Source organism: Podarcis bocagei (genome assembly GCF_964188305.1).
Source record: "Podarcis bocagei genome assembly, chromosome: 5".
In the NCBI taxonomy this organism is placed as follows: Eukaryota; Metazoa; Chordata; class Lepidosauria; order Squamata; family Lacertidae; genus Podarcis; species Podarcis bocagei.
Window position 1 is genome coordinate 73,081,690 of NC_138129.1, and position 62,424 is coordinate 73,144,113.

The 62,424-nt window shown below is 43.1% G+C and overlaps 1 protein-coding gene across 4 annotated transcripts; it reads right to left on the reverse strand.

Annotated features, from left to right (window-relative positions):
* Positions 1 to 19,422: 19,422 nt before the first annotated feature.
* Positions 19,423 to 54,686, reverse strand: ODF2L (outer dense fiber of sperm tails 2 like). Of its 4 annotated transcripts, XM_081194020.1 has the most exons (19): positions 54,480 to 54,686; positions 52,102 to 52,200; positions 51,224 to 51,394; positions 48,013 to 48,167; positions 44,106 to 44,232; positions 42,592 to 42,723; positions 41,219 to 41,281; positions 40,466 to 40,537; positions 38,419 to 38,535; positions 35,191 to 35,376; positions 32,351 to 32,460; positions 30,589 to 30,724; positions 30,055 to 30,165; positions 29,398 to 29,502; positions 28,223 to 28,381; positions 26,831 to 26,916; positions 26,575 to 26,737; positions 22,534 to 22,659; positions 19,423 to 20,005 (listed from the first exon to the last, which is right to left on the reverse strand). In XM_081194020.1, the coding sequence occupies exons 1-19, from the start codon at positions 54,492 to 54,494 to the stop codon at positions 19,877 to 19,879; spliced, it is 2,262 nt and encodes a 753-aa protein (XP_081050146.1). In that variant the 5' UTR covers positions 54,495 to 54,686; the 3' UTR covers positions 19,423 to 19,876. The 4 variants fall into 4 exon arrangements, with proteins under 4 accessions (XP_081050146.1, XP_081050149.1, XP_081050147.1 ...); XM_081194023.1 differs by lacking the exon at positions 51,224 to 51,394; XM_081194021.1 differs by lacking the exon at positions 42,592 to 42,723.
* Between the last annotated feature and the right edge of the window lie 7,738 nt (positions 54,687 to 62,424).

Sequence of the window (62,424 nt, forward strand, 5' to 3'; positions counted from 1 at the left end):
AAAATGGGTGATGTTAACAGCAGCACCCTAATCCTGACCACCAGAAATGGAGGGAACAATATGGTTACAAGTGCAAACCCTCCAACATTTCACCAATGAAAATAGGGACATCCTAAGGAAAAGCGGGACATTCCAGGATCAAATCAGAAACCAGGGCGACTTCTCTAAATCAGAGGCATCCCTGGAAAATAGGGACACTTGGAAGGTCTGAAAGAGAGGTCCACTAGTATTATACTATAGAGCAGAAGGTGGTAAATGATTATCAATCTGTAACTAAGCGAACCAAGTGTTTTTAACAGCAGCAGTTCCTCATTGGCCTGACTCCTCTACACAGGAAAGGTCAACCCAGGGTGTGCCCTATGCCTTGCCACTTGTCAATAAAGGCCCTTGAAGAGGGAAATATATTTCTAGTAGACATTTATTTACTGCTACAGCAGAAGGTTAACAAAAAGTCAATAAGTTTCAATTCAGTAAATATAAATTAGTATGAATAATATACAGGTGGCTGCAGCTTTGAGCAGGATGCGAGATTTCATTTTCCCAACCCTACTCTCTGTAACAAGAGTGTAATTTCCAAGAGGAATATCTCTAACTTCCTAAAGCACATTGTGTATATAATATACATTTTAATGCACCTCACTTAAAAGGTTGATGAGGATGCTAGGCTTACTTTTAAACACAGCCTATCGGACAGCTCATCCCTTTGAAGTAAGCGCCGTAAGGATTTTGGTGCTGTCAAAGTAACTCACTTAACTGTTAATTTAAGCTTTTCAGTCTATGGCTCCCAGAACATAGAATGAAAAGCTTGGATAACAAAATGAAGGGAACATGAAAAGGCTTTCTTTGATCTGGAGTTCTTCCCAGTAGTGTGAGATCACAACCTCTTCATTATGCTTTATTGACTGGAAGAAGTTGAAAGCTCAGAGAAGGCAGAAATTGGCACTAGCCACCAGATTAAAATGCTGCTATTATTGGGTACAGTAGTTCCTGGAGAGCTACAAAACCTGAGTCCTGAGAGCGCTTCCTTAAAATATGGCTCAACTGGCATTGTGAAGATTTACATGAATGAAGTTTCAGCATCTAAGACTAGGTATGTCCATTCATCTACACACAGAGAGAGCACACTCTTCAATAAAAGCTGATCTTTAGTGCTGAATTGGAACAAACAGCAATTGGGTTTGCTATTTTCTAGACACAGATCAGCAGATGTGTGGACAAACCCATGGATGCAGCTGTATCCCTGGCCCCCACATGGTAAGGAGGGGGGGGGACTAGTCTTGATGGTGGGGAAAAACTTTGCTCATGTTGGAGAAATAGCCATTTGTGTGTTGAGGCATGTGCTTGTACAGCGGAGGAAGCAGAAGCTAATTCTTAGGAGCTGGTCTCCTATTTTGTACTTAAAAAAAAATCCTAATGTGAAATTGTCAGCCCATTTTAGACTCTCCAAAATAACATGTGTGAGATCACTTATTTTCAAAAACAGATGTATAGGGAGAGTCTGCAATTTCATCCTGTGTTGATGAGTATGTTTAGATATTACGGATCACTTCAGGCTTGCCTTCTGGCAGTCACCACAACCATTGTTCAAGTTTGGGAAGCACATAAATGAGTTTCAGGACAGACACAAATCAGTGTCTCTAATTGTGCATAATGGCTGCCTGAAGTCTGGAGGAATTGGGTGTCGATAATAATCAAACGAGGAATTTCTGTAAAGGCATCTGGTCCCAATGAAGACCATGCAAATTGCAGCTAGGCAATAAGCAGCACACTATGGAAATATGTTGTGTGTTTATTTATGTGCAGAATGGAGACCACATAAAAATGCCCCTCCTTTCACTTTCTTTCCCTGGAAATTGCATGCATTTGGAAAGGTCAAACGTTCTTTTCATGTATGTAGAATGCAAGTGTAGGGTTAGGAATAATGATAGACAAATCTGTCAGTTTTGGTTTATTTCGTTTTCTAGTCCCCCCCTCCCCCAGTCTTAAATTTTCCACATTTCTGCATCAATTTGTGATTTTTTCCCTTAGCCCTCATGAAAATTTGTCAAAATTTAAGTGAAATTTTTTAATGGTACAATGCATGTTTGTATGCTATATTCATTATCATATGCATTCTTATATACACTTCCCCCCTTTCTGCACACATTTTGCTGCTGCTGGACTGCACTGCAAAATTCAAAGTGCAGCAAAATCCAAAGGAGGATAGCCAAGTTTCAGGTCATACAGTATTTTGGGAAGTGCAGATGAGGTTCATATTAAAATGTGAATTCCTGCATCATCACTACTTAGGAACGCTAATAAAAAGGTGTAGATAAGCAATAAAATGGTGTTCCGTAAAGTATTACACTATATATCAATAAAATAGCACGGTGCTTCTTAGTATTGCCTCTCAGACTGTTGGTTGATGCCTTAAGATATATAATTGCTGATTGCATAAAATACAAAATGTTCCTTTAATTCCTCTCATTTTAGCTCCAGAGATGCTCCAAATTATGAAAAATGAAGCCCTTTGGGTATTTTTTAAGGGAAGAAATGTTGAATCTGTTTTATATTAAGACAAGTGAATCATGTTATTATGCCATGATAGCCTTGATGGCCTATCCTGTGAAAGGCATTCAAAGAGCGTTAGACAATGTAGGGCTTCTTCCTTGCCTGACTAAATGTCTGGATTTGCACCAGCTGTAGCCAGTTAATTCACACCTCGCCTTCATTTGCTCCTTGTCAAGCAAGCAACCATTTTAAAATAAATCCAAAATCCTGTGTAAGTAATCCCCTGGGCTCCCAGTCTCTCCACTGAGCATATTTGTCAGTATACCTTAAATTGCAGGTGGTCCAGAAAGGGTCAAAGCAGCAACTTTTGCGGTGCCAAAATGTGCACGCATTTCCTCCCAATTTTTAAGGCTGCCTGCATAAATGTGTTTCTTATCTCCCCCAGTGTTACTTTTACAAAAAGGAAAAGCTCTGTAAGGTTGTCCCTCTTTACCTAATTCAATGGACACCCAATCCACATCTGGGTTATGATGGTATTAGCTGTTTAAGTTTGCATGAGAGAGTCAGAACTCCTAAACCAGGCTTCCTCAAACTTGGCCCTCCAGATATTTTGAGACTACAATTCCCATCATCCCTGACCACTGGTCCTGCTAGCTAGGGATTATGGAGCTGTAGGCCAAAAACTGCTGGAGGGCTGAGTTTGGCCATACCTGCTATAGAGGGTTGATTTCCTCAACTGAGACTTGATAAAACCATTCACCAGGGTTGGGTTTGTTTGTTTTTTTGCTGACGCTGAAGAGTTTTCTTCTCAGTCCATATTGGAGGTTCCTGAATAAAAGGGTGAGAGGGAAGAGGCAGAGGGAGAGAGGCAGAAACAGCCATGCAAGAATAAGTTTTGTACTGCTGCTTAATTTCCATTTCTGTGGAGAATTTTAAAAAGGGCACTTGCTATCATGGAAAGGACTGCTGCTGTCCCTGTAAGGGGCTAGGTCACACAAGTTTCTTCACACAGTCATGTCTCCAAGCTCTGTGGGGAAAATAAGCCACACACAACCTCCATTGTGTGAACAAAAAAGGCCACTGTACGCCCAACTACAGATGCTGAGGAGATATCAATTTTACCCCATATGGATTAAAAATTGCCTTAAGATTAAAAAAAAACAACCATGAATACTTTTTTTTTAAAAAAGGAGAGATCCAAATATAGTAGCTTTTAATGTTTCCGTGCCTCAATAATAACACAGCTGCCAGCAATATGTTCTTCTCAAAGGGATTCATCTAACACTGTACATCTGTTGTTCCTAATTTCAAAAGTATGGCCATACTTGGTAGTTGGGCCAAGGGCAGGTGTGTAGTTCAAACCTAATTTTGGACGTGCCACTATGTATGTTCATTATCTGTTCACCTTGCGCAAGAGGGAAATCCTAAGAGGTCTTCTTTCAGATGGTCACAATGTGCTTTGACCAAATAATCTTTTAAATAGTGCTGAAAAGTGCTATGTGTTACTGGAGATTCTGATGACATGAGTCCTGTTAGGATGACCATCATGGTGTAATATCTTTTGATGGATGTGAAGTCCAAGGGACTATGTTTTCTCCAGTATGCATCAGCAGCCACATCCCCTCCTAAAGTTCGTAGAAAATTCTCAACACTGATGGGATAATTTAATACTAAATTGCCAGAAGCATCATCAGCTCAGCTGTAGCACTGATTTGTTGCACCTAATATTTTTTTTAAAGCTTTTTGAACATGTGGCATTTAAAGAATTAGAGTTTGCTTCTAGAATATGATCATTTCTGATTAAGATATACTGTTATCGTCCCCAAAGCAGTAGTGTATCATAGCACACAAGTGGAGCACTTATGGGAGCAACCAGTGTGTGGCACATGGTAAATTGCACTGCCAGTTATCTGAACCATAAATATTTGCCAGAGGAATGACCACAAAACCACCACTACAATGGTTAAAAGAAAATCTTGCACAGTTACAAGAGAATCAACAACTGTACATGGATATTCACCAATAAAAAAAATTCTATGCATATAGAGGAAGTTTTTCTAAATCCATCTTCCCATGTCAGACACCCTTCGCAATAAAACATTTACATATATAAATATTTCCTAGTGTTTGAAGCGTTCCAGAAGAGAAATGGTTTGTATAGCAAAATTCCACCCAAAGGCTTGCTAAGTATCGCACAAGTTTGCATTAAACAGCATTTCGATCAGTTATGTGAAAATTAATTATAAGCAGCGTGTGGCTATGGGAACAATCTAGTTCAAAGAATGATTAATCAGCTCCAGTGAAAGAAATGCTAAACAAAAATGATGTATTCCAGACTTCTGGATCCCGAAACCAAAGCTTTGCGTTTCTGCAAGGCTAACAAACTACATACAGGGACAACTCAGGAAATTCATGCTAGTACAATAGGGTTCACTGCTCACCATAAGATGTCATAGGCCTCAACTGCGCAGCAAGGAATCTTACCATTTGGATAACAGCTTGACAGCATCATTAAATGTATTGACTGCAGTTCCACTTACTCTAGTTAGCAAATGAAGAATGCGAGTCCGTGTATTTTTTTAAAGCTGCCTTTTGTCTAATTTTAAGTATCTCTGCTACCTATATGCTCTCACAGACCACATTACAATTTTCTACCAGCAATACTTTTCACTGCATAACCACAGAATCATCGAATTGTGGAGTTGGAAGGGACCATGAGGAGCATTTGATTCAGCCTCCTGCAAAGCAGAAATGTTTTGCCCAATGTGGCATGACCCTGAGGTAAAAGAGTCTACTCTACTGAGTAGAATCCCCACCCAACAGCTAAAGAGGATTCAACTATTGCAAATGGGCTGAAAAACAACAATGCGTTATGCCTGAACAAAGCAATCCTGTGCTTACGTGCACAGGTAAAGAAAAAAGGTAAGACCCCTGGACGGTTAAGTCCAGTCAAAGGCAACTATGAGGTTTGGAGCTCATCTCACTTTGTAGGCCGAGGGAGCTGGCGTTTGTCCACAGACAGCTTTCCGGGTCATGTGGCCAGCATGACTAAACTGCTTCTGGTGCAATGGGACACCGTGACGGAAACCAGAGTGCACAGAAACCCCGTTTACCTTCCTCCCGCAGCGATACCTATTTCTTGACTTGCACTAGTGTGCTTTTGAACAGCTAGGTTGGCAGAAGCTGGGGCAGAGCAACGGGAGCTCACCCCGTTGTGCGGATTTGAACTGCCGACCACAGCAGCAGGAAGCTGGCAAAACTCTACCATGCTGTATACTAGCCACAATATTCTTTGAATCCAGATTCAGGAAGCTGCCTACCTTATCTTGAAGCACACTGTAATATGTTTGAGTCAAGTCAAGGGCAGGATTCAAATTCACTTCATGAAAAATGAAACCATTAAAGTGGGGAGTCAAAGCAAACTAACTCCCCCCCCCCCCACTTTTGACAGAAGTTGATATATTCTCATGCATACTGGCCCCTTCAGATTGGATGAAGCCAGCCAAATTGAAAACACATCGAGCAAGAGTTGTGTTGGACAGTTTTACATTTTGACACCCCCCCCCACAAAAGGAAATGTCAATTACTTTTATTTTATTTGGAGCAAAACTGGTTAACATTTGCAGACGATGAACACTGCCAAATTTCAGAATGATAGCCGTGGTGGTTCTGCAACAAGGGCAATGAGGTTGGTAAAACAAGAATCAATTTACATCCTTTAGTGTTGGCAACTAAGTAAGACATGAGAGAGGTGCCCCAGGACAAGAGGCTTTTGTGCTAGGAGTCTTTAATGTGGATTTGGGTAGAGGAGTCATAGGGATTTTCCTCCCTCTCCATGGTTTTGGCTTGGGGGAACTGGACTGGGCACCAATTCAAGAGCTGTCCCAGATAGCACAGTGCACAGAGCAGCAAAGTGCTTTGAGAATAGAGAATTAGGCTGGCTTTGGGTATCTGGTGCAGCTAGTGGCATGTAGACGTCAGGGCACGGGGTTGGCACTCTGCCCATCTATTCTGTGCCTCAATGCCTCCCATTAACCCCACCCCTTCCTCCTCAAATCACAACCAAATTACCCTCTTTGTTACTCCCAATGTCCAGAACCCCTGGGGCCTACCTGGCAGCAAGGCAGTATGTCCAGTCCCAAGTTTCACTGACGGGAAACACAGAAGTCCAAAGGTCAGGAAACACAGTCCAGAGTCAAACCCAAAGCACAGTCCCGTAGAGGTCCAGGAACATCCAAGACAAGGTTCATCAACATGACCAGTTGAGCAGACACAGCACCTCATCTCTGCTTTCCCTTTGTACTTTGCATGCTGATTGCAGCATCTGGGCTTGACGAGGCAGGTGACCCTCACCTGTGCTGAGCCTGCTCCAGCTGAAGAATCACACACTTCCTCCCAGAGCTAGCAAGCCCCACCTGGCCTGAGCTGGGGGCCCTAGCCTGCCTCATCCTCCTAGAGCACCACTCCTGCTGCTCCTTACGCCTCAGAGCAGGCATAGGCAAACTTGGCCCTCCAGATGTTTTGGGACTACAATTCCCACAATCCCTGACCACTGGTCCTGTTAGCTAGGGATCATGGGAGTTGTAGTCCCAAAACATCTGGAGGGCTGAGTTTGCCTATGCCTGCCTCAGAGCCTCAGTGTTTGTAGAGACCCCTCTGGCTCTGGTTCATGCTGCTGTGGTTCATGTGCATTGACCTCCATGCCCTCACCTTCCCCCTGTGAGTACTTCCTTCCCCATCCCCAACTTGCCCCAGTCCTGTCTACACCCCTTGCTGGGATCCTCTTCCTGTCATCCTGCCAGTTCATGACACTCATGGCCATGTGCCAAGACACAAGTGCATCTGAATGAACCCTAAAGGTAAAGGGGCCCCTGACCATTAGGTCCAGTCGTGGCCGACTCTGGGGTTGCAGCACTCATCTCGCTTTATTGGCCGAGGGAGCCAGCATACAGCTTCCGGGTCATGTGGCCAGCATGACTAAGCCGCTTCTGGCAAACCAGAGCAGCACACGGAAACGCTGTTTACCTTCCCGCTGGAGCGGTACCTATTTATCTACTTGCACTTTGACGTGCTTTCGAACTGCTAGGTGGGCAGGAGGAATGAACCCTGGAGATGTGTAAATGGAGAACTTGGCCAATGCTTCTGTTTTTATTCACAGGGAAGGAGCACAATAAAATAAAAAATACCTTTCCCTGTGCCTTGATTCCTGATGATGAGTCAATGGACTAGCCCTTCGGCCTTCAGTCAGCTCCAAAAATAAAAACTAAGTTACTGACCTGGACTGTAACAGGTAAAATCCCTGTCTTTCAAGTACACAACTAGGTTTTTATATCACCCTGATTTCAAGAACTTCAGAGGAGTTTCCCCCTTTTATCCTCCTAGCAACCTTGTGAGGGACATGTGGCTGAGGGTGTGTGACTAGCCCATGTTCAACAAGCTTTCACAGAAATAGTCCAACAGGCTACATATTAATTTGATCCTTTTACATGGTTTTGTATCTATTGTGGTATTTTATGCATTGTGACTTGCAGTTAACTTTTATTGACAATAGTTTAGTAATTATTTATTGTAATTCTTAAGAGTGAATTTCAGTTTATTATTTGCTGATGGTTTGAGAGTTCATTTTATTGTTGAATTATTGTGTACAGTGGTACCTGGGTTACATACGCTTCAGGTTACATATGCTTCAGGTTACAGACTCCACTAACCTAGAAATAGTACCTCGGGTTAAGAACTTTGATTCAGGATGATAACAGAAATCGCACAGTGGCGGCGCGGTGGGAGGCCCCATTAGCTAAAGTGGTGCTTCAGGTTAAGAACAGTTTCTGGTTAAGAATGGACCTCTGGAACGAATTAAGTACGTAACCAGAGGTACCACTGTACTAGATTTTAGTATATACTAGATGATTGAACATTACTTTAATTGTTCTAAGTCGTTCCATTTTAAAGTTATGTTCTATTACAACTTTGTTTTGGATTATAATGCGTGTGCATGTTGTTGCGGTAAACCGCCTTGTGTTTTGTAAGATAGGAAGGCAGTATACAAATTAAAAGTGAAATGAAATGAAATATTATACCCTACTGGTTCTCTCCTTACTCTAATTATTTGCTCAGCTATTGCAGTGGGAGGAAAGATGACTTAATAGCTACTGCACCACTCAAGCTCTTGCATCCCTGCTGTTTCTCTTCAGCTAAGCAGGCCTGTATTAAGGTGTGCCTGCATCCATCACTCATGTCCATCGGGACAGGTAATGACACACATAGCTCTTCCAAGTCTCAGGGTTGTGTCCTACTTAGAAAAGATTTCCACTGGTATGCAAAACAGTAAACCCTCTTTATGCCACAGAGAGGGCAGGTGCAAACAGTACTTCATATCAATAGAAAGAGTGGACTGCGCAGGTGTCAAATGCCTCTACATGAATACCTAATATTTACCCAATTTTGACCCTAAATTTATGTGCACTGCAAATAAGAGTCTGCAGAAAGTGCATTATTATTACAGTATTACCGACTTTGATCTCTCTCCCTCTCTTTCTCATACACACACACACAGGTACCCCTGCCTAGTTTTTCTCTTGACTTCTACAGTTTATTTACACCTATTTTCAAGAGGGAAGAAATAGCGCACCATTTTCCAGCATACCCTTGTGTTTGGATCTTTACAAAATATCCTGCAACCACATTCGGCCTTCTCAGTATAACCTAAAAGTTGCCAACCTAGCATTTAGCTTCTGTCGAAAAAAACACACATTCCCCTCCTTTAAAACCAGGACTGTAAATTAAAGCTGCTAAAAATACATGTTTACTTTTTGTAGTTTATAATTCACAATGGCTTCCTCCCCACCCCCACCCCCTGCTTTTCAGGGTGGGGTTGGTAAATTGGTGAGTGGATGGTTACCACAGATAAGCATACTCCAAGTCTGTAAGGAAGTGCCTTGACCAAGAATAATCATGAGGTCGCGGTGATAATTAAAAAGGGGAATTGGCATGACTGTTTTGGCGGAGAAGGCCTTAAGTCGTGCAGGTGGCTGCTGGGTGTCTAAAAACTACTCAAAAATTAGATGGTATGGATGAGCCATGAAGGATTCCAGAGATTTCCTTAAAAACTAAGAGTGTGCACTAAATGTAGTTCTACATGAGTTTCCAGGTGTCCCCCCCCCCAAGCTATTAAAATCACGCACACATATCCTTTTTTTAAAAATGAAATTTGCTTTTGTCCTTCACCTTGAGAAGGTAGAATTATATTATTCTTACCAGAAGGTTCTTCAAGGCCTTCTAGATCAATACAGTGGTACCTCGGGTTACATACGCTTCAGGTTACAGACTCCGCTAACCCAGAAATAGTATCTTGGGTTAAGAACTTTGCTTCAGGATGAGAACAGAAATCGTGCTCCGGCGGTGCAGCAGCAGCGGGAGGCCCCATAACTAAAGTGGTGCTTCTGGTTAAGAACAGTTTCAGGTTAAGAACGGACCTCCAGAACGAATTAAGTACTTAACCCGAGGTGTCACTGTACATGGAACCACTAAAGGTACGTCCAACAGCTTCTCATGGGATTTCAGTGTTCAGATTTAGTATAACTGAACTCCGAAATTCGAAGTCCATGTAGAACCCACATCGTCCTTGATGTTCTATATGGCAGACTTGGAATCAAAGGGTCAGCAGTGTTTGTTGGCTACCTCCAATTTGGGGTCCAGAAAATGACACCTGATGCAATTTCATTTCTGAAGCTAAAATATATTTGGGCCTAGTTAGAACCTGGAAGGGAAGCCCTCTTAGTTCCTTCCATATATTACAGCCAACCTCTACCAGGGAAAAGCATGATGCATACACACATACGGTACATACATACATACATACAAACATACATACACAGAGATTAAAAAAAGGTAAAGGCAAATGACCCCTGGACAGTTAAGTCCAGTCAAAGGCTTTCAGGCCGAGGGAGCCGGTTCTTGTCCACATTCAAGGTCATGTGGCCAGCATGACTATACCACTTCTGGTGCAACAGGGCACCGTGACGAGTGCCAGAGCGCACAGAAACACTGTTTACCTTCCTGCCACTGCGGTACCTATTTATCTACTTGTACTGGTGTGCTTTCGAACTGCTACGCTGGCAGGAGCTGGGACAGAGCAACGGGAGCTCACCCCGTTGGGAGAATTCGAACGGCCGACCTTCTGATCAGCAAGCCCAAGAGGCTCAGTGGTTTAGACCACAGCGCCACCCGCGTCACAGGGATCACAGGGATAACCAGAAGCTCATATGTGGATTTCCCTCTAGACCATACAAGAGGCTCTGGTTTCTAGGACAAGAATGGGATGTTTTAAACTTAGATTAATGGGCTTTGATCTCCTAGCCCATAATAAATAAGTTTCAAGTGATGTCAAGTTAACGTCACTAAATTAATCTTGAGGTAGGAGAAAGGCATCAATCACAGCCAGATATTTTCCAAAAGTCAGTATGGCTTATGAGGTGGAACTCAGTAGTGGGGCTATTATGTTATCTGTACTCATTGACTTTCCAGCCTCGTGGTGAAAAGTTTAGCTCTGTTAACCATATGTCTCTTCCCTACCTAGAGAGTATCCTCACAACCCCAATCACTCAGGATATCAGTGAAGAAACACTCGCCCGATAACAGGAAGCAGCAGTAATCGTTTGGGAGTGAAAAGCTACACATAAAACAATACAGGGCACAAATAAGCTAAGAAACATGTCTTTGGGAGATGGCTAGGAGCTCTTGTTTTCAACTAAGATAACAGAGAATAGCTAGTCTCCTTTGCTATAGTTCAATCTCTTTTCTGCATCATTGTGCCCTGAAAACAAATGATCCAAAACCTCATGAAGTTGTGGCTTCAACCCAGGGTACATTTAGATGCAAAATTAAAACCAAGAGTTTTCTCCAACGGGACAAATTGTTTCCTCCTGTTTCAAAAACAATGACATGTATATATCAATGAACTGCATGCTTTATCTTCTCTTCCCTTGTACTTCAAGAAGCCGTTTTCCTTTTTAAAAAGCACCCGTTCATTCAGATATTTATTCTGCAACTTATTAAACACACACACACACACACACTTACAAAACTGTTCCAGGGATTTAAGTCATTCCACAACCAAAGGGCAACTACTGAGAAGGCTTTCATATTATAGCCCCCTATCGTATCTCTCTCAGAGTTCAGGTAAGTATGGTCTCTGGTATGATCTGAAGGTACATGAAGTTACTACCTTGGTAAAGCGCAGCAGGTCTGGGTCTGGATGCACACACCCCTTGGGATCCATGGTAAAAGGAACGATATAAATGCAAGAAAACAAATGAACAAATAAAATATGGGGCGATGGAAACCTTCGGATATCAAGGACCCAAACTGTGAAAGACTGGTCAAAACCAGGCCTTTTTTCAGTTCTGGCACCTCTCAGGTAGGCACCATTGCCGTTATAAGAGAACAAGGGAGGGGTTCGTGGTGAGTTCTGGCACCTCTTTTTCTAGAAAAACTGCAGTGAATAGGACCGTAACTTTGAATTACTCCTGGAAACAGACCAAGAAGCTGCAGAGGTGATAAAGTATTATTACAATGTGTTCATATTGCCTTGCCCAAGTTACTAATCTAGAAACCACATTTTGTACCAACTGAAGTTTCTGGATCATATACACAGTCCCGCATACGATGCATTGCAGTAGTCTGTAACAGAATTACTCCTAGGACAGGTCCTCTTTAAATCTGACTGAATATCCAGAGCTTTGTTCCAGACAATGTTCAGAATCTTTAGCGGATTATTCAAGGAAAACCTGGCAGCCTTGAGCTAATCGTCTACGCAAGATGATCTCAATGCAAGGAACTCAAATGTGGATTAGTATGCCTTGTAAGAAATTCCTTGAGGCAGCACATTTACAGAGAGAAGCCATTAAGTTTCTATTATCTGGCTGGAGTCACTCTTGCAATAAGATTTATAGCAGCTTCATGCCATGGATAGGAAATAGAGATAAAAGTTCCGTATCAATCCTGAAACACTAGTAATAGTCTATTTGGCAGGCAGGATTAAAGAGGATAGGGGCCCCCAGTTGCCGTAAGAGACTTGGGCTTCTGCTTTAAATTCTGCTTTCCCAGACACTGAACAAATCAAAAGCATATGATCATATGAGCATTCTTCAGCTTCAAGCTCCCTTCTTCCCAAGCAGAGGGTGAAGCAATGTGATAATGAGCTGACGTCTCTTCTTCTAATCAAAATATTTCCATCACTGTCTTTCTTTTCATTTTTTATTTTGGTTCGCTAGACTGTAGAGACAGAAGTCCATAATTTTATAGAAAATCTGAAACTTGCCTTTGGAAACTCTATTACTATGCATCTAAGCAAATCCTTTTGTAAAATGGTATTTGCAACCAATTGGTGGACAATGGACTGTCATTGCTTTGCAGAATGTTAGCAACCCCATAATCCCAATCTTAGTACAGTCATACCTTGGGTTACAGACGCTTCAGGTTGCGTTTTTTTGGGTTACGGACCTGCCGAAACCCAGAAGTACCGGAACTGGTTACTTCGGGTTTTGGCGGTCACGCATGCGCAGAACTGCTAAATTGCACATGCGCTGAATCACAACCCGTGTGTGCGCAGACACAGCGCTGCAGGTTGCAAACACTGTGAGTTGCGAACGTGCCTCCCGCACGGATTACATTTGCAACCCGAGTGTCCACTGTATGTATTTTGAAAGAAGTTCTAGCCCTCATGGTGGCAGATGAACACACTGAAATATATTCTTTCAGTTACAAATTTAGTGGAGGGGCCACAGGATACACTCCAACATGTCTCCTATGAAAATAGGGATGTCCTATTCAACATTGTCATTATTATTTATACCAAGCCCATCTGACTGGGTTGCCCCGGTCACTCTGGGCAGCTTCCAACATACATAAAAACATAATGAAACTGTGCGGGGCTGCCTTCAAATGTCTTCTAAGGGTTGTAGTTATCTACTTGGATCGCGGGTCGGATAACTCCAATGAAAGCATTTCTCCAATGAAAGCAGGGACGTCCTAAGAAAAAGCAGGACATTCTGGGATCAAATCAGAAACCGGGAGAGACTTTGTAAATCTGGGACTGTCCCTGGAAAATAGGACCGCTTAAAGTGTTTGCCATAGTTGGATGGCAGAACATGTTACATATACCAAAGGTCCCTGAAATCATCAGTTAGAACAAGATGGGCAAAATACTGGCCCCGCTCATACCATTGGCCATGTTGGCTGGCGTTGATGAGAGCAGAAGTCCAGCAACAACTGGAGAGATCACAGGTCCCTCATCCCTGCTCTAGAAGTATGAAACATAATTCACTCAGCAGAGTCCAAAATCTCTCCCCATGGACACATTTTCCTTATCTCGTCTGCTCTTCCAGGGTTTCATAAGCACCTCTCTCACACTCTTCTTGAGAAGTTATGTTTGTTCAACACTTACCATGTACTCTTGAGGCCCGCATAGATGAGTTTAGAAATGGTTTAAAAATATTTCAGATCAAGAGGGCAGGCCCATTTTGTTGAAGTCAATGTTATGGCGGCCGTACAAAACTAACAATGGAAACAATGTGTATGTCCTCTACCATGAGAAGATGGGTCGTATTAGAAGAGGGATAGCAACAATGCGCATTCCATTGAAGTCGACAACAAAATTCCCACTCATTAGGAACCCCTCCAGTAAAAAAATTTACTGGATGCAAGAGAACCAGAAAATAAATCGCCCCATTTTCTCTTCCAATGTGAAATAGCTTTCTCACAGACCCCTCTGTAGGGCCAACAGAGCCTCGGGGAAAACTAAGTTTCCTGGATATATGCATTAGTACAGTCAAACCTTGGTTCCTGAACGGCTCCGTTTTGGAATGTTTTTGCTCCCAAACGCTGAAAACCCAGAAGTAAATGCTCTGGTTTTTGAACGTTTTTTGGAAGCCAAACATCCTATGTGGCTTCTGCTGAGTGCAGGAAATTCTTGCAACCAATCAGAAGCCGTGCCTTGGTTGTTGAACATTTCAGAAGCCGAACGGGCTTCTGGAACACATTACGTTCAACAACCAAGGTTTGACTGTATTTCATATACGCAAACTAAACAAAATATCCACAGGAACAGGATGGGAATCACCACCTGTTTTCCATCAGGTGTTACAACTTAAAATTATTTTAATTTGGAAGAAATGTAATCGTTAATAAGCAATTTTCACTGAACAACCCTAATAGAACCCAACGCTAGGCCAAATGCTAATTTCCATCTATTCAGACCAGTCTTTCCCCCCAGAGATTATGCCCTCTTAAAGCAGTTGGTTTAAGAGCCTTTTGGATGTTTAAAGAGTACTTTGGTGTGTTAAAAGAGCTATAGGATCCATGAACAAAATATAGTGAGTCCTGTGGGTCTAACATGAAGGATCCACTTGATCTCAGAGAAAGAAAATGGCTGTACTTTTTTGGTTGGAAAAAGGAGGCAATGGAAATCATTTAAGTGCTAAGATAATAAGTGTCTCAATTTTGTTTTCCTTCTACATCGCTCACAACTGTATCAAGATTGCCATCCGCTGCTGTAAAAACTATGAATGTTCCTAACTGATTTCTGTTGCTGTGGGAGTCAACAAAAAGGTAAAAGAAAGGGTTCTTTACCTTTACCTATGAGTCAATAATTGCATCTTTCATGAAAGATACAGGTAGGGATGCCCATTTGAATTCTGTAAGGTGACGGTAAAAAGGCCAACTAAAAGGTACTTTTCAAAGCACAGAACATGCCAGCCACTGTTAATACAAAATAATGAAAAGAAACTCTCCTTCTGTTGCTTTGTTCATGCAGTAGGTGTTTCATTTCAATATGATAACAGAGCAGGCAGAGGATATAAAGTAAATTCCATGTCTTGACTTAGCATTAAAATCTTTTTACCGTTTGGAAGCGATAAAAGAACACAACACAGATCTGAATAATCTAGCTTTTTTTTTTAAAAAAAAAAGTCTTACATTAGGTGACAGAAGCAAGCAACCTCCTCCCGCAGTAAAATACCCTTCTTATTTGATCAAAATTAACTAGAAGTTCCTTATCTTTTCCTAGTTAAATCCCCAAGTCGTAAAGGACAGTTTGAACACATAGGTCTCCCATTTCCAGAAGACGTTCAGGCTTGGACCTTAAATATTTAGAAACTCTCACATACCGTATTTTTCGCTCTATGACACGCACCCGAACACAACACGCACGTAGTTTTTAGAGGAGGAAAACAAGAAAAAAAATATTCTAAACGAAACAGTGGGTGTATGCTTTTTGTGGTTCATGCTGTGGCCCCAGACATGTGATCTGACAGTGAGTTTGGGGTAGCCCAATGCAAAAATCCTGAGGATCCATGTGGATCCATGCTTTGTAACCACGTTTTTGCACCACTGTGGCCCCATGAAACAGTGGGTGCGTGATTTTTGGTGCAAGATGTAGCCATGGACATGCTATGTGATCTGATGGTGAATTTGGGGTGACCCAGTGCAAAAATCCTGAGGATCCATGTGGATCCGTGCTTTGTAACCACGTTTTAAGTGGGAAGGGAAGGAAAAGCACTCAAGGGACAAGGAGAAGGATGCTGCTAATAATGCAGAAGAGGGGTTTAAGGGGAGAAGAAGCACATGTGGGGTGGGTGGAGAAGGATGCTGCTAATAATGAAGAAGAGGGGTATAAGGGGAGAAGGCTCCTCTCCTCTCCCACTTTGCTCCTTTAAAGCAAGCAGGCTCTGCTTTTCTCCCTCCTCCCCGCTCATCCCCGGCTTAGCGAGCTGAAAAACTTTGCTGCTATGTAGCGAGCTGAGTGGGGAGGAGAGAGGGACAGAGAGCCTGCTTGCTTTAAAGGAACCAACCGGACAGGAGCCGCTTACACTCGTGTAAGCGGCTCCTCTCCTCTCCCGCTTTGCTCCTTTAAAGAAGCAGGCTCTCTGTCCCTCCTTCCTCCCCACTCAGCGGCTCTTCTCCCGCTTTGCTGTTTCAAAGCGAGCCACGGAGGAGGGAAGGAAGGGGAGCCATGGATCCTCTGCTCACGACTGCAGCAGATCCCCCCCGCCATCTGTAGGCATTCCCTCCATAACACACACAGACATTTCCCCTTACTTCCTGGGAGAAAAAAAAGTGAGTGTTATGGTGCAAAAAATACGGTAAATTGTGAGGCAGGTCGCCTCCTTGATGATTGAATACCGAGGCGATTGAATAGCCTCCCTCGCGGCACTTCCTTTGTGGTCTTTTTGGCACCACGTAAAGATCATTTTGTTTGCCCTTGTATAATCAAACCAGGGCTTTAAACAAACCCTAGGGTCTTGCTGCTTTTATTGCACTTGTTTTATTCTCTCCTGGGCCAGAAGGAAAAGTTCCCCCTGCATTTGAATTGTCTCTGATCATTGCATTCTGTGTTCTTATAACTGTATTTTGTTTCCTTTTGTTCTGCAAAAGGGAACAGGTGAAACGAGTCTGGCTGACCCGCTGTTACTTTGGGACTCATTTGAGACGTTTTCCTGTCCGCTCCTGGGGAACTCAATCTGGAAGGAGGGTAAAATGGCAGAGATTTATTAACTTTCATTGAGCCTTGTGGTAAGACTTAGGAAATCCTTGTGACTACTGTATCTGAAGCCTGAATATTTACACCACACCACTGTTATGCAGGTGGCACTGTAGGGATGCGGGTGGCACTGTGGGTTAAACCACAGAGCCTAGAACTTACCGATCAGAAGGTCAGCGGTTCGAATCCCTGCGATGGGATGAGCTCCCGTTGCTCGGTCCCTGCTCTTGCCAACCTAGCAGTTCGAAAGCACGCCAGTGCAAGTAGATAAATAGGTACCGCTCCAGCGGGAAGGTAAACGGTGTTTCTGTGCGCTGCTCTGGTTCGCCAGAAGCGGCTTAGTCATGCTGGCCACATGACCTGGAAGCTGTACGCCGGCTCCCTCGGCCAATAAAGCGAGATGAGCACTGCAACCCCAGAGTCGACCACGATTGGACTTAATGGTCAGGGGTCCCTTTACCTTTACTGTTCTGCCTGGCTTATTTCAGTTTGGGTTGTTGCGCCTTTTCTGCAAAACAAAACTTTTAAGGACCAAAAACCTTATTGGTCCGTTGTGTCACCTGACATCCGCTGAATTATTACACTGCAGTACCCTTTCCTGACCACTGCAGGTGGAAGTGCAGCAGAGAGCTGCACAACAGCTCCCTCTGCTGGTTAGCTGTATAGGGGGAGCTTTCCTTCCAATACAAACAGCAATTTGAAACGAGCAATTTTTGATTTTTGACAGAAGAGCAGAAGAGGGAAGGATCAAACTCCCCTTCCTTGCCTGCTAAAATCATAATAATTATCAGCTCCCTCCGCACCAGCTGTTTGCATTTAAAAAGAAAAACATGCAAAATAAACACAAATACACATTTAACAACCTATCTAGCTTGGCCTCAATTTTCTATCAATTTAAAAGGGCCCCTGTTCTGTTATTTATTCATTTCTAGCATGTAGTTCTTCGAGTAGCTTAGGTAAGAGCAATAAAAACAATTAGCAAAATCAGCTCGTGACATTTGTTTCATTCTATGACGTTTATAGGGCTGCAAACCTAAAACCTCGGCGCCATTTTCAGTGTTAACAGCTGCATCTTGCGCTGCATCAACACAGAAACTTATGTGATGCCACTGAAGATGGCAGAGGTACAATATGAGCCACTGACCAAAATAACAAGTGAAGAAATTTCTCAACTGGCCAAGTGACTTTCTCATGTAAATGTGATGAGTCAGTCCTGGTCAAGGCATCGACCGGAAAGATGCTCACACAAGACAACGGGGTCAATAATCGTCATAGCGTCTGGCTTTCCTTAAAAGAAGTTATATGACTACTCTGCGGCCTTGTGAAGAGCAACGTGGGAGGATAAAAAGTAATGTCGGATTTCTGTATGAAACTGTATCAGCAGAAATACAGTTACCTACAAAGTAGGCCTGGTGACTGCGAGTGGCCGCCGCGACCACATAACACCGGTCCTGAAAGACCTACACTGGCTCCCAGTACGTTTCTGAGCACAATTCAAAGTGTTGGTGCTGACCTTTAAAGCCCTAAACAGCCTCAGCCCAGTATACCTGAAGGAGCATCTCCACCCCCATCGTTCAGCCCAGACACTGAGGTCCAGCGCCGAGGGCCTTCTGGCGGTTCCCTCCCTGAGAGAAGCGAAGTTACAGGGAACCAGGCAGAGGACCTTCTCAGTAGTAGCGCCTGCCCTGTGGAATGCCCTCCCATCAGATGTCAAGGAACTAAACAACTGTCTGACTTTTAGAAGACACCTGAAGGCAGCCCTATTTAGGGAAGTTTTTAAATGTTTGATGTTTTATTCTTTTTGGGGGTTCTGTTGGGAGCCACCCAGAGTGGCTGGGGAAACCCAGCCAGATAGGTGGGGTATGTATGTAATAATAATAATAATAATAATAATAATAATAATAATAATAAGAAGAAGAAGAAGAAGAAGAAGAAGAAGAAGAAGAAGAACATGTCTGACAGCTGGGTGAGAGGGGTTAAGTGATATTTGCATCTGTATTAAACCCAATGGAAATATTGATGTGAAGTGTCCATAAATGATCTGGAGCCAGGGTTGAACAGCGAAATGGCCACTATTTGCAGGTACCGCTAAAGCACAACTATGAATAGTGTTTCATGTGCTTTCTCTCCTTGGCAGTCCAGCTGTGTTGAACTAAGTTGGTGTGTGTCTTCAAAGTGTTGGGGTGCAGGAATCCCAACCTTCCTCTGGGGTGAGCGCAGGGCTGGGTGAGTGGCAAAGAGGAGACAAGGGCAGACATGGAGCGGGGGCACTGAGCCACAAAGGTCATATACAGGGATCAGCATCAGGGTGCAAGGCTGTTTTGGTTTAGGGAAGGAGTGATGTGAGAAGGGAGCGTGGGAGTGAAGGATAGCAGACATGAAAAATAAAGCAAGGAAAATGTTCAAATTTTTATTATAAATTAAATGTAAAACCAAAGTCAGTGCTGACTTTTCATAGACAATAAACCAAGAAATCTTAGTGAACCCAATATAATTATCAGGAGTTGAGTCCTTTAAAAACCATTTCGGTAAAAAAGAAGAAGTAATGAACAAGTATACTCTACATTCACATTTCTACTAGCTGCCTGTTTTCTTAGTTGTAACTGATTTGCAAAGGGTTTTATTTTAATTTTTTTGCAAAAAACAAAACAATCCAAAGGATTTTTTGAAACTGGCTTCGTTTACTAAGCCATGTTTTACTATGGATTGTTTGAATGCCTGTTGCTGGTTTACCCATCGTGGCTCATTTGTTTTGCAAAAACTATGGTCTGGTGCTATGCCCAAGTCTTGCTTTACCATGGTTTGCTTGCCGCCCCGCCCCCCCGGAGATACTTGCTGAAGCGAGAAACTTCAACCAAACATGGTTAAGTAGGATGTTTTCAGAAACTTCACATAATTCTGGATACTCTGGTTCTGGTTTTCTGATCTTTGAAGGCTGTGTTCCAACTCTTTCAAGGACATTTGACGATGTTTCTCTCTCTGAGGGGGGAAAACCAAAGAAACTGTATCAGTAAACTCAAGTGAGGCCTACAACAAAATGGTGGAACGCTCATCCTGTCTTCTATCTCAGAGAATAGGCATCCTCTCTGCTAGAAGTCTCCAATTCTTTCTCCTTCCCATCTGGTTTCTGCCTCACTGTGCTCCTCCCCGTAGTTAGTATTTCATGCTTAGTTCTCACTGGACTGTTTTTGGACTCCCTTGAATATTTTTTCACTACAAACGTCAGGGCTTTGCTGGGGCTTCTGAAATTTCTGCCTTGTGCTCGAATGGCGCCATTTTACTTACATAAGCATTGGCACTCGCACCTGAGTATCAGAAAGAGAAGGAATGATGGACACCTATTAAGACGGATTATTTTTATGTTTATTATTTATCAGTTCAAAACCGATACTTGAAAAAATGCACCTGGTGTCCCAAAAATCTTAACATATTTTCTCTCAAGCAAGAGACCCAACCTATTTTCACCGGGGAGCCCAAATAACCTTGATCTCTAACCAACTTTCCACTTGAAAACATGGATATAGAGCCCCATCAAGAGCTAATCCTAAAGGTTTGACCTAACTTTTCACAAAAAGGCAACAGTGGCATCATCATCCACTACAATCCCAGAAGTCATGTTTTTCTTTTAAACAAAAAACAAAAAAAAAAGACTCCACCTGTAACCAATTTAAATTATGTTTCTGGTACCATAGGTACTTGTTAAAACAAAATGATTGATAGTACTTTTATTGGATCCATTCATAATTCACCAGCCCCATAAAATCTACACGGGATTCTTAGGATTTGCTTTTATGTTTACTAGAACATAATCTTTAAAAGTACATGTGGTTAGAATAAATGTCAAAACTGTCCCAGAATTTGTAAGGGCTGCACATTATTTTTATGTGTAGTAATCACTTCTGGTTAAAAGCGATCAAGCAAATTACTTTCTTGGGACTTGGGTTTCTTATTTTATATTATTGTGATACCCTCTAACAATCATACACGTTTAAGCAGTTCTGGGCCTTGTTAGTAACTATTTACAATTCAACCCTACTTCCAGCAAATTACTTCAACAATCTGTTCTGTATTTCCCTTTTCATAACGTATTCCCAATATAAATATATATATATGTACACGTTGTGTGTCTGCATGGATGTGAGATGAATTAAGAATATGTTCTGTGTTAACTCAACGGCACTCTACTTATGCATGAATATTATTACTTTCATATTTATTCTGTCAGCCTAAGTAAAATTTGAAGTGGAAAATGCTTAAAACATAATATACCAGTCTTGAAATGTGGAAAGAAAGGGAGTTCTGCTGGAGAAAGAAGTATCTTGCAGCCTACGATTCCTATGTACCATGTGTCCCATTGGGATGCTTGGAAGCAGTTAACAAAACTAAAATTAAAGGTCAGCGGATGGGGGAAGCTACTGATCCCTTCAATAGCTGGGGGGGGGGGAAGAAATTATATATACTCCAAACACACACACACACACACACACACACACACACACACACGTCCTTAGTGGTAGAGAACAGGCTTTGCATGCAGAAGACAATACTGATGTACATGGACTAACAATTTGACTTGGTACAAAGGCAGCTTCCTATGTTCGTAAAGGCTAACAGATGTTACTACAGCGTAAGATTCTGTTTGCTTCGTGAAGCTGATGCCACAAAGCAAATCTGATGGTTTTTAGGGTGCCAAATGCCTTGTGTCTGTGATTGTGGTTAGCAGGCTCCTATGGCTTCCCTGCTGGAATCTCCCAAACCATCGGCTAGATGCACGGCAGTAGAAAAAAGGCAAGCTAAACGTACAAATATTGTTAAGCAGTTTTCTTTCCGCTGCTCTTAAATGAGCTGTCCCAAGCAGATAATTCCTCATGGGTTTGCACATACTCATACATACAGAGGATTTCTCCAGCAGCAGATCTGCAAGCAGCGCCTTCTGCTACTGACTACAAAAACTGGCAAAAACAAAACCTATTGAAAGTGCAAGCTCAGCCTCAGTGGCAGAGCCACAGTCGTATTTGCAGCCCTGCGGAGCATACCAACTAGGGTAGAAGGTGCAGGAGCAGCCTGGAGCCAGTGCATCATGTGACAGAGTTGGACCAGCTTGGAAGCTGGGCTGTTTTAGCCCCACCTTGCCACAGCCCGTATGGCAAGTAGAAGGGGAACTGCCACCACCACCAGAGGCTGGCCAGAGGTACACATCTGATTCAATACTCCCGCCAAGCACAAAGGACAACAGACCATTTCTTTACCAGATATATAATGCCATATTTTAGGATGCAGTTGCCCCTTCAAGTTGGTACACAGTTTTTCACAAAATGCAGTAACAATAAAACGTAATAAAAGAACCACACGCCACATTATACCCACTTAAAACTGAACAACAGCAGGCAAATGTACAATAATCTTAAAATAACAAAAGTAACATTAAAGCAAAGAGAGAGAGAGCTAGACTAGATGACCTGGCTCCACACAGAACAAAATTCTTGAGGGAACGGGAGTCTACTCACAGCATCCAGTCTTCTAGACAAGTGCCTCTGCTCTTCTTTTTTCCGTCTTAATTGATTCTCTAGGTCCAATATTTTCATCTGAAAGGCTTGCTCCTTCGATGCAATTTTTTCCACCTCCTCTTTTAACTGAGACAACAAAGAGTCAAACCTATACTGTCCATCTAAATGTAATATTCAAAACCCTTACCTTTCAAGTTGCAATACCAAATGTTAACAGCAGTGAGGTTTTCATTTAAGATGAAACGTGTTTCATGAGAAAACGATAAAAGGAAGACTGATAGGGAAAGATCCAATTTACCAATCAACAGAGTACAGATAAAAATCACAGGATAATGATCTTATTTTTTAATCAAGAGGAACACTGCTAGTTTATGTATTACATGAACATTACCAAATTATCTCACCTTTATTGAATACCACATTTGTGCGACTGGCTTTATGCTTTTCCCTCATTCAAATCTAAATTATCTATACCCTGGTAACTTTCAGGTTGGATTACTGTGTGGTGCAGCTACCCTTAAAGCCAGGCTAGAAACTGCAACCATTTCAGAACAAAGATACTGGATTTTTAACACGGACTGAGTGGCAAGATCACATCAGGCCAGCTCTGAAACCTTCAATAACTCCCAGTCCATTTTGGGGTTCAATTCAAAATGTTGGTGTTGACCTTTAAAGTTCTTTGTATATGGGATTCTGGTACCTGTTGGACCAGCGTCCCCCAATCTGGAGTTTTCCAGATGTTTTGAACAACAACTCCCCATCTTCCTTGATAATTTATCACGCTGGCTGGGGTTGGTGTGCTATATAGGAGTCTTCTCGGTCAGTGAGCTATTCAGCTAAGACTCTTCCCCAGAATGTCTGGGAAACTCAGCCAGATGGGAGGGGTATAAATAATAAATTATAGTATTATTTGTTATTTATTATTATTATTATTATTATTAATTATTATTATTATTATTATTAAAAATGCCCCAAGGAGGTGCATCTAACATGGGGACCACTTAGATGAGAATGTCCCAAGTCTCTGAACAACAGTGACTGGGCTGATAGCCTGGACAAATGCACGCCTGACTTGCCAAAATGCTTAGGCACATTACAAAAGATGCCTATTCCAAATGTAAGTAGAGAAACTGGCAAAGAAAAACACCTCCAGAAAGCTTTATAATGGGGGAAAGGTGATGTCCTTATTAGGAATGCTCAGTTTTGCCTGGTTTGCATTTTTAAACAAAAGGACCTAATTTGCACTTCCTGGACTCCTATGGGAATTCAGAATCGTTATCCTTCGGTTTTCACATTTCTCCAGATTTTGCAATGTAGCTCTTGGTTAAAAATAATAATGGTGCACTGAAATGCGTATTTTCAGTTAAAATATGCATACTGAAAACTGCATACATTCGCTAGTGTTTGAAAACACCAACGGTGGGGTGGCGAAAACAAGTTGCAAAGAGAACTTCTGCTTCACATAAGAGGCATTTGTCTAAAGATCTCGTCCACATGTGGTTCAGGTAATTTTAACTGCACCACTGTAAAAACTACCTGAACCCCACGGGAGGCTGCTTCACCCACACATTTTCGTTTTCATGGGGCAGCAGTGCCATTAATCAATGTATGAAACCAGCCTAAGTTAGAGATTAGTTCAAGGTGGGTCTTTTTTCCTGGTGCATAATTTAAGCCAGAAGTAAGGTCTGGAATCCATTTTCAATGTCAGTGTTCACCCTGGAATATGTAAACAGTCATACGAAAAGAATGCTTTGGGGCATGTATAGAGTACCTTTTCCCCTCACCAATGAGTCATTAGTGGCTTGATTCCAAAGATTAATGAGTGGAAGGAGAAAATACATTAGTGCTGTTCCTCAAATTCTTCAAGAAATACCCAAAAACTTCTTGTACTGCAGTGCCACAATGTCTCATGGGGGGGGGGGGATCAGGCTGTGAAGTATGACTTCTAGGGAGTCATAAAACACTTCTTGAGAATTAGCATTTGCACAAAAGGAGGAACTATTCTGGAATAGGAGATTCACTATTCTCACACAATACTCTGTCATCCAAAAAGGATATCCTTTAATCCCTTTCTGGGATCTGACCCAGGCACAGATCCACCAATCCAAGTCTAGAGGAAATAAAAGGTGTGACTTCTAGGGAGTGGTCGCCCTATCAGAGAAATCTAAGTTAATTCATCCTATGAGTTTTAAGATGCAATCCTATATCTACTTTCTGGGGAATAAGCCTCATTGGACTCAATAGGACTGATTTTCAAGTAGACATATATACAATATTATGCTGCTAGCCAATTAATTGAGCGATTAAATTTGCCTAATGGTGGGAAACATAATTTCTTTGACTTTTGAGACAGGGAACAGGTGGCCATGCAGATGATCTTGGGCTCCATCTCCCATTATCTTTGACTATTGGTCAAGCTGGCTGGGACCAATGGAAGCTGGGAGTCCAACAATACTTGAGGGATCATAAGTTGCCCATCCATTTTAGATGATTTGCACATGTGACGTAGCAGACATCACCTTGGAAGAAGCGTTCTAACCAGTGTGAGAGAAAGATTGCCGCCTGCATTTTTAACAAGCACTTGCATGTGTTTGTATACACACACACATACTTGTGCATGCATTAAAAAAAAGTAAGACCAAGGACCCCCGGAAGGTTGAGTCCAGTCAAAGGTAAATGACTATGGGGATGCGGCACTCATTTTGCTTCAGGCTGAGGGAGCCCGCATTTGTCCGTAGACAATGGCCAGACAATGGTCAGGGTCATATGGCCAGCATGACTAAACCGCTTCTGGTGGAACAGGACACCGTGACAGAAGCCAGAGCACATGTAAATGCTGTTTACCTTCCTGCTGCAGTGTTACCTATTTATCTACTTGCACTGGCATGCTTTCGAACTGCTATGTTGGCAGGAGCTGGAACAGAGCAACGGGAGCTCACTCCATCGAGGGGATTTGAACCGCCAACCTTCTGATTGGCAAGCCCAAGAGACTCAGTGGTTTAGACCACAGCGCCACTCGTGTCCCACATGCATGCACGCATAGCTGCCCAATAAATCAAGGGCACTTTTTGACTTATTACTGTATTTTTTCATGTATAGGACAGGTTTTTTTCTGCTTTAAAAATTTAGTAAGAAATTGGGGGTCATCTTGTACATGGGACATGGGCATTGGCTCCCCCCCCCCATATTTAAGCAAATGTCCGGGATTTTGGCTTGGGCAGGCTGAAGCAGTCTCTCCTGCCCCTATCCCCTCTTTCTCCTCCCCCTTCCAGCTATGTGCTGGTGAGTGGATTGCCTCCTGCAGCCCCTGCCGGCTCAACCACTGGAGCGACAGCAGCCACTGCCAAGAGCTGCCTTGGCTACCTCTCTTCACCCTTCTTTCCTTTTCTCTCTCTCCGTAAACACCCCCCCCGCCCTGCTCCCCACCTTCCTCAACTCGGTTTGCTCAACAGCATGAAATGGGCTCTGCCTTGGCGTCCTACCCCTTGGTTCCCCTTCAGCAGCAGGCGATTGCCCCCCAAAAGCTCAACAACTTTCTCTTGCCAATCTATTTCAGGGTTTTGTTTTCTTAATTTTGGGTTAAAAATAATAACAGGGGTCATCTGATACATCTTATGCATTGAAAAATACGGATTTTTTTTTTAATGTTTGGCATTTTAAAAATGTTTTTATATGTCTTAGCCCCCCTTCTGGGGGGCTGCATGCCATTGGTAGGTGGGGCAACAGATATGATTACTTTTCTCCAGCCAGGCAAAAGCCAGAGGTTGAAACGCCGCACGCTAACACCTCTCTATCCTCTATCACCACAGTTCAGTGATACATTCCAGCCAGGCAAAAGCAGTTGAGGAAGGTGCAGAGTCAGTGGAAGGTGTGGCATAGGAAGGGGTTGAGTGTCCTGGAGAGAGTCTCTCACAGAGACAGTGTGCTCCATGGAGTTTTGAGAAGAGAAGCAACTGCCTCTTTTTTGGGGGGGGCATCTGTATATGAACAACAGGTACATTAAAAAATGCATATACTCAAAACACTCAAGACGAGGCCTACCTTCTTCCTTCCATTTTCCAAAGCAGCTTCCAGTTGTCTGGTTAACGCATCATAGCTCGCAAGTTTCTGTTTGAACTGCAGTTCCGTTTTCTGAAGGCATTCTTCTTGGCTTGCCAACTGATTTTCAAGCTCTTTGTTCTTTAGTTCCGTTTCTTCTAGTTTTCTTTTAAGTCAAGTACAAGTGTTAGTGTAGGGTTACGGCAGAAAGAAAGAAAGAAAAAGAAATTCCGAATGGCAGGAGACATGTCACATCTACCTTTTAACGTCTTCGTATTTCAGCTGAATGTTGCGATTCTCCTCTTCTAAAGCAAGCTGTTTCAAGAAACTGTCATTCTCGACTACCTGTAAAAGCAGGGATTCTGACATAACCCACCGAACTATAGGCTGAAAACGAGGTGCTAGCTCTTTGCAAATCCTCACATCACTTATCACCAGGACTAATTCATGACAAAAGCCCTGAATTAATGTTAACCAAAAAATACGACTCTAGCCTCCTTCCGCAGGGCCTGTAAGACAGATTGCGGCTTTCAATTTGAATTTAGCCTGATCTTTTATTCCCCTTCCTTCCCTTTTTATGAAGATTACCCGCTCTGGGATCCCACAGCTAATTCTCCCCTGGCCTCCTCGCTGGTCCAAACAGGGTGAGCCAGCTAGCCCTGGTGATCATCTAATGTTTATTGGATGGATTTTCCCCTAAATTGATTTTTGAACTTTGAATTTATTGTTATTCACACTTTTATACTGTATTTTATGCTGTTGGGTTTTTTTGTATCACAATTAAGTGTTTTAAATTTGTTGTTAGCTGCCCTGAGCCCAGTTTTCAGAACCAGGAAGGGTAGGGTATAAATAAAATTTTATTATTATTTTTATTACTATATATGACAAAAACTTGTTTTGGATGCATACAAAGTTCCCTCATAGGAAAGCTGAATATTATCACCCAGGGCATAAGCCACTTCGGTCTCGCAACTTTCTGAAGTGAAGTGAAGATAAAAAAAGGAGGGTGGGAGGTGCTTCAGAGACTAGAAAACTGCTCTCTGAAGCAACCGCCTCCCTTAAGCATTAGCCATCACTGGAGCAAATTGCTCTCTGAAGCACCCCTTACAAGCTCCTCCATCCTGACAGCCATTTAATCAGGTGGGTGCAACCCACCAGAGTGAAACAATCTTAAAGACTCGCTTAAAAGCAGACAGGGAAGTCTCTTGGGAAGTCTCTTGGGAGACTGTTCTAAAACTGGGGTGCCGCAAACTGCAAAGGCCCTCTCCCCTCATCCCCACCTGTCATCAAAGAGACAAGAACAAGTTCACACAAGAGAGGAGGCTGTTCCCGATATTCGATAGACTTGGGTCATTTTCAGCTTGAAAAGGTCAGATCCAACACTTCAAACTGAGCCCGGAAAGAACCCTGGCCTCCCTTCCAAACTAATCGAGCAGACCATTCTCACGAAAAGCACCAACTTGCTTTAGAAATGGAACATTTGAGCTGTGGGAAACAGGGAGGTGACAGGAGTGCCCTCAGCAGGCAAGAAGTTTCCCTTCTGAACGACTCAGAAATCAGAATCCCGAGAAGCAAACCGCTGAGTTTCCCAGCCTTCCTTGCACGCTTGTTTAGATGTTTTGTGGAAAAAGGAATATTTTCCTCCAAGCACCTGAGCCTGAAGTTCCCTAATGGTTTTGGATTTATCTACACAGCTCTTTTGGCAGGCCAGCAGGCTTTCCTGACACTTCTGCAGTTTCCCTTCGGCTGCTTTCTGTAAATCACGGGCATGTTCTAACTCCTTCAAGCGAGCCTCCGACTGGCCCCTCACCTGTGCAGCCGCGTCGGGTCAGGGGGGGGGGGAGGAGAAGTGAAAAAAAGAAAGAAGAGAGAGTAATTTTGCACACTCTCCCATATTCAAACTACTAAATATAAAACATATTTGAACAAAGACAAAATATACTGTAGGAGGCATATGTTTTTATACGGGCTGCATATGGGAGAGGTGTACCCAAAAGGGTTAATGTAGCATAAAATCCTGTGATAAAATCTACAGTAGGCAGTTTTTTCAGTTAGGTCTGTTACCAACCATGGAGAGTGAGAGGTTTTTTTTGGTAGTTTTTATTCATTTTATTCATTTAAACTGTTTTTAAAACGGTGGCATTGAGATATATCTTTGTTTACGTGACATGCAAACAGTTGCGTAAAAATAAAAGTAAAACAACAATAACTCTCAGGTAAAAGTTTCTGAACGCTGTAACAAAGCTGTGTCAAAGTATATAAAGCAGAGCTTTCTAAACTGTGTGTCAAGACACATTAGTGTGTCGGCTGCAGTGTGTCGCACAAACGTTCCCCTTGCTCTTCCCGGGGCTGGAAAGGGGTTAGTTTAACCTCTGGTTTGCTAGTAAAACTGAATTACTGTGTCACGAAAAGATGCATGTGTAAAAAGTGTGTCGCCAACATGAAAAGTTTGGAAAGCTCTGATATATAGAGTGAGTTTTACTGTGTGCAGGTGTTGTTTTAAGCTGCTATGTGACTCAGAATATAAGTCTGTACATATTTGCCAGGCTCATGTGTGTGTGTATCAATATATCATTATCTATCTATCTATTGACCTATCTCTAGTTCTATAACTATTTTCATGTAAATATGATTCAATAAGCTAAGTAAAGTAATACGTTATGTTTAAACTGTAATCAGAGAATCTTGCATAGTCTTTTCTAAGAAAATGAAAAAAGAACTTCCACACATATAATTACCACACTGGAAGCCACCCAGAGGGGCTGGGGAAACCTAGCCAGATGTGTGGGATACAATTACTAAAATTATTATTATTATTATACTCACCACATCAATGTCTAAATCTTTGCCATCCATTAGTTTTTTGCCTTCATGTATGACCTTCTCATACCTGGCTTTGAGTTCCTCAGCTTCCATTTCTAATTTCCCCACCTAGAACAATAGTTTATATATATATGAGGATTGTATTTTTTAAAATTATGTATGTTTTTTCCGTAAGAATTATCAATTATATGCACAAATATTTTATTTTATGCACACACACAAAAATGATGATGATGATGATGATGATGATTACCCGGCCCATCTGGCTGGGTTTCCCCAGCTACTCTGGGCAGCTCCCAACAGAACACTAAAAACAGAATAAAACATCAAACATTAAAAACTTCCCTAAACAGGGCTGCCTTCAGATGTCTTCTAAAAGTCAGACAGTTGTTTATTTCCTTGACATCTGGTGGGAGGGCGCACCACAGGACAGGTGCCACTACCGAGAAGGCCCTCTGCCTGGTTCCCTGTAGCTTCATTTCTTGCAGTGAGGGAATCGGCAGAAGGCCCTTGGAGCTAGACTTCAGTGTCTGGGTTGAACATATACGGAGTATATTTTGGTTTGGACCTAGGAATATAGCAGCGGAATGAATTTTGGTGATGGTGCTGTTCTCTGCAAGAGGTAGTGGGATTCTATGCATGCCCAAGACATCAACTTGCCTCATTTTTATAATGTTCAATTATATTTTCTTGCTGCTGTGCCTCCTCACGTAAGTCCACAAGTTCAGCTTCGGCCGAGACAATGCTTCTTTCCAAAGTTGCAAAAGATGCCTACAGAAAGGAGACGTCTTTAATAAATACCGTACTGCTAAAACATGATTAATGCCACAACAACAAATACTGTGTAGCATAAGTAAAACTAAACTACATATATTATCACCGAGATGTTTCTACGCAGATAACAAGGACAGGATCGCGATCCTAAACAGATCTGCCTGTACCACAGTCCCACTGAAGGAACTACTTCTGAGTAATTCATACATAAGAGTGGTATAAATATTCCGAATACGTTTAGAAAGCTGGTGAGAAAATATTTCTGCTTCAATTTAACCATCAGTAAAATTGCTATGATACTAACCCCGACAGGCAAGAATCGAAATGTATAACTAAAATTAAGGATTAAGGTGCTCTCCCAAAGTGGAATTCCTAACTAAAATTGGAATAACTACAGTTGCGGTTTGTAGATGAGCTTACCTTTAATTTAATATTTTCAAGTGAAATCTTCTCATTTTCAGAGGTGATGGCATTGAGCTTCCCAAGGATCTCATTTGTTGACCTCCTTCCGACATCTTGAAGTCTTCTCAGTTCCATCAGACGGTCAGCTATCTGCCTTTAACATTTCAAACACAACTTGTGTAGAAATTGTTTTGCATAATGTCATTTAGTTAAATGGTAACTAAATTGCGCTTTAACTACATCCACTTTACTTTCCGCTTCTTAGAAGCAATTTTAGATGTACGTGTTCCATGTTGATCATGTATAAACACTTCTTCGTGTGCCTCCTCCACGAGAGGTCTGGAGGGTGGCAACTGTTATCATCATGATAAAAATGAAAAACTCAATAAAAACTATTAAAAAGAGAGAGAGAACGGGCCTTTTCTACAGTGCCCCCCCCGCCCCCGTTTGTGGAATGCTCTTCCTAGGGAGGTTCGCCTGGCACCTTCATTATATATATTTTAGGCACCAGGTGAAAACGTTCCTCTTCAACAATGGCTGCTACAATGGCCTACATCACACTAAATAGGAATCTCTGCTTCGAATCTGCCACCACCCACTCCCAAACTCCACTCTGGCTCAAAGCTCATATGTCTCGCCACCAGCATTCAAACTCCCTTTCAAACTCTCATCCAATCATCATTCACTACCAAGATTCCGAACTCACTTTTCTCCTGCCTCCCTGCTTACCTTAATTCTTCTAATATACTTGCCTATACGTTGACCTTAGCTGCACTACGATCGCAAGCGTTTGGCCACCAGAACCTCACGCAATCCACATCCGTACCTTCGCTATCCTGCTTGGGTCACATCCACCACCATGCATTTAAAGTGCTCTTATGCCACTTTAACAGTTACGGATGTGGCGATCACACAGGGTTCCCGGACGTTTCACCGTCTATTGATCCCTGTGCCACCACTTTATTTCTCGCTGCCACCACCCAGGCCCTACCTGGTAAATTACTGAGTCCAGTCAGGGTTAAATTGGAACATAAACTTCTGTTTATTTATTGCAGTTTAACAAGCATGTGGTTTCATAAATGGTATTGGTCAATTACATTCATGGGGTCCCTATCCAGACCTATAACTTCTGCTACCTGCTCTCACTCACTAAACCACCTCTCAGATATTTACTTGTCTTCCTAGCTCCTAACTGTTCCTAAATCAGCTTATTTCGCTACGCTAACTCAACCTACCCACAGACTCTATCCCAATTCACTCCCACTCCAACCAACCACCCAACTCCCAACAAACTCGCCCTTCCCAGAGCTGATTTTTATAGTCCCTCTGACTCCACCCCCCTGGGTTCTGATTGGGTAACTATTTAACTGTTTCACTATTTCACCTCCAGCACTCTCATCTGTTAACGTCACAACAGAGTCCTCTAAGGAATCATGGGAACTGTAGTTGTTTAAGGATGCTAGGATAGGAATTGCAGCTCTTTGACTAGCAACAGTTTCCCCATTATTCTTCTTTTGGTTGTTGTTGTGGGGAGGAGAAACCATAACCGTTAAATGTGATCTTGGTTTCCTTTCCTCCGTGTCTAGCACTGAAAACACAGGAGATGATGAAAATATTGCTACATCCCATTCCCACAGTGAAGGGTTGTCAAGTAAACACACTTGGGGAGGGCAGACTAAAAAAAGCACATGCAAAATCCTAGAACAACCATATTAGCCCGGTTCCTCATTTTTAATAAAGAGACTGATTATTTGCAAAGAGGTATTAAGCATTAACTTACTTTTTCAGAGTTTCAGCCTGAACTTCTAACCTGGTTTTTTCATCGACCACTGCCTCGTGATGACTTTTCCAGACATTACAAGCTGAAAGTACCTCAGACAATTGGATTTCCTGGAGAATGTACAAAACACAGACCATGTAATATAAGAACTCATTTTCTGTTTAATTCTTCCTGATTCCCTAGACACAGGAGGTATTTTCATTCAAAGCAGTTTCCAGGTGTATTGCAGTAGTATGGAATAATGTAAAAAACTTGAAAAGCTTGAAATCTCGACATAAACACACACCAATAAAATCCTGAAACACAAGAATCAGCTGGAACCTAAGCGATTGTACCAACTTTCCAGCAAAACAGAAGTTTTAAACTTGCTAAGAGCGTTTCCCTAGACGAGGTATTTGAAAGTTCTATACAGACATTTCCCAACTGTGAAATATGAGGCCATGCCTGTAAGCTTTTTGGTTATAGAAAACACTCCAGATCACATCTCCTATGCCATTTGTAGACAGGGATTAGTCTGTTGCTTGGCTACTTTTCTTCCACTTCAACTGCTACGGGCACCTGATTGGCTAGTGCCCATGACATCACTGACAGCAAGGAACACAGTATTACAATTAGAATTTTAAAGCAGTATTTCTAAATCAAGTCACTTGGAGCATGCCTTGCCACCAGAGCAGCTCTGCACAAAAGCAGTCAGCTGGTAGGCATGGGCAGTGATGAACTGCATGCGGTCAAATAAGCAGGCTTGTAGAGGGTTGGGCAGACCACTGCATCTAAATCTGGAAAAAAACTAGTAATGGAATAAAACTAGCACAATTCAGAGCTGATGGGGGAGTGAAGAAAGCCTGCAGGGCTGCATTTCACCCCCAGCTTGAAGCTTCCTGTCCCTAATTATCTTCTTCTTTGATGATCACTCATAGCCGAGCAAGATTGTCTTCCACAAATATGGTCTTAACAGTGAGTCCGTAAGTGACTGTGGAGGCCAATTCTGGATCCACACGTTCTTCCACAGTGGGGACATTGGTTTCCGGCCGGGAGTTGATCATGGTAAGGGTTTGCCAAGCGTGCCTTCCTCTTAGCACGCTTCTCCCTTTCGTCCTGAGTTCAAGCGTCTTCAAAGTCCATCACACCTTTGGTAAAGGCCGTTCTCCAGTTGGAGCACTCACAGGCCAGTGTTTCCCAGTTGTCAGTGTTTATACTACATTTTTAAAGATTTGCCTTGAGAGAGTCTATAAACACTTTCCATTTTTAAGTTCGGAACAGAGTAGTTGCTTTGGAAGACTATAATCTGGCATTCGCACAACATGACCAGTCCAACGAAGTTGATGTTGAAGAATCACTTGCTTTGACACTGGTGATCTTTGCTTCTTCCTGTACATTGGCATTAGTTCGCCTGTCTTCCCAAGTGATGTGTAAAATTTTTCGGAGACACCGTTGATGGAATCAAGTGTACTGGAGGTTGGTAGTAAAATAGGAAATTTTGGTTTCCCTGTGAATGTCCTGGTCATCAAACACTCTGCACTTCAACCGGGAGAAAGCTGCACTTCCTAATGTAACGGTTTAGACACCTATTTCAGAATAAGTCACCTCACAAGTTTTCTTCATGTAGGAAATGAGTTTTCAGTGGCATCATCTTTCCTATACAGTGGTAAAGGTAAAGGTACCCCTGCCCATACGGGCCAGTCGTGTCTGACTCTAGGGTTGTGCGCCCCTCTCACTTAAGAGGCCGGGGGCCAGCGCTGTCCGGAGACACTTCCGGGTCACGTGGCCAGCGTGACGCAAGCTGCTCTGGTGAGCCTGCACCAGCGCAGCACATGGAAACGCCGTTTACCTTCCCGCTATAAAGCGGTACCTATTTATCCACTTGCACTTAGGGGTGCTTTCGAACTGCTAGGTGGGCAGGAGCTGGGACCGAAAGACGGGAGCTCACCCCGCCGCGGGGATTCGAACCGCCAACCATGTGATCGGCAAGCCCTAGGCGCTGATGTTTTACCCACAGTGGTACCTCGGGTTAAAAACTCAATTCATTCTGGAGGTCCATTCTTAACCTGAAACTGTTCTTAACCTGAGGTACCACTTTAGCTAATGGGGCCTCCTGCTGCCGCCACTGCGCGATTTCTGTTCTCATTCTGAAGCAAAGTTCTTAACCCGAGGTACTATTTCTGGGTTAGTGGGGTCTGTAACTTGAAGCATCTGTAACCCGAGGTACCACTGTACAAGTTATATTCAACTCTTCCATGAAAAACCTCAGGGCAGCTCCCACGGGGCTCCCACACTTCTTTCGCATCTCCAGCACCAAAGGATTGTTTTCAGGTTTTTACACGCAGTTTAGTAGGATGGCACCTGGTTACTTTGGCTGATGAAGGGCCTGTGTACTCAAACGACTGGAGACGGTACCTTGGCTTGCTAACTCCAGGCAACCAGAGGCCAGCTGAGCTGAACACATAGGCGGGATTCCCCAAACCAAAGAACATAACCTCAGATATTTTCTTACACCCAAACTACCAGTATATACATGCACACATCTCAAGTCTATTATCTGATCGTGTACACTTATTAATATGGACACAGAAAGCAAAGTATGCCCCTGAAAGTTCCCACTATTATAAATCAAGACGTTGTTGACGTTCTTTCAGACAGGGATAGGGAACCTGCGGGTCTCTAGATGTTGTTGGACTCCAAATCCCATCATCTCTGACCACTGGCAAAGATGGCTGGGGTTGATGGCAGTTGGAAATCCTACAGCAACTAGAGAACCACAGGTCTCGTGTTGCTGCTTTGTGAGATTAACGTCACGGTTTATTCATTAATTTGAAACCATGGCTCCCTCCCCAATCACTCACCTTCTCTCTAATTTTGGAAATTAAGCTCTCCACAGCTACTTTCAAAAGTTCCGCTCTTTGTTTCTGAACACTAGCTGCCCTTTTCAGAGCAATCCGCCTCTCCTTTCTTCTGTCCTTTTCAGCCAAAATCTGCTGCTTATATTCTCCGACTTGCTGTTTCCATTCTGTAATGTTCTTTTCTACCGTCTGCATCAGAATTACAGAAGATTATTATATGCTCCAAACATGAAAAGTTTGAGGTGGACATTAGCTGGGTGGGGGCAGTGTGTGTGTTTGCGCTTGCATGTATGTATAAAAGATTAAACTGGAGTACAGAAGACACAAAACAAAACAAAAGAGATGCTTGATTTGGTTCATCAGAGCATTGAAGGCAACAGATTTAAAGTAACATGTGAAAGTTAATTCAAATAGTTTAACAAGGTTTTTTTTAAAAATAAAAAAAATACATCGAAACACGTGAAGTATTTTGAAGATTCTGTTCAATGTTGAAAACATGAACCTTGAAGTACTTGGTGCCAGTCAAACTCTGTAGACTGACTTAAACTGCAGTGGCAGGTTGGCTAATCTGGGGCCAGGAGGTCATTTCTGACCCAGCAAGACACACTAAACAGCCCATCAGATTCGCAGCTGTATCTCCCAGCCAGGAGAGAAAAGTTCCCTCTGGCTACCCTTTGGAGAGGATATTCAGCCTTAGCACAAAAGCATCACAGTGTTTAGGTTGGAGAAAAAACCCCTAATTGCTCTTTGAGAGTAAAAAAAAGAACAGCATTTCCCCTCAGCCCAGCACTGGAGTCAGAATAGGTGGAAATGCCAATCGTGTGAGTCTCTCTGCACGTGCGTTCCTGTCCAAGCGTGCATTTCTGAATGTTTGGTCCCTCCTCTGTGATGCTGCGTGTCTGTGTTCCAACGGATGCTGTCCCTGATGAGACATACTACTGGTATCTGTGAAATCTGCCTGTGGCAGGCTTGGAACGCAGCCAAATATTGTCCAAGGGCAATTCACAAGGGCAACACCAGAAGTTGTGGAGGCCTGACCTAGAAAGGTTAAGTTTGCTGGCAAACGGAAGTTGCCTTTTGCGAGGGGACACTGGTGTTATTTATCAAGTCCCCACAAGAGGTCACCATTTCACAACTTGCATGACCAGAACACACACACACGAAAACATAGGTATAACACCAGCTTGTACAGCAAGTGGTTCTACATTTTTCAAAAGATCTGCAAATATTAAAGTCTGGTTGCACTTAAGATTTTATATAGTTGCACGACTAATCCTGTGCCTACGTATTTGAAGGCTAAAGGTAGATGGAAGCTGACTGCGGTTGGAGCATCCTTATACAAAGCTTACAGAAACATTTGAGAAGAAATTACCAGTGAAAAGGGTTGCCAACAGCAGTTTTATGTAAGTTTTTTTTTGTAAAAGCAATTCAGTTTACTGCCAATTCTCAATATGTAAAAACGGGCTATTTTAAAAAAGAAGGTACTGTATGGGGAATCTCAGGTATAAATATAAATATAGGCCGCTCCCTGCAAGGCCTTTTTCCACCTGGCCTTAGGGCGGGGGGGGGGGGCAGACTCCCCAGCTCTACTGAAGAGGCTCCTGGCGAGACCAGAGGGACTTCACTATGCCTGACAACAAACCCTTTGCCCCATCTTTTTGTGCCTGCGAACAGCCTTGTCATGCTTATGATAAAACCTTATTCTCTTGTTAATTATGCTGTTTTAAATATGTATTTTATATTTGACTTCACAATGGTGTTGTTGTTTTTGGAAATGTTTAAGATTTTTTTTTTGTTAACTTTGTTTGCATTGAATATGTATTCTGTAATGTTTTATTTTGAAATCTTTTAGTTTTCTGTTAATTATGTTGCTTTGACTGTACGCTCTAGATTTGACTTTCTTCAAAAATGTTTGGTTCTGGATTGTTTCATTGATGTTTTTATACGCTGTAAACCGCTTTGAGATTTTTCTTAAAAATATAAAGCAGTATAGAAATGAATGAATGAATGAATGAATTAAAAAAAAATCTGATTTCTTTATAAAAAAAGAATTTAACACCTCAGTATTTCAGCTCATATAACCAACAGTGAGTCTTTGCATTATTTATTTCATGTTTCTCCATCTCACGGCTTAAAAAAAATCTTTACGCCTGACGTGCACATCACGCTAGTCCAAAACATGGCTGTGTGTTCAAGGGGAAGCGCGTGAGCAACTAAGGAGGGGAGCATGGCTACTTTTCTTCTCCTCCACTTCTCCGGATGCTGTAATGCCATGAACTGAACCTTGGTTAGGCTGAGCACGTTGTCTGATCTCCAAGCTCAAGGGTTTTCTCTTGCTCCAGACAAAATAGGTAAAGGACCACTGACAGCAAACGACTCTGGGGTTGCGGCGCTCATCTCGCTTTACAGGCTGAGGGAGCCGGGATTTGTCCGCAGTTTTCCAGGTCATGTGGCCAGCATGACTAAGCCGCTTCTGGTGAACCAGAGCAGCGCACGGAAATGCCGTTTACCTTCCCGCTGGAGCGGTACCCATTTATCTACTTACACTTTCGAACAGTGCTTTCAAACTGCTAGGTTGGCAGCAGCAGGGACCGAGCAACGGGAACTCACCCCATTGTGGGGATTTGAACCGCCAACCTTCAAGCAGCCAGATGTACAACCGGATGAGCTTTGGAGCTTCAAGGCAGATTGTCGCCAGTGATGGGACTGGTTTGCGGGAGTATTTGGCTGGGGTAGAGATTTAAGGAAATCAACCTGAGATAAAGGACACTTAGAAGCTGGTGACCTCATTTTAGAGGCTTCTTCAGTTCGGAATATTGGTCCACAGAGATTACACGTGAACTCTTTCTATGAACAAAGCATTCCCATTTTATTTACGTGGACCCGGAGTCGGCGTGGGATATTCATAAATGCAATGATTTATGGCCATAGGTCAACTGAACTATATTTATAGTTCCAGACTGGAGGTGTAGAGGGGTTTTCTTGAAATAAGCAATTATTGTGCCAATGCAGATATAGCTTTATGAATTATTTGACAGAATGTGGCTGATACAGATATAACAAATTTGTGGCTTTTCTCGTGAAATTTAGAGAGTGCACCAGAGATTTTTAATTTTTTTATAGCTGCTTTGTGACTGGCAACTTCAATCCATAGCGACCCTCCCCAACACTGCCAAAAACACCCCCCATCATCAATCGATCAAAGAAGCAAAACCAACAAAAACCAGTAACCTTAAATTTTGTTCTCAGTTGATTATTCTCAGCCTCCTTTCTCTCTATCTGGCATTGCAAGTGAGTCTGCACCAACTGTGTTGATTCGGAATGACGAGATGCTTTTAACACATTAGCCTAAAATAATAAAACAAAGCCCATAATAAATTATGACGTCTACATGGTAGCACCTATAATGAACTTTCGTATTCTATGGAAGGGGCAGGCAGACTTTAGACTTGCTAGATCTACTTCAATTTTTCCTTTGTTTTAGAACCCTGGGATCTACCAAGTGGAGACTGGTATTAAGACATCCAACAAGGTTTGAAACAGCAAGTTGCCTCTGAGCACGTTACGAGTCTAAGAATTTGTTTTCAGCACCAGAACTGAATGGAGTCCTTTAACAGTCACCTCCTGGTTAACTTTATGTTATACAGTTGGGAAGCCTTGGTTGATCTACTCAGCGTTCGAAACTCCCATTGTTCTGGGCGCGTTTTGCGACAGGGAATTTCATAAACATGAGCAGTTTCTGAGCTCTGGGTGCAGTACTGTGCCTAAGATTTCAAATTAAAATGGCCACAGTTACTCGGAAGTAAATCCCAACCAAGTTCATTGGGGCTTCCTCCCAAGTAAAACGTGCATGGATTGGGGACCTGAAAACTTTCTTTTCTTTTAACCCAACATGTTTTGTTTAGGTTTTAGTTGCCTTGTTGATTGTACTTTTAATGTATGATGTGCCTTTAATTCAAAATATGCTAGCCAGTTGATTATAATGGTTTAAGTAGCGCATGTTAAAGCGTTATCTACTTCAGACGCTCACAGGGATGCTTAAAATCTAAACAAATTTTGGAGTGGGATCATTGAAGGACCCTTAAGTCTTAGGGTTGCGAACTGGACACTCAATGTGGGTGTCTCTGCCATCAGTTGTATAGGCCTTTAATGTGTTACTTGTGGTGCCAAAAATATATATTTATATGAAGGAAATGGGGTATAGGGAGACTCCAGGGCTTGTCTGCAGAGCAGAAGGAAAGGAGGACCTTTTTCTGTCTCCCTATTTCCAGCCACTGCAGAAGGGACCCTCTTAAGAATATTAGGGGGGCGGGCAGGGGAAACATGGCTTTGTTTTTTGAAGTCTTCAGATGAGGTCTATACCATGTGAAAAATGAACGTAAGATTTTAGCTGCCGTTCATTCATTTCCAGATTTGTATTCTAGTTATAAATAAGCGGGCCTAGACATTCCATTGTTGCGCCCTTCCGAAAGAAAAGCAGCTAACTTTAATAGAAGAAATTAAAAACACTATTAAAAAAACCCCAAGCAGATGATATGAACAAGTACCTAGCAATATTAAAAAATAAAATGCTACATTTGCCTATCAATAAAATTTCAATACCCAAGGAGAGGAAATAATAATTCAATTAATACATTCCCCAAATTCAACACAATCCTATTGCACATACATTTCAAATAAAAGGTAAGGGGATAACAAAACACATATTTTAGTAAAAGATATACACTTAGGCTGCAATCCTAAACACATTACATACCGGGGAATAAGATCCACTTAATACCGTGGGACTTACTGTATATACTCGAGTATAAGCCGACTTTTTCAGCAGATTTTTTATGCTGAAAAAGCTCCCCTCGGCTTATACTCGAGTGAGGTGGGCGGCAGCGGAGGAACGAGCAGCCCGAAAGCAGCCCTTTTGGGCTGCTTGTTCTTCCTCCACCGCTGCCGCCACCACCAGGTTTGTGGTGTGGTGAACCGGCTTATACTCGAGGCAATATGTTTCCCCAGTTTTCTGTGCTAAAATTAGGTGCCTCGGCTTATATTCGGCTCGGCTGATACTCGAGTATATAGGTACTTCTGAGTAGACACGTCTGAGACTGCACAGCTACACTCTCATTCTGGAAGTTAACGTACTGAAATATTGGGACGCACCAAAATCTAGTTTAGAACTAGCAGGAACCACAAGAGATTGGTGAAGTTGTCAAATCATGTAATTTGGTAAACATAAACTTATGGCAGGTGAAGTAAAAGAGCTGTACAAAGGGAAATGCTAACTTACTTTCTCATGCTGAAGCTGAGTAGAAAGCTCTAAAATATACCTTTCTTTTCGAAGCACTTCATGCTTGAGTTCCTTCAAGGGGGAAAAAAACACCCAGATTATTATTATTATTATTTGCATGCTAGAGAGCAAGAATTTGTAACTCAAGTGGGAGGGAGAGAACAAGGATCGAAAGTATACTGGCTTTCATGACAGAGGGCTCATTTAGATATCAGCAGGCCCAAAAATAGTCCAAACACTGTGTGAACTTTTCCCAGAAGCTCTGAGAATGGCATCTTGGTAGTCAAGATAACCTTACAATTAATTGGTAGGTGTTAAAACCGTGAGCTCATATATGTTTATATCCACTTGCTTTGATAGAAACTAATTGGTTTGCCTTGATGTTATCACTATCTGGTGGCTTGGGAGTGTTGGGCTCTGGGTCCAGAAAAGGGGAACTATCTGTAAGATTTGGGTTTTTGCCACCTATCTAGTTAGGTGAAGTGATGGGAAATCCCACCCAAAGTGGCGTGTGCTGCTTTGTCTATAAATAAGGTGTGGACATTTCCTTGGGAGAGGACAAGCCATCTCCTTGCTGGAGTGTCCATCCTGTGTCTGCCACTAATAATAATAATAACAATAGCAAAAGCAATACAACAGACAACATGCACCATGGCTCCCTCATCCTATGTGCAACTGCTTAAAATGCCTAAAACAGGCTGTGGTGCTGCCTTCACGAAATGAAATGAGGACACCCCAAAGAACAGAACTTACTACAGCTTCAGTTTCGCTTTCAGTCAACTTCCGTATCAAATCTTCAATCTGTGTACTGATAATCTAAAAATAAGAAAAATGAAACAAAACGGATTCAGTGTCACTTAATATTGCATACAACATATTGCGTTTAACATACTTCCTATGACATAAAACTCCCAACATTCCAAGTGACCATACCCTCTATTTACAGTTAAGGACTAAGAAAATAAAAATAAAAACTACAAGCGCAGATAAAAAAGTTCCTTTGTGAATTAAAATCTGACATGTTTAGAGGTCTTTTTTTTTTAAGCTCAACAAGTCTATTATATTAATTGAGCTTTAAAAAAAAAGGAGAGAGAAGTGATATTCTACTTATTTTTTCTTATCCAAGTAATAGTTTAAAGGAGTATTCTAGTCACTGGGCAATATCCAATGATAAGATAATAAAAATTAAAATTATTAGTTTCCCTTGTTCAAAAGACCTGTGTTTGTGTACGTGTGAGACCTGCCTGCTCTCTCCCAACCTACAGCCCTCCACATATAGGAATAACAGATATCTTTTTCTAAAAAGTTATCAGATACTAAATTTCCTGCCAAGAGAATGGACAGGTGGATATCAACTCAGCCCTGTTTCAGTTCAGGAACAACTTCGTTGCTGCACTGAAGGTTTAATTCTTATAAGAAAATGTTTGTCTAGGTTGTGTTCCAGCCCAGGCAAAGTTGATAATGGGGTCCCCATGGCATCGTGCAGGATTCAGGTGTTAGCATAAGCCAAAGCATTTTAAGTACAATATGCAGTTATGTGAAGAAAGTGCTTGCATATTTGACATTCTTCATGAGCACACTGCTTGCCAACCGGGAGGTTACAGGCTGCTGTGCTAAGTGGTAAGCCCTTTTCCTCAGGTGCAGATCAACTGGCAAGGAAGACCAACTCAAACTTGATGCTGTTATGTAGGCAACTGCAGCGCTGGCCTGTAAACAGATCTGCTGCAAACCCAGGGAATCTTTTGGTGGCAGCAGGATGGATATAGTTTGCCCCTGTGCACGAGGGGAATGGATTCTTGGCCACCTGACAAATCCGTCTGGGAGAAAGAGCTACAGCTCTGCTGCACAAAGCAAGAGACTTAGAAACCTTGTTCATCAAAAGCAATTTCTGGGCTAGACACAAACAAAGAGCAGCACAGAAACTTATCAGGATGGGCCAGCAAACTCAAGGGCTAGCCCCTCCTTGTCTCGGGACACTGCTTGATATATTATCATCTTATTTTGTTTTTCTGTGAATTCACCTCCTTCTTTGAAAATTCTACTTCAAACAATGAAAAAAAAAATACTTAAAACTTGTTGTTGATAAATACTATACTTGGTTGTGGTTTCTGCGCACGTTCTCTTACTTCTTTTTCCTTGCTTGATCTAAGTAGCTGCTGTAACAGTCCCTTCATATTTTTGAGAGCCCCTAGCTCCATTACCAGTAAATCCTCTTGCATCGAAATCTTTATCATATCTGCTGCAGAAACGTAACAAGCCTGACAAAAATATTAAATCGCAGTTAAGTTGTTTTGTAAAAAAAGAAAACCCTCTTTTTGTGCAAACCAGTGTGACACTGTTCAGGTAGCCACCTTAAAACCAAACCGTTTTGATAAAACAAACCTTTTACATCATTTGAACACAAGGAATGATCACAAATACAAAACGAAAGGAAACAATTTTGCTATGATGCCTGTCACAAATACAGTGGTACCTTGGGTTAAGAACTTAATTCGTTCCGGAGGTCCGTTCTTAACCTGAAACTGTTCTTAACCTGAAGCACCACTTTAGCTAATGGGGCCTCCTGCTGCTGCCGTGCTGCTGTTGCGCGATTTCTGTTCTCATCCTGAAGCAAAGTTCTTAACCTGAGGTACTACTTCTGCGTTAGCAGACTCTGTAACCTGAAGCGTCCGTAACCTGAAGCATCTGTAACCCAAGGTACCACTGTAACTAGCTTTTCTCCAAACCAAAGCAGCACTACTGGTTCTGGAGCAGAGATGATAGCAAGGCTTGGACACCTCAGGCCAGAGGTCCAAATGCAGCTCTCCAGGCCTATCAATCTGGCCCCCAAAACTCTCCCTCACTGGCCATGCTTGCATCTCAAGTGTTTTGTCTGAATGGAATGTGTCCTTGCACTCAGATGATGCCTGGTCGTCTGAATGGAGGATAGAGGGTGTCTGTGAAGGTGTGTGAGCGTTCATATGAATTAGTCCACAAAGGTAAAATTTAATTTTGTTGCTTTACCTGATTTTACCCTCTGGCCTCATCCACCACTAAGCACATGGCCCAAGGAAGGTTGCTTAGATAAGAATGCAGTTGAAAAATATTCCCCAGCCCTTGGACTAGAGCCACAGGTTGAATTGCAGCTAGACACAAAACACATCATTTCAATATACCCTATTCAAAATTTCCAGGAGGGTAGCTGCGTTAGTCTTTTGCAGCAAAGAGTCTTGCAGCACCTTAAAGACTAACAAATTTGTTACGGCGTATCATCTACAAAAACTTGTGCCATCAGAATTATGGAGCATCTGATGAAGTCCACAAAAGCTTCTGCCACAATATATTTGTTAGTCTTTAAAGTACTACAAAGCTTGTTGTTATTCCTTCTTCAAACTGTATGCATAATGGAAGTCAATGTTTTTGTGTTTCAGCAGCAAACAGCATAAGCTTGGATATAGCAAAGTCATAGCATGAGAGAAAGATGCTTCCATTCATGCAAAAGAAGGGCACATATTTTCTGCCAGTTGCCAACCCAGCGGCAGCTCTCTGCTGAACCGAGCACAGTGGACTTCAGGAAAATCCAATATCAAGAACAGATATCTGTTGTTCTTAGGCCATACTGCAACCAAGTGTCATTCAGTAATTGTCAATGCTAGCTTACCTTTGAAATTCTAGTTAGAGTTTCTTTAAAAGACGGCAGGAACATTTCTGCTGAACCAATTGCCAACTCGGCTTCGTGGAGCTTTTTCTGAAAAGTGACTTCATCCTGAATGATGTCTTCCCACAACCTATAAACAAAAGACTAATATTTATTAGGAAAAACTGTGCCTGTGTTACTTATCCTTTTGGAGACTTCTACAATGGTTCTTTCGTTTTGTGAATCGTGAGGACTTAGTACATCATTTCACCTAATGCTTTTTCACACGTAGGGCATTTACTTTGCTTAGTGTAAACACGTATTATGTGCATCCATCTATGCAATATGAAGCCGTGGAAAGTTAGGGGCTGGCCAGAAGGTGTGCACACTGCAAAACATATATGCAAATTATGGTTTGTTTTACAATAATAAGTTTTGAGACTCAAACAGAATTTTAGTTCCTTAAGGGGGGAAAAAAAGCCTTCATGGATCACTGCCTTGCCGTGGCGAAGGGGCTTGAATAACTCAGAGAAGCTATGAGCTATGCCGTGCAGGGCCACCCAAGATGGACAGGTCATAGTGGAGAGTTTTGACCAAACGTGATCCACCTGGAGCAGGAACCGGCAAGCCACTCCAGTATCCCTGCCAAGAAAACTCCATGGACAAAGACAAAAGGCATATAAAAGTTATGACGCTGGAAGATGAGCCCCTCAGGTCGGAAGGCGTCCAACATGCTACTGAGGAAGAGCGGAGGACAAGTACAAGTAGATTCAGAGCTGATGAAGCGGCTGGGCCAAAGCCGAAAGGACACTCAGTTGCGGATATGACTGGAAGCAAAAGGAAAGTCCAATGTTGTAAAGAAAAATATTGCATAGGAACCTGGAATGTAAGAACCATGAACCTTGGTAAGTTGGATGTGGTCAAAAATGAGATGGCAAGAATAAATATTGACATCCTGGGCATCAGTGAACTAAAATGGACGGGAATGGGCAAATTCAGTTCGGATGACCATCATATCTACTACTGTGGGCAAGAATCCCGTAAAAGAAATGGAGTGGCCCTCATAGTCAACAAAAGAGTGGCAAAAGCTGTAATGGGATGCAATCTCAAAAATGATAGAATGATCTCGATATGAATCCAAGGCAGACCTTTTAACATCACAGTAATCCAAGTTTATGCACCAACCACTGGTGCTGAAGAAACTGAAATTGACCAATTCTATGAAGACTTACAACACCTTATAGAATTGACACCAAAGAAGGATGTTCTTCTCATTATAGGGGATTGGAATGCTAAAGTAGGGAGTCAAGAGATAAAAGGAACAACTGGCAAGTTTGGCCTTGGAGTTCAAAACGAAGCAGGGCAAAGGCTAATAGAGTTCTGCCAAGAGAACAAGCTGGTCATCACAAACACTCTTTTCCAACAACACAAGAGACGACTCTACACATGGACATCACCAGATGGGCAGCATCGAAATCAGATTGATTATATTCTCTGCAGCCAAAGATGGAGAAGCTCTATACAGTCAGCAAAAACAAGACCTGGAGCTAACTGTGGCTCACATCATCAGCTTCTTATAGCAAAATTCAAGCTTAAACTGAAGAAAGTAGGAAAAACCACTGGGCCAGTAAGATACAATCTAAGTCAAATCCCTTATGAATACACAGTGGAAGTAAGGAACAAGTTTAAGGATTTAGATTTGGTGGACAGAGTGCCTGAAGAACTATGGATGGAGGCTCGCAACATTATACAGGAGGCAGCAACTAAAACCATCCCAATGAAAAGGAAATGCAATAAAGCGAAGTGGCTGTCCAACGAGGCCTTACAAATAGCGAGGGAGAGAAGGCAAGCAAAATGCGAGGGAGATAGTGAAAGATACAGGAAATTGAATGCTGATTTCCAAAAAATAGCAAGGAGAGACAAGAAGGCCTTCTTAAACGAGCAATGCAAAGAAATAGAGGAAAACAACAGAATGGGAAGAACCAGAGATCTGTTCAAGAAAATTGGAGATGTGAAAGGAACATTTCGTACAAAGATTACCATAATAAAAGACAAAAGTGGAAAGGACCTAACAGAAGCAGAAGACATCAAAAAGAGGTGGCAAGAATACACAGAGGAATTATACCAGAAAGATATGGATGTCTCGTACACCCCAGGTAGTGTGGTTGCTGACCTTAAGACAGACATCCTGGAGAGTGAAGTCAAATGGGCCTTAGAAAGCACTGCAAATAACAAGGCCAGTGGAAGTGATGGTATTCCAGCTGAACTATTTAAAATTTTAAAAGATGATGCTGTTAAAGTGCTACACTCAATATGCCAGCAAATTTGGAAAACTCAGCAGTGGCCAGAGGATTGGAGAAGATCAGTCTACATCCCAATCCCAAAGAAGGGCAGTGCCAAAGAATGCTCCAACTACCGCACATTTGCACTCATTTCACACGCTAGCAAGGTTATGCTTAAAATTCTACAAGGCAGGCTTAAGCAGTATGTGGACTGAGAACTCCCAGAAGTGCAAGCTGGATTTAGAGGAGGCAGAGGAACCAGAGACCAAATTGCAAACATGCGCTGGATTATGGAAAAAGCTAGAGAGTTCCAGAAAGACATCTACCTCTGCTTCATTGACTATGCAAAAGCCTTTGACTGTGTCGACCACAGCAAACTATGGCATGTTCTTAAAGAAATGGGAGTGCCTGATCACCTCATCTGTCTCCTGAGAAATCTCTATGTGGGACAAGAAGCTACAGTTAGAACTGGATATGGAACAACTGATTGGTTCAAAATTGGGAAAGGAGTATGGCAAGGCTGTATATTGTCTCCCTGCTTATTTAACTTATATGCAGAATTCATCATGCGAAAGGCTGGGCTGGATGAATCCCAAGCCGGAATTAAGATCGCCGGAAGAAATATCAACAACCTCAGATATGCAGATGACACAACCTTGATGGCATAAAGTGAGGAGGAATTAAAGAACCTTTTAATGAGGGTGAAAGAGGAGAGCGCAAAATATGGTCTGAAGCTCAACATCAAAAAAACCAAGATCATGGCCACTGGTCCCATCACCTCCTGGCAAATAGAAGGGGAAGAAATGGAGGCAGTGAGAGATTTTACTTTCTTGGGCTCCATGATCTCTGCAGATGGTGACAGCAGTCACGAAATTAAAAGACGCCTGCTCCTTGGGAGAAAGGCAATGGTAAACCTAGACAGCATCTTAAAAAGCAGAGACATCACCTTGCCAACAAAGGTCCGTATAGTTAAAGCCATGGTTTTCCCAGTAGTGATGTATGGAAGTGAGAGCTGGACCATAAAGAAGGCTGATCGCCGAAGAATTGATGCTTTTGAATTATGGTGCTGGAGGAGACTCTTGAGAGTCCCATGGACTGCAAGAAGATCAAACACATCCATTCTTAAGGAAATTAGCCCTGAGTACTCACTGGAAGGACAGATCGTGAAGCTGAGGCTCTAATACTTTGGCCACCTCATGAGAAGAGAAGACTCCCTGGAAAAGACCCTAATGTTGGGAAAGATTGAGGGCACAAGGAGAAGGGGACGACAGAGGACGAGATGGTTGGATAGTGTCTTCAAAGCTACCAGCATGAGTCTGACCAAACTGCGGGAGGCAGTGGAAGACAGAAGTGCCTGGCATGCTCTGGTCCATGGGGTCACGAAGAGTCGGACACGACTAAACAACAACAACAAGGGGGAAAAACTGGTGAGTATTAAATAAAACTTTTGTGTGCTTTAAAAAAAACATTTTTTTTAAAATGTAGGAGCGTGTAGGAACAGCACACGTGTTAAACCCATGTTTCAGATAGCTCTAGTTTGGAAGTAATTGGCATTACCTGGCATTCCCCTAAATGAATAGCTTTAGGAAAATGTTCTAGGGTAAAATATCTGAGCTGCAGAACATGCACCACTCAACTTACAAGCATACCTTTCTGTTTCAGTTTCGCTCTGCGTTTCTTCCAAGGAACTCTCCTCAGATTCCCCTGTAAGGCAAGGCAAGGCTTCCTTCATCCTGGTCCTGTGTTTATCCACAAGTCGGCCGTATGAACCCCAGTTCTCCTTCAGGCAGTCTTGTTCTGGAAGCTTATAAAATAATGTTTTGGCTTCACTGCTTATTCTCTCTCTCTTACACTTACACTTACACTTACACACACACACACACACACACACACACACACACACACACGCACAGAGCCACTAAGTCATCTGCATCAAAAAGCTCTGCATCAAAATGCATGCAATCAGGATAGCAAACTTGCACTTCAGAGATTCTCACAGTTCTGTCTCCTACTACCAACACAATGCAAATCCACGTTTCAGCTTGTTACATCCATTGTACTGTCCTCTTAAAATGTCATACAATAGAAGAAGACTGGCCAGGGTGTACAGGGGTGTGTGGAAGACCAAAATCCAAGGGTTGCACACAATTCCCATTTGTAATAACGCCTGGAAATTTCAGAATACCTTCAAGGCCTTCAGCACGGATGCCTCTGCTAGATCACTCCTCATTTAAACATGAAGACAAATATAATCAACTAATAGATCTTGAAACAATTCATTTCTATGGTATTAAGAGATCTGTTTGTAAAAAGTAAAGCAATTTTAAAGGAGGACCTGGTGGCAAAGACGAAAGGCATAAAATGGTCCTGGCTACATCAACTATGGGAGGCGGGTGGCGCTGTGGTCTAAACCACAGAGCCTAGGACTTGCCGATCAGAAGGTTGGTGGTTCGAATCCCCACAACGGGGTCAGCTCCCGTTGCTTGCTCCCTGTTCCTGCCAACCTAGCAGTTTGAAAGCACGTCAAAGTGCAAGTAGATCAATAGGTACCGCTCTGCCGGGAAGGTAAACGGCATTTCCGTGTGCTGCTCTAGTTTGCCAGAAGTGGCTTAGTCATGCTGGCCACATGACCAGGAAGCTGTCTGCAGACAAATGCTGGCTCCCTCGGCCTATAGAGCGAGATGAGTGCCGCAGCCCCAGTTGTCCACGACTGGACTTAATGGTCAGGCGTCCCTTTACCTTTACTTTTGTAAAGTATCTGGAACAAAGCAGGGAGGATTTGAGACTCTTGGCACCTTGGGAATCAGTAACAGACCTAGCCATGACACAAAAGGGGCACTCTCATATGGTATGATATTAGACAGCTTCGCAGGAAACGCGGAAGATATTCGAATGAGATGGCAAACCCGACATAGGAATTTCAGTAAGCAAAAAAGCATGGGAATCAATACGACAAAATCCATCTTGAAAAACAATTTTGGCTCGCCTCCAGGAAGTTTCCCTTAAAATTATATTTCGGTGGCATTGTATCCCGACACACCTTGCAAAGATAAATCCTTTAAGCTCACCATTATGTTGGGAAATGCTGTGGAGAACCAGGTCCTATTTTCATGTTTGGTGGGAGAGTACCATGGTCCATGCCTTTGGGGGAATTTTTTTTTAATCTGACCTCCAAAAACACTAACCAATCTATCCCTCCTAATTCGGCACTTGTCCTATTATCGTTAGATCTGACCCCAAATTCTACCCATTAAATCTAAAGAATTAATTTCCTTCCTGTTCATAGCAGCTAAACTAGTTATTGCCCAATGATGGAAGGAAACTTCTAAAATGCCAATAGAGGCTTGGGTTAATAACATCTGGAGCTTCTTGAGTATTGCTCTATTATAACGCCTCACATACCATCAACGACTAATCAAAGGCATCTCCAAAAAATATACCTTTGACATGATCTGGTCTCCCTTTTTTCTCTTTTATTGAAGAATAAAATACAGGCTATTTTAATGCCCCCACCATCATCAAAGAGGTGTCTATGGAGGGGATATAGTGATTGAAAATTTATTGTAACTGTATTGTAACATTTGAATAAATGTTTCGTTTTTGTTTATCTATTTTAAAAAGAATACCTTCAAGTAGTAATTTTATTAGTAGTTTAATTTCAAACATCTAAACTGCCAGCTTCTTAAAAAATTAAAGGCATCCTAGTTTAGAAGCCCTAGTGTTATATGCAAGTGCAACCTCATTTTCATGGTGTTCAGCCACTGCAACCTTTGACACACCCAGCCTGAGATCATGCTTATTACTGGTGAAGCAACACCTTGAATGGCACCAGTACCATTTATCTGCAAGGAACCTTTCCAACACCACTCCACCTGACAAAGGGGACCCTGAGCGTCTCCCAGTAAAAATAAAAATAAAAAATCAATGCCCTGCAAAGGATGCTGAGAAATGTTTCTGGGTACATGCACTTTAGCCAGGACACACTTCAGACCTCCTGGCCAGTTGCCTTTTGTGAACTGAGTGTGGTTTTGTTTTAGATATTATAATCAGCTATACAGTGCTTTGCAATTATATTCCTGGGGGCAGTTTGCAAAAGGAATTCATCCCACGAAGTGCTTATCTCACCCTGCCACATTGGGGGGAGGGGATTAGCTGTGAAGGCCACCTATCTTCCAGGGAAGTATGGCTTCTGTTACTAATCCTGTTGTTCCCAAGTAACTCCGAAGGCTACAGTGGTTTTTTTTTGCGGGGGGGGGGATTTCGGCGGGTGGGGGTGGAATGTGAAGTGGGAGGGGGAACTAAAATGAGCAGAGAATGACAGTTGGGTTGAACATTCTGCCAGCTAAAAGGGAGTGGAAAGAGTGGAGGATAGAGGAATCTGTCTGTGCAGGAAATGGTTTTTAGGGAGATTATTAGTTATAATTTCACTCATCCTAGCCTTCACATAACTGTGTATTTGTTTTCAAGGCTCCCCAGATTAACATCCTGGCTTGGTTCTCATGAATAGTATCTTAATAAGCTGGGATACAAATGAGATTTGTGCACCACCCACAACTTTTGTGCTGGTGAAAGTGGGGAAACAAACTGGGTTTACCACAGTTGCACATTAAATCCAAATGAGGAAGCTATGGTTGATGGTCTCCAAACAAAGTGGGACATGGAACTATGGTTTAAAGCAGGTTTCTAAATCGTGACTTGTTTGGATACCGTTAACTATAGTTCCATGAACGTATATAGGTTTTTAGGTTTAGGTGATTTAACATTTAGCTGAATAACGTTAGGTCTGCTAATGAGCCAGTCACTTCAAAAAAATATAGCAAGATTTGTATTAATAATATTTGTATTTCCTGCATATCTTACATGATTATCTGAGCTGTCCACTTCTTCACTTAGAGAACTCAAAAACTTTCCAAGTTGGCTGGACGTTTCTGTCTCAAGATGATCTTTCTTAAAACTCATATCACAGGACTGAATGACTGAATAAAGTTTTTCTGCTTCCCCAGAAGTTAGGTATGGCACAAGTCTTGTTTCCTAAAAACACCATCCAGATAACATTAAGTAAATGCTGCTGCTGAACAAAGACATCTGCCTGCAGGTTAGCTTCAGAAACAGAACACAAGCTGCTTATATCAGGGACGGGGAACCAGCGGCCTTCCAAGTGTTTGTTGGACTCCAAATCCCATCAGCCCCAGGCAGCAAAGCCAATAGTCAAGGATTATGGGAGTTGTGGTCCAACACAAGGACCCCCCCATCCCTGACTTACATTATCAAAACAAGAATTTTTAAATGCAATAAATTACTTAAAATGGACACCATGGGGAATGTATCAGAGTTTAATCGCATCAGCAAATTTTAAGGAATACTGAACAGCATCCAAACAACAGTGAAATCAGTTTCTGAGTTTGCTATTTTGTTTTTTTTTTAGAGCAATATGGTACAATGAATTCCTTCTGGAACAGAGTTTCAAAAACTGTTTGCAATGTTGACAAAGCATTCAATGTGGGGTGGGGAAGGCACAAATTTGACTCTGGTTCACTTGTGCGAACCAAAGTTGCTCTTCAGACTGCGCCCATCCTCTTTTAGACGGAAAATCAGAAGGAGTGCATTTATGAGTTTGTGATATAACAACAGTCTTATTCTTTTATATTTAAGAATATATTGTCCCCGTTTGCAGAGACAAACTTTGGAATGGGGGGGGCATAGATATTTCAGTAACAAACTTCCTTATAACAGCTTACCTCGCAATGGCTAGAAGAGGAAAGTTCCCTCTGCACATGGTCATGAGACCCATCACTGTTCTGTTCATACAGGCTGGAGGGTGGTGCTTCCTTTTCTTTCTGAAAAATAAAGTATGAGCGTAGAGAGTGTCTGAATTTTTACTGGGTTCACAAGTTAAATGCTCCCTGAATTTGTATCAGTTGCAGCAAAGGCGCTCCGTTTCAAGTCAGTGTTTAACAGAGCAATCCTAGCCATGTCCACTTTGAAGTTAAGTCCTACTGAACTCTTAGCCCCAGGTAAGTGGGCAGCCTTAGAGATGACAAAGTAATCCCCGGAGTTCTTAATGTCAAAGTAATACATTTCCACTTGAGCTAAGTGCTGCAATTTGGTTTACTAATATGGTGAAAAGCACTATTTGGTAAAGCTAGCGTATTTGTAATCTGCTGAAAATAAATACACACACACACACTTACAGGATATTATTCAAAACTGAATTCTTTAAGGCCTTCCAAGTTTAGAGATGCAAAAGCCATGTTGCAAATAAGGCATTTGCAAAATATTCTAACGCACAATTATTCCAAGCAGAGTTTATTTCTATTACAGTGGTACTTGGTTTAAGAATTTAATCCGTTCTGGAAGTCCGTTCTTAAACAAAAGCGTTCTTAAACTAAGACGTGCTTTCCCATAGCAGCGGGGGACTCAATTTACAAATGGAACACACAGGAAGTGGAACATGTTCTGCTTCCAAGGCAAAGTTCACAAACCAAAACACCTACTACCAGGTTTGCAGCATTCTTAATCCAAGTTGTTCACAAACTAAGCTGTTCTTAAACCAAGGTACCACTGTACAGTGGTGCCTCGCAAGACGAAAATAATTCGTTCCGCGAGTCTTTTCGTCTGGCGATGTTTTTCGTCTTGCGAAGCACGGTCCGTCGCAACTGCGCCTCTTCAAGCGGCTTTTAAAAAAAAGTGCAAGACGTTTTCGTCTTGCGAAGCAAGCCCATAGGGAAATTCGTCTAGCGAAGCAATGCAAAACCAAAAAATCCTTTCGTCTAGCGAGTTTTTCGTCTTGCGAGGCATTTGTCTTGCGGGGCACCACTGTACTATGCTTTTTATTATTATTTATGCTATTTGGTCACTGGAGAAAAAGCCAAGGCTACCCATCGCATAAGCAGAAACACACTACGCATCCTAAAAGTTCCTGCACTGAGCAAGGGACTGAACTAAATGGCTCAGTATCCAGTGACATGGATGGCGCTGTGGGTTAAACCACAAAGCCTAAGGGTTGCTGATCAGAAGGTCGGCGGTTCGAATCCCCGCGATGGGGTGAGCTCCCGTTGCTCGGTCCCAGCTCCTGCCAACCTAGCAGTTCAAAGCACGTCAAAGTGCAAGTAGATAAATAGGTAAATGGTGTTTCTGTGTGCTGCTCTGGTTCACCAGAAGCGGCTTAGCCATGCTGGCCACATGACCCGGAAGTTGTACGCCGGCTCCCTCGGCCAATAAAGCGAGATGAGTGCTGCAACCCCAGAGTCAGTCACGACTGGACCTAATGGTCAGGGGTCCCTTTACTTTTACCTATTCAGTGACATGTTTTCTGGCCAGAGACGATATGGAGTTATGAGGATGCAAATTTGATGTGAAGTACGCTGGTGCAGCTGTAGCACACGATAGCATTAAGTGAGATTCCAAAGCGACAATAGGATTAAAAAATAATAAATCAATTCATGGTAACTTAGATTCAGAGGTGTGTGTGCACCTCTACGGCCACAACTGGTGAGGCAAGTTCAGAGCAAGAAACTGCAAGCTCGAAGAGGCGCGCACTATCCGCCTTGCAGCCACCCTAGCTGGAACCTAGACACGCGTAAAAAAAAGTTGTGAAAATGCCTTTAAAAAAAAAAAAGTTTTGAAAAATGTCTTGAATTTACCGTGGCTCACCACCGCCATCTGGCGTCTCTTTGGTATAATGCGCCTTGACAACGTTTAATTTGCAGCTATATATACCTATTTGAGTCTCCAAGACTGGCACCTCTGCTACTCGAGAGCAAGAATTAAACCTTGAACAAGGGCAATATCTCGAGCACCGGGGGTTGGGATGGGGGTCCATTTCTAAAAACCTTTTAGAATCTAAAATTTAGACCCGTGGAAGAGCTTTCCCTCCGCTCCCCGCCCCGAGGGAGGAGGCGCCGCCGCCCCGCAGCAAGCGCGCTGGCGGGGGCGCTCTGCACGCGCTCAGAGGCACGCTGCTTTCCGGGCGCCAGACGAAGAGGCCGGCCACCGGCGGAGACACTGGCAACGCCTTTCAAGGTCACCGATGACAGGCGGCTCTGGGCCTCGACCCGCCTCGTCCCCTCGCAGAGCGGCGTTTCCCGCCTCCTTTTCCCCCGAGCGCCGCCATTACCCCGCTGCCTTCCATGGCCGCCTTTCTTCTTCTGCAGCTCGCCGACGCCGCGCTCTCGGGCGGGACAACGGAGCGGCGCTTCCCGCCCTCGCCAGGCAACCCCGCGAGGCGCCGCCGGAACAGCAGAGCGGCAGCAGCAGCGCCGACGCCGACCGGCTCCTCCGAGGAGCCCTCGCTCCGCCTTCGGGGCTGGGCTCCGCTGCGCGCCGGGTGTGGCGCGCGGATTGGCCTCTCCAAAGGCGGGAAGGAGGAGAGGGGAAACCTCTTGGGAGCAGGCAGTGCCGGATTGACGTATAAGCTAAACAAGCTGTAGCTTAGGGCCCCACTCTCTTGGGCCCCCCCAAAAAATTAAAGGGAAAAAACCTGGATGTGTATTTCCAAAATATAAGATAACAAATAAAACAAAACCTACATACAGCAACGGTGTTTTGTGTTGTCTAGGCTCCTATGATGTGAGTAATGGGACCCGCCTGCTAGCCTGCTCCCTAAAATATCACTGGTTTGCTCATTTCTATATACAGTGGACGCTCGGGTTGTGAATATGATCCATGTGGGATGCACTTTCGCAACCCACAGCATTCGCAACCTGAGTCTGCGCATGTGTGGGTTGCGATTCGGCGCTTCTGCGCATGCGCAAAGCATGATTTAGCACTTCTGCGCATGCACGACTGCCGAAACCCGAAAGTAACCCGTTCTGGTACTTCTGGGTTTCGGTGGTCCGCAACCTGAAAAAACGCAACCTGAAGCGGCTGTAACCCAAGGTATGACTGTATAGGGTGCCTACATTCTGCATGGACTGGTTGCATGGCAATATGAGCAAATGGCTTGAGATACCTATTAGGTTCATAGCTGTCAACCTTCTCTTTTTTGCGGGAAATTCCGTTATGCCAGCACCATTTCCCGCTGCTATCCCGGATTGTTATATATCCCGTAGACTGTCCCTGGGACAGGTGAAGCTGCCGATCCCTTATTTTCGAGGCTGCTGATGTCTTATTTTCAAATCTGAAAGTTGACAGCTATGATTAGGTTCATAAATTACCATATAGCATATAATCAACACAAAAAACAGCGAGAATTTGTTGTTGACAAAGGACAGCTGGACATATAAAGGGCCCCATTACCTTCAGTAGCTTAGGGCCTCATCAAACCTCAATCCGGCCCTGCTTACTCCTCAAAATCAAATATATTTAATACGGTCAATGACCAGAAGCAATTTATAAAATATGACATTAAGAGTAGTATTGTGCTCCTCAAATCTTCATAAAGAGTGCAAGCCAGAATCAGCACATGGGCCACTGACTCAATACTGCCATCTCCACAGGGAGATATTCTAGGAAAATGCAGGTTGCCTTTTGCTACTGTAGGTGCCAGGGTGCTTCTGATCCCCCCCCCCCCAAAAAAGCAAGTCTCATCCCAAGTATAGGGTTGCCATGTTTCAAAACGTAAAATTCCTTTTTTAGGAAACCGCCAAAATTGTCCGGCTTTGGGGAGCAAACCCAAATGGTTGAGCTTTGGGACATCCCATTCCGTAATGGATAATTTTTCTATTTACACCCACACATCTTATTGGATTGCCCCAGCCACTCTCGGCACCTTCCAACATATATAAAAATATAATGAAACGTTAAACATTTTTTTAAAAAAAAACCTTCCCTATACAGGATTGCCTTCAGACAGCTTGGGGGGTCGGATAACTCCATACCCTCCTGACATTTCTCCAATGAAAATAGGTACATTGGATAAGGAAAAGTGAATCAAATCAGAAACCGGGACGGCATCTCTAAATCAGCGATGTCCCTGGAAAAATAGGGACACTTGGAGGGTCTGCAACTCCTAGGGGCTGAGGAGACTTGCCCCCCATAAAATATTTGAGGCCCCCCGTGTATGGGCATTTGTGTGCATGGGCATAGCCAGGATTTCGAGAAGGTAGAAGATCACACCCTGAAGTTGAGCTTCTTTTGGGAATTCACAGGTAAAAAATACCCCCAAGAAAGAGGACATTACGGAGGCTAGGGGGCAAACCCTCAGTTAATTGAGTACTTTCAATGATGTGTGTGCGCACTGCATCATATAATTAATTATGCGGGGTGGGGCTTACCTGTCGTCCCCCAATATTTTATTGGCACACCTGGGGGCAAGGCTACAAGGAGAGAGAAATTGGGCAGGTGGGAGGTATCAAGAGAAAAAGATGTCCTCCTTCCGGTTCCCCACACTTCACCCTTACAGTGTCGCCTTCATGCACTTGCACAAGATAAGGGACACATGAGGGGGATGGCAGTTGCGGCTATGTACATGTGTGCATATGTCTGTGTGCACACACACTTGTCCTTGGGATTGGTAAGCTATAGCTCAAAATATTCCAAAGCTATTAACTATTCCTGTGCATGATCCCTTAAACATGCCTTACTAAACTGCATCTGCTATTCCAGTATTGCTCTTTATGTATTAATGACATAATTGCTGAATGTTGATTCAACTCATGCTGCAAGTTTGCATCTAAAATGATGAAAAACCAGTTAGCTCAGTGGTTCCCCAGGTGTGGTCTGGACACCTGCAGCAGACCCGAGTGTGAACATAAGCTGTGCTGGATCAGACCAAGACGATCCTGTTTCTCACAGTGGCTAGCCAGATGGGAAGCCCATAACCACGGCACAACGGCGGTACCCATCCCCTGCTGTTGCTCCCCAATGAGTGGTATTTTGAAGTTGAAGGCAGAGGTCCTCCAACAGCTTCTTTAATCCCTTTGAAAGCCATTTCTGCTGGCAACCATGATCTGCGGCACTCTTTCATATGATCCAAGGGAACCAGTTTCAAGGAGCCAGATCTTTCTTGGAAGTTTCTGTCAAGAGGCAAGCTGCTTGTCAGTCTCCGTTCTGAAACCTAAATTGAGTTGCAGCAGGACACGGAAGGAACAACGAAAGAAACTAAACAGAGAGGATCGGATTCCAGACAACAGAATATTTGGGCAAAGGATCAGTCAAAATTTTGCCTCTGTTGCAAAATGTCTGCCAAGTAGGAAACTAAGTTGGCAAGGACTCAAGAATCACACGGTAAGAGAATTGAATGGTCCACAAACAAACCGAAATATCTGTATTTGGCAAGTCTGAAATCCTATACACATTTACTTGGGATTAGGCCCCATGAACTCAGTGTGACCTTTTTCTTGAATTGGCACCTACAGCATTGCATTTCCAAGCAAGAATGCAGATATAGCAGTGTGCTGATGTCCTAGCAATGCAATGTTAATTTTGGGGCTTAGGAGCACATCTGAGGATTTTTTTTAAAAATGCAATGCTGAAAAGGCCTCGTTAAGGCAAATGATGTAGGCATGTCCGGGGATATATTCATTTTGGTCTTAAGTTGCCGTCTGTATAAATTTTGTACTGGCAAAATGTTATATACATATATGCAGGTGTTGGTGATCTTTTAAACACTATTCCTACAGGATGCAGATTAACAGCAGGGCAACTAACGTGGATGCTCTTTAGGGTTGCCAAGAGATTTCTATTTCAAGCCTGGATACCCTTGTTCATTATCCAATAGTACTCACCATCCTTGGTACAATTCGAACCTATCTTTTTTTTAATATAAATGCCAATTCCATGTATACCTATTTGGACATCTGGAAGGCTAATACAGATTTATATGTGTTGATTTTTAGATTTAAGCACAGATGAATGCTGTATTCTCAGATGTGAACTGACATAAGTGAAGAAAAGCCTGCTGGATACTTCCCATCTAGTCCAGGATCTTGTTCTGACCAGGGCCAATCAGATGCCGGTGGGAAGCCTGCAAGCTCAACATCAGCACAACAGCATTCTGCTAGTGGTCTCAAAATTCAGCCAAAATTCAGCGTCCCTCTGCCTCTCTGGCACTTCATTTTAAATCATAGCTGTGGCGCCCCCCAGTGGCACCCCAAGGCTTCACACCCGTGTGACCGAACCAGCTATGACCCCCCCCCCCAAATCTGCCTCTTTAACACTGTCCACCTGCAATTCCCAGCTTGCAAACAAATCCTTTCAGATGCAAATCTACTCATGTTTCTTGCCAAACGTTCCTAATTTCTGCAACCTAATTGTGTGGGGTTTTTTTTGGGGGGGGGGGTAGTTTGTTTGCCAAAGCTGCTGTTTAAGTATTTTAAGAAACAAATTCTTTCAAATACTCTGCATTATAATGTGTTGCGGCATTCTTCAGATCCTTATCAAACTCTGTAAAAATAATCTTCATTCAGGTACGATTTAGGAAACAGGAAACTCCAAACATGTGTATCTGAAGAAGTGTGCATGCACACGAAAGCTTATACCAAGAACTAACTTAGTTGGTCTTTAAGGTGCTACAGGAAGGAATTTTTTTATTTTGACTATGGCAGACCAACACGGCTACCTATCTGTAGTTGGCCGATCTTTATTCATTTGCATATTCAGGAAGGGCTTATGGGTGTTTCTTGCTCTCAATGAATCCATTGTATGCCTTAAGGAGAAAAATGGTGCAATGATCTAGCACTCAGCAAAATGCTCCTCAGAATAATTGTTTTACAAATAAAAATACTGTTTGATGTGTGTGTTTTTAATCAATGACAGTGAGGATAATAATATAGAATATGCATTGCAGTTCTAAAATATTTCAAAAACATTAATGCTAGAACAGTGTTTCCTTTTACAGCAAGTAGCAAAGAGATTACTCATCCTCTCTTCAGTGTCTGGCTCAAGCCTAGACTTGCCGGATGCCAGGGTTTACCCGGGTTTGCTGACAGTTCAGGTTTTGTTCCATGCTGATGAGTTAGTGCAAGCACAGAGCAACCCGGAATTCCTGCAACTGCTGAGTCTCTGGAGAGCAACCACCACGTCTGCACTTTTGCCACTCACAGCACCAAGCAGGTGTGGCAGGGAGACTACTGTTAAGGTCCAGCAATGGTCAATGCATGCTGTGATAGTAGCTCAGGAACCATCAGATCCTAGGTCAGGTCAGCCCTGCCTTCAGAATGACCCATTTGCTGGGCATTAGGGACATGGGTGGCGCTGTGGTCTAAACCACAGAGCCTAGGGCTTGCCGAGCAGAAGGTTGGCGGTTCGAATCCCTGCGATGGGGTGAGCTCCTGTTGCTCAGTCCCAGCTCCTGCCAACCTAGCAGTTCAAAAGCACATCAAAGTGCAAGTAGATAAATAGGTACCACTCCGGAGGGAAGGTAAACGGCATTTTCGTGCGCTGCTCCAGTTTCGCTAGAAGTGGCTTAGTCATGCTGGCCACATAACCCGGAAAAACTCTCTGCAGACAAAACGCCGGCTCCCTCAGCCAATAAAGCGAGATGAGCGCTGCAACCCCAGAGTCGTTCGTGACTGGACTTAACTGCCAGGGGTCCTTTAACTTTACGTTTACCTGCTGGGCATTGCTGCTCAACCCAACCCTCCCACAGCCTGACATGGGTGTGTGGATTGTAGCTTTTGTGTTTTGTCAAGGTATAGAGATCACAAACTTCCCTAGCTAATCTAGGTTTGAAGACCAAAAGGAATAGCAAACAATGCTAATCATTTACCCAGTCTGAAGGTGTTTGACCATAAAATTCTTGCCATCTCCCTGACTGCTGGACCAGTGGAAGCTCTGCAAAGTAGACCAGTCACTAGAGCAAATCTGAAAAAAGACTAGGTTTTTTTAAAAAGTGCATTTGATTATATCGTACAATGGTACCTTGTGTTAAAGACGCTTCAGGTTACAGACTCCGCTAACCCAGAAATAGTACCTTAGGCTAAGAACTTTGCTTCAGGATGAGAACAGAAATCGTGCAGCGACAGCGGGAGGCCCCATTAACTAAAGTGGTGCTTCAGGTTAAGAACAGTTTCAGGTTAAGAACGGACCTCCAGAACGAATTAAGTTCTTAACCTGAGGTACCACTGTATTATCTAATGGCCAGGACCTGGTAGTGTTGGGTTTTCTCAGAAAATGCAGCTCTGCTGTGGCGGACAGTTGATGTGCAGCCTGATTCTGTGCATGGCTACTCAAAAGTTAAGTCCCACACTGAGACTTACTCCCAGGTAAGTGCACACAGGGTTGCACCTGTAGCTTTTCAAGAGGCATCTGCAACAAAAGAAAAAAGGCCAGGTGGGAGGGCCAGATCAGGAAGGCTGTCAACAATTTTGAGAAAAGTGACTTGGGGACGCAAGAAATCTTCTAAACAGTAAGAAATGCCACCATGTCCTGTTCTTCACCAGTCTCCTGCCTTGACTGCTACAGCCGCCTTCTTGTCACCAAAATCATTCATTTAATTATAACTTCCTGCTTGCTGTCATTTGTAGCACAAACACCTTGTTTATTATTTTCAAAGCCCTTCATTGCCTTGCCCCCAGCCTGTAATCTTCAGCCCTCCAACCTAACCCCCCCCATCTTGGTTCTTTAGAATCATAGAATTGTAGCATTACCAGCACCATAGCATGGTGATAACAATGTTCTTTGCAGCCGATAAATCTCATCGGGAGGTCTGATCTTTAGAATTGTTTTCATATGTGAAATTATTTTAAATAATGTATGTGGAAATCATTTTATAGTTGTTTTATTGTAAGGTAAAGGTAAAGGGACCCCTGACCATTAGGTCCAGTCGTGACCGACTCTGGGGTTGCGGCGCTCATCTCGCTTTATTGGCCGAGGGAGCCGGCATACAGCTTCCGGGTCATGTGGCCAGCATGACTAAGCCGCTTCTGGCGAACCACAGCAGCACACAGAAACACCGTTTACCTTCCCGCTGGAGTGGTACCTATTTATCTACTTGCACTTGACGTGCTTTCGAACTGCTAGGTTGGCAGGAGCAGGGACCAAGCAACAGGAGCTCACCCCATCGCGGGGATTCGAACCGCCGACCTTCTGATCGGCAAGTCCTAGGCTCTGTGGTTTAACCCACAGCGCCCCCCGCGTCCCTTGTTTTATTGTAGTATTTCTTAAATTGCTTTCAGGTGTTTCATATGAAGCAATTCGTAAATGGGCTGCAGTAAATTAACCCCATCACAACTGGCTGAAGCTCTCCTGCACCCTCTCTCTCTCACACACAACCTCTCTCCAGGAACACCTCCATCTCTTACTTCAGATCCGCCTCGAAAACCCAACTTTCCAATAACACCTTTGCCACAGCACTTCAATTGTCAACCCTTACTGGAATCTAACTGAACTTAAACTTCCTCTGCTTCTCTTTACCGCTACCCCAAATTGAATGTTTCCTTGGGGGCAGGAATTTCTGTTGCTACTGTTAGCAGGCCCAGTTTTAGCTGGGGCTGCTACCAAACACACATATGCACGCACACAAAACAACACACAAAAAGCAAGGTTACGGCTGAAGAGCCTTGCACAGACTTTTGGGTATGGGTTTCTATGTGTAGCAACATTCCCCCAGGGAAAAGATGGGGAACCTCTGGAAGAAGCCAGCTCCCATCAGTCCCAGCCATAATGGTCTGGAATTATGGAAGTTGTAGTCTAAACAACAAGGGACATGGGTGGCACTGAGGTCTAAACAACAGAGCCTAGGGCTTGCCGATCAGAAGGTCGGCGGTTCAAATCCCTGCGACGGGGTGAGCTCCCGTTGCTCAGTCCCTGCTCCTGCCAACCTAGCAGTTTGAAAGCACGCCAGTGCAAGTAGATAAATAGGTACAGCTCCAGCGCTGCTCTGGTTCTCTAGAAGCAGCTCAGTCATGCTGGCCACATGACCCAGAAGCTATACGCCGGCTCCCTTGGCCAATAAAGCGAGATGAGCGCTGCAACCCCAGAGTCGTTTGCTACTGGACCTAATGGTCAGGGGTCCCTTTACCTTTACCTAGTCTTAACAACATCTGGAAGGCTGCCAGCTCTTCAAACCTGCTCTATGGCACACAAGACTCCTGGAGGAGCTAAAAGTGCTGCCTGTATGAACCCACACCAAAGGGTCTGCGTACGACTCCTTCTTTTGTAGTGACCCCCCAAAGCCCTGT

Bases quoted from the DNA above. Each gene is read 5' to 3' on its own strand.
- ODF2L (XM_081194020.1), bottom strand. The intron at 40,538-41,218 runs GTAAGTTCTGTT...TCCCCCTTGAAG, and splicing joins AAAGCGAAACTGAAGCTGTA to GAACTCAAGCATGAAGTGCT. The intron at 28,382-29,397 runs GTGAGTATAATA...GCGGCTGCACAG, and splicing joins AAGATTTAGACATTGATGTG to GTGAGGGGCCAGTCGGAGGC.